The sequence below is a fragment of the Rattus rattus genome, chromosome 1 (assembly GCF_011064425.1).
Source record: "Rattus rattus isolate New Zealand chromosome 1, Rrattus_CSIRO_v1, whole genome shotgun sequence".
NCBI lineage: Eukaryota > Metazoa > Chordata > Mammalia > Rodentia > Muridae > Rattus > Rattus rattus.
Window position 1 is genome coordinate 252,621,041 of NC_046154.1, and position 71,343 is coordinate 252,692,383.

The 71,343-nt window shown below is 49.0% G+C and overlaps 1 protein-coding gene and 1 pseudogene across 2 annotated transcripts; both read right to left on the reverse strand.

The window, feature by feature from the left end:
- Positions 1–19,883: 19,883 nt before the first annotated feature.
- A4galt (alpha 1,4-galactosyltransferase (P blood group)) lies at positions 19,884–43,832 on the reverse strand. 2 transcript variants are annotated; one of them, XM_032918659.1, is made up of 3 exons: positions 43,734–43,832; positions 23,370–23,513; positions 19,884–21,507 (listed from the first exon to the last, which is right to left on the reverse strand). In XM_032918659.1, exon 3 carries the CDS (start codon positions 21,491–21,493, stop codon positions 20,411–20,413), a length of 1,083 nt encoding a protein of 360 aa, XP_032774550.1. In that variant the 5' UTR covers positions 21,494–21,507; positions 23,370–23,513; positions 43,734–43,832; the 3' UTR covers positions 19,884–20,410. The 2 variants fall into 2 exon arrangements, with proteins under 2 accessions (XP_032774550.1, XP_032774540.1); XM_032918649.1 differs by lacking the exons at positions 23,370–23,513; positions 43,734–43,832 and adding an exon at positions 22,944–23,067 and having other exon boundaries at positions 20,075–21,507.
- Positions 43,833–52,351: 8,519 nt separating this feature from the next.
- LOC116890088 lies at positions 52,352–52,660 on the reverse strand (annotated as a pseudogene).
- Between the last annotated feature and the right edge of the window lie 18,683 nt (positions 52,661–71,343).

Here is a 71,343-nt window from a genome sequence, read left to right on the forward strand (position 1 = left end):
TGTGTGTTTGATAGGTATGTGCACCACATGCATGCCTGATGCCCACCAGAGGTTAGAAGAGGGCTCGGATCCCCTCTAATTGGAGTTAAGAATGGTTGTAAGGCGTCATGTGGGTGTTGGGAACCAAACCCAGGTCTTCTGCAAGAGCGGGAAAGTGCTCTTAACCACCAAGCCATTTCTCCAGACTCAAGATTAGAAAAAAATTTTTATAAAAAGTTTAAGGTGATTCTTTATTACATTGGTGAGTTCGAGGCCATAATCTGGAGAGATTCAGCAGTTAAAGAGCACTGCTCTTCCAGAGTTCCTGAAAAACAAACCATCTGAATGGGATCTGATGCCCCTCTTCTGGTGTGTCTGAGGCAGCTTCAGTACTTTTATACATTAAAAAATAAATCTTTAAAAATTAATAACAGGATAGAATAGAATGGGATTGGCCCCCAAATTATTGGGGTTGCTTCTGACTCCCACTGTGTTAGTCGGGGTTTCAATTGCTGCAATGAAATACCATGACCAAAAAGCCAGTTGGGAAGGAAAGGGTTTGGCTTACACTTCCACATTGCTGTTCATTATTGAAGGAACTCACACAGGACAGGATCCTGGTGTCAGGAGCTGATGCAGAGGCCACAGAGGGTGCTGCTTACTGGCTTGCTCCCTATGGCTTGCTAAGCTTGCTTTCTTCTAGAACTCAGGACCATTAGCTCAGGGATAGTCCCACCCACAATGGGCTGGTTCCTACCTCATTGATCACTAATTGAGAAAATGCCTCGCAGCTGGATCTCATGGAGGCATTTCCTCAACTGAGGCTCCTTTCTCTGATGACTCTAGTTTGTGTTCAGTTGACTAAAACCAGACAGTACACCCCACTTTTCCCCACATCCCCAATTGGCTACTCTTTGAAAATGATTTCCCCAGACAGGTTTTTTTTTTTTTTTTTTTTTTTTTTTTTTTTCGGAGCTGCCTGTCCTGCTCTACACTGCTGAGCTAAATCCCCCCCCAACCCTCCTCTTGAAACACATTTAAACAGGTCGTCAGAACTTCCTTGAAGCAATGGTAATTTCCAAAACGAAGAGACCCCAGCAGCCCAGAAGGCTGCTCATGAGAGGAGCTAGATGAACCACCCCAGCATATGCTGAGCTCACACACTGAAAGTCAAGCTGGAGCACTGCAGAAAGCACTGTGGTCTCCCACACTGGGAGCCATGAGGATCCTTTCAAGAGACCTGACCTTTGTGAATCGGCCTGGACAAGAGCCTTGCAGTGCTTGAACAAGGCCTGAATAAGGAGCCTCAGGGAAGGCTAGAGAGATGATGGCTCAGTGGTTAAGAGCACTGACTGTTCATCCAGAGGTTCTGAGTTCAAATCCCAGCAACCACATGGTGGCTCCCAACCATCTATAATGGGATTTGAGATATATATGCTTTTTTTTTTTATTTATATAAGATTTATTTATTTTGTATGTGAGTACACTGTAGCTGTCTTCAGACACGCCAGAAGAGGGCATTGGATTCCATTACAGATGGTTGTGAACCACCATGTGGTTGCTGGGATTTGAACTCAGGACCTCTGGAAGAGCAGTCGGTGCTCTTAACCACTGAGCCATCTCTCCAGCCCTACATATGTATTCTTTAAAAACAAAGGAACTCCAGGCAGTTCATATCTGCCTCAGCTTCCCTCCTGATCATTCTTTTTACCCCCTAGATGCAAAAAGACTGAAAAATTGTTATCATCTTTGTGGGCTTCACTCCTTTTTTTTTTTTTTAATTGAAAAAATGTTTCCAGACAGGTTTTCTCTCTGTAGCCTGTCCTGGAACTCACTCTGTAGACCAGGCTGGCCTAGAACTCAGAGACCCGCCTACTTCTGCCTCCCCAGTGCTAGGATTTCAAAAAGGCATGAGTCACCAACACCCAGCAAACTTTTTAAAAAGGACATTTCTTTATTTCCTTGTGTGTTGGGGAAGAGGGTCTGGGCCTGAGTAAGAAGGACATTGTGTCACAGCTCTGAGGGAAGAGACTTCCCCAGCAGAAATGCCGCCACTCTGAGGGGAAAGGCTTTTCCAACAGAAGTGTGGTCGTTCTGAGGGGGAAAGGTATTCCGGAAGTCCGGAGCCAAGGAATATCATATAGTCACGCCATACAAGAAACCTTACACAGAGATTTATTGGGAAAGACCCGGAGGGTGGCTGCCTCTGCTTAGGTGGGAAGCCTCAAAGAGCTGAGCAAGAGACAGATTTATACAGGGTTTCTTGGAGTAGAGTTTTCCATGGTGGAAATTTCCAGGGTGGAGGATTAGTGGGATTTCAAGAGAAGCCTGAGGATTCATGGGTTTTCCAGCTGAGGAAATGGTAGGTTTGGGTGAGTTTCTTTAACCTCCATATATGCCAAAGGGTGTGGTGGCCTCCGTCTCCTCCGCTTCAGGGTGTCCAGAGGCTACAGCACACCAGGCTGGAAGGATGAAGCAGAGTCTGGAATGAGTGGGGCCTGCAGGATCCCAGTCAGCAGCGGGGAGTGTGCGTGCGTGCGTGCGTGCGTGCGCGTGTGCGTGTGTGTAGGCAGAGGCTTTCTCCTACAATCTTCAATGAAACAGCTCTCTGAGGCAATCTTAGCTTGTGTATAAATTAATGGGTGGGCTTAAACACATACACTTTATTTGGGGTGAACCAAGGAGATATGAACCTGGAGAGTGGGAAGGGCTTCTTCTCAGGGTGAAGTTTCACTAGCTGAGGCTTAAGGTACTGAAGATACCTCATTTACATACAGAGGGATTCCAGGGAGTTGAGCCTGTAATTTCTCCAGGATTACAGTAACATACCCCAGGTAGAGTGTACTCTGGGCTCCCCTGGTCAGGCAGAGAAGAAGCCCGGCTAAGGAAAGGGAGTCCTCCATTTTGTGCTGAGCTCAGGAAAGCTGTCTGCACACTGTAGACAACAGACTTAGTAGTGAGGTGCAGCATCAGGACCACTGGTGCAATGGGTGATCAGATCCAGAAAGGTAGGAGGAGGGGTGTCCGTAGCACAGACATCTCAGATTATTGTCCCCCGCTGTTGTCGAATAGCCTTTTCCTCTGTCTTTCCTCCCATCCTCCTTCCCTTACTACTCCCCTGCCTTCTAGTCCCTTCCTTCCTTTGCTGTATAACTTTGTGTGCCACTGGCTAGGACGCGCTAAAGACACAGCATGGGCTCAGGCATGTTCAGGAGTGGGGCAGCATCTGGTCCTGTAAAACAGAACGGTGCTGAGCGGAGGAGGTGGACTCTACAGACAGGAAGGAGGAGCAAAAGCAGATTGGTATTCTCAAGGCGGTTTTCCTAGTGGAGTTAAAAGAGAGGGATTTCCTGTCAGGCCACCCGCAGCCTCACAGCCCCAAGGAACTGGATCTTCTGATTGGGTGCTAGGAACCTGAACCTTCGCTTGGATTAAGAGATTTGCGCTTTGGTTTGCTTTGTAGCCTCTTGTAGTATTTCAGTCCAAAACAGCACAGACTGGACAATATTACCTCTGAGCACGCCCCAACAGCATCCTTCTTTGTAGGAAATAGTCCCTGGAGTCTTCTAAGGCTGATGGTACCGTAACAAAGGTACCGTTTAGCTTCGGTTCCCAGGTAGGGAGAATTTAGGAGGGCTAATTCGGGCGGGGGAGGAGGGCGTTTACACCCCATGAATAGCGGCAGCAGTAGGGGTCCAGATTGCTGTGTTTCCGGATCATCGGGAACCGAGAATAAGGATCACGGGCCAGAAGTAAAAAGGAATCATAGGGATCATCATCCTGGTGCAATTAAATCCTAGGCGATCTCCGCAGCTCCTTTTCTTCTCAGTTAAGCGCTAGATTCGCAACAGGTGGCGCTGCCTAGCTCATTTTGCTAGAAAGGCCTCTTTTTCTAGTCTTCTCCTGTGTGGCTTCTACTAGCAAGACGTCGCCCAGAGGTCTGAAAGCACTTTCCCAGGGGGTGTAAGTCCATCTAGCGCGGGAGGGTGGGTGGAGGGGGATGATCTTGGCACAAAGCCGGGTCCCTGTCTCTCCGCATGCTCTCCCTGGGTCCTCTGTGGTTTGTGGTGAACCAGGTCTTCAAACACTGCGGCAGCCGGGAGTGGCATTGGCTGGCTCTTGGCGCCCCCTGCCTGCAGCAGCTCCGCTCGCACTCTGATCTCTCACTAGGCCTGGAACACATTCCGGACCCCAGGTTCTCATCTGTCTGCAGTATGGACTAACAGGACCCTACAAGGAATTTGCTGTAAATTGGTCTTAAAACACAAAAGTTGCAGCCGGGTGTGGTGGCCCACGCCTTTAATCTCAACACTCGGGAGGTAGAGACAGATACCTGAGTTAGAGGACAACCAGGGCTACACAGAGAAACCCTGTCTCCTTAGGGAAGGGATCCAGCCCAGTTGCTCTGACCCACTCAGGTAGACCCAAGTCTCTGACGTCCATGCCTACTCTGCTCTTTGAAGCCAATGCATGTTGTAGACATTTGCAGCATGCAAAATGGTGCTGTGTAGTTTCATCTCCCCCCGACACATGAGATCTGGGACCCCTCTTGTCATCCCCACCACTCCACTTTGAGACAGGGTCTCTTGTAGTCTGGCCTGGTCTCCGCTTCAGTATGTATCTGAGAATGGCCTTGAATTTAGGGTTGACCTGCCTTCACTTTCTGCTACGATTACAGGATTACAGGTCTGTGTCACCACGTCCAGTTGAGACCTAGGACAAACTTGGGGTAGTTCCAGGTCAGGATTTTGGGCCCCTGATGCAGCTGAGAACACACAAGTCTTATCATCAGAGAGGGCAGAGTTGAAATCTTTATTGTGATCTCGGTGTGGTGGTGTGCCAAGTAGTTTTAAAGGCTTGAGGCAGGAGAGCTGAGAGTTAGAAACAACCGACCATCCAACCTCCTTGGCTGCGGGACCAGGGCTCCAAGCTTCATCCATCACTTCATTCCGAAAATGGGACCACTTCTGACAACTCAGTGTCGTAGGTACGGGATGCAAACAAAGCCATGCTGGTAAGAAACCGTAAGCGTGTGTGGGGAGAGCTTGAAGCATCCTGGGGGAAGGTCACAGGATGAGGAGAACCCCCCCCAACTTCACAGACACCTGTGGGGTACAGCCCAGGATTATGCGTGTGTGACATCAGAGGACAGCTATGCTGAGTCAGTGCTCTCCTCCCACCTTTATTTGGGTCCTGAAGGTAAAACTCAGGCCATGTGGTGCCATCTCAATGGCCCTCCCTTGAATGTTTTTGACATGCGTTTGACTGAACCCATAAACGAGGAATCTGGTTACAAAAGCCAAGAGTAGGTCCAGGCCTGTGGTCCAGGTCGTAGAATGTTTGCCTAGCATGCATGAAGTTCTGGGTTTGATCCTTACCCTTCCAAAAAACGGGGATAATGGTGCATGCCTGCAATCCTAGCACTCTAGGGAGTGGGGGAGGTAGGGGAATAAGGAATCCACTCATCTTTGGCTGTACAGGAGGCCATCCCGAACTACAAAAACAGAACTATGACAAAGCCAACTATAAAGTGTGCCCAGCTCCCGGGTACCCAGCTCACGGCTCTGCTTAGTTAAGCTTTTCATGCAAACTAGCTCCGTTTGCACATAAAGAACTTGCCAAGGGGCTGGAGAGATGGCTCAGAGGTTAAGAGCACTGACTGCTCTTCCAGAGATCCTGAGTTCAATTCCCAGCACCCACATAGTGGCTCACAACCATCTGTAATGAAATCTGATGTGTCTGAAGATAGCTACAGTGTACTTACATATAATAAATAAATCTTTAAAAAAAAAAAAAAAGAACTTGCCAAAATGGGAGAAAAGCACAAAGAAAGAAGAAACTTGCCAAATGGGCAGGACCATGGCACCACGGGATGAACCACAGCGTCCATCTTTTAATGGAGGAGATGAGCACCTGCCCGTGGGGAAGGGAAGTGGAAGAGGAGGTTCGTGTCGCTGCGATAGAAATCGGCCTCCTTGCTAAACAGAGCAAATAGCGAAACGGGGCAGTTTCTACTTCCAAGCCGGCGTGCACTTGAAACTCTCGCCTGTCTTCATCTCTCAAGTGCTGGGATTTCAGAAGTACACCACCATGCCTGGCTGTACCTCTTTATCCCTGCCCACTTCCCTCCCTGCTGACCTTAAACTTGCAATCCTCCTGCCTCAGCTGGGACTGCAGCCGAGTGGCACCATGCACAGCTCTAACCTCCTAATTTTACCTAAGATCCAAGTGTTTGCGTGATCCCTTGCTTCCTCTCATAGGCAGTCCAAAGCTAGATGGAATTTTTTGTTTGTTTGCTCTGACATTTTTAAAAAAAAAAAAAACAAAACCTTTTTATTGTTTCATTATGAATTTCCCATCGTGCACCCCAGTCACACTCATCTCCTCATCCCTTCATATCGGCCCTCCACTCTTGCAACCTCGACCTCCAAAAACAACAACAACAACAAAAACAAAATAAACACCTCACTGAGGAATCTGTCCCACAGTATATGCAGACAGATTCATTTGCAAATGTTCATTGCAGTGAGCCCTTGGTCTGGTTAGAGGCCTCTGGCTTCCGTTACACTATCTAGACTGGATCTTCACCTGTGTCATGGAGACCCTGCAGCTCTGACTGCAGGACCAGGCCCACCCCCTTCACATGCCCCCGATGTTCACAGTTAGGGTGGGTGTTGGAATAGACAGCTCAGAGCCCTGGCTCTGGGCCTAGTTGGAAACTGAATTGGCTTGTCTCTCAGCTCCCCTCCACCTACACCACCAGGGCAAGTCCTCCCGAAACGCCCCAGCTAGCCCACCTAAAGCCGCAGCCAGCAAGGAGTTGGGCTCTAGACCTCCTGCTTGTACACCCTCAGGGCAGCTCTTCTGAGTCCGGGCCACTAGGGCCAGCTCTCCAGTGCTGCCCAAGCCAGATGTGGACCTGCTCTCCTGAGTGCTGCATTTGGTGAGAGGCGGGGAAGATAGCTGGAACTTTTAATTTGTTGACCAGGCTGGCCTTGAACTCCTAGAGATCTGCCTGCCTCTACCTCCTGAGTGCTGGAATTAAAGGTGTGCCACTGTCACGCCCTGCACAGTCTCAGGGGGCTATAACCCCAGAAGGACATTCTGGCTGTCATGAGACTCAGCTGCCAAAATACAACTGTAGCTGCTTGGTCAGTTCATATCTCACCTCTTGAGATGGTTCACTATCTCATGACTGATGTCACGACTGTTACTTTGGGGCTGGAGAGATGGCTCAGTGATTACCGGCACTGGCTGCTCTTCCAGAGGTCCTGAGTTCAAATCCCAGCAACCACATGGTGCCTCATAACCATCTGTAATGGGATCTGATGTCCTCTTCTGGTGTGTCTGAAGACAATGACAGTGTACTTATATGTAATAAATAAATAAATCTTTAAAAACATGTGATTTTTGAAACTGAGGCTTTCTATTGAAGGCTTAAGTTTGACAATAGATTGTCAGGCTGCACAAACAGGAGGGTCTTAGCTGGTCCTTAGGCCTCCCAGCTCCCCCACTCGTCCATTTCCCTGCTGCCTTTATGTTTTATCAGTGCATTCTGGGAAGTCATCCACACAATGGCCTGCGTTTATTCCCTTCTTTGGAGGTGTGTGTGTGTGTGTGTGTGTGTGTGTGTGTGTGTGTATTCATGTATCTGTATGAATATGTAGAGGCCTGAGGTGAACACTGGGTGTTCTCAATTACCAATCTGTGTTTTAGACAAGGTTGAAGCTGGAGTTCGTGGATTTGGCTAGACTGCCTGGCCAGCAAGTCGCAAGGATCCTCCTGTTTCTGCCTCTTCAGCACTGGGCTGCAGGGACAAGCTGTCATGCCTAACTTCTCGCTAGTGCTAAGAATCCAAACTTGGTTCTTCAGGCTTGCACAGCGCCCACCGAGCCATTGCCACAGCCCCTGGCCTGCAACTGACAGAAAGTTCTTGTGGTAGGCATGGCTGACTTCTCCCTAGTATTTATTTCTCTCTTATAGAACAATAGATGCTTAAATCTATTCCCTTTTTTTAAATTTTTTTTTAAAGATTTACTTATTCATTTATTATATATAAGTACACTATAGCTGTCTTCAGATACACCAGAAGAGGGTATCGGATCTCTTTACAGATGGTTGTGAGCCACCATGTGGTTGCTGGGAATTGAACTCAGGACCTCTGGAAGAGCAGTTGGGTGCTCTTAACCGCTGAGCCATCTCTCCAGCCCTTTTTTAATTTTTAAATAAATTTTCATACCTATTTTTATGTGTTATGAGTGTATTTTTATGTGTTATGAGTCTGCATGTAATGTATGTGCATCAAATGAGTGTCTGGCACCTGTAGAGAAGGCTCCCATGATCCCCTGAAACTAGAGTTACCAATGGCTGTGAGCCACCATGTGGGTCCTGGGAACTGAACCTGAGACTTCTGCAAGAGCAACAAGTGCCTTTAACCACCAAGCCATTCCTACAGCCTTGCACCAGACCCTTAGCTTAGTACTTGCTTTCCTAACCAACAACTATTTTTCCCAGCTTCCCTTACAACTATAGGGGGTGGCGTAGCCTCGTCAATAACAGCAGAAGTGGGGCCAGTCCTGGTGGCAGACTTTTAATCCTAGCACTCTGGTGGCCGAGGCAGGCAGATCTCTATGTGTTTGCAACCAGCGTAGTCCAAGTACTGAGTTCCAGGCTACATAGTGATACCTTGCCTCAAACTAATTCATTCATTCGTTCATTCATTTATTCAGTCATTCACTCAATCAGGGCTGGAGAGATGGCATAGTGGTTAAGAGCACTTGGTGTTTTTCTAGAGGATGGGTTCAGTTCCCAGCACCCACACGGTGGCTCCTAATCACCTGTACCTCAAGATCCAGGAGGTCTGACTCCCTCTCCTGGCATCCATGGGCACCAGGCAAGCACATGGTACACACACACACACACACACACACACACACACACACACACGCAGGGAAGCACTTGTATTTATAAAATAAAATCAAATAAGAAATAAACACAGGGGGCTGGAGAGATGGCTCAGTGGTTAGAGCACTGGCCGCTCTTCCATAGGTCCTGAGTTCAATTCCCAGCAACCACAAAGTGGCTCACAACCATTTGTAATGTGATCCGATGCCTTCTTCTGGCATGCAGATACACTACTCATAGATATAAAAATAAATAAATCTTTGAAAAAAGAAAGAAAGAAACACAGGCGTGACAAGGTAGTAGGGAACTCTAGGCTAGCTCTGCAGGGTGAATGTGGGTGCAATGGCAGGAGCTGGAGCAGCCACTGAGGGCCATGAAACAAAAGGTTGCTGTTCAGAAGCAGAGAGAGATTCTAGAAGCCTGGGATGTTCAGATGATTTGGGGGACATGATTAATTGACCCCCCATTCTCCACTTTCTAGCCTCTTACCTCAGAGGAACCAAGCCTCGGTTGCTGAGGTTATTAATTCTATCTGCCTGTTTCATGCCTGAAACCCTCATGTCTGGAAGGAGTTGTCTAGCTGGGGTTCCAGCAGCTAGCCCAGGATATCTCTGGTCCCTGCCAGTCCTGTGGTTGCAGGAGGGAGCAGGGCTGGGCTGTATGCTCATCCATTGTCTCGCATTTCCTCAGATGAACTGCTTTTCCTGAACCCCAGTCCTGACCTTTCACGATTGATCTGGGAGTTGAACTACATTTAAAACTAAAATGGTGGGGGGAGTCCAAATGGAAAAATTAGCCACTGCTTGGAGACATGGTTTTCTTGCAGTCTCTCTGAGAAGCCAGGGAGTTTACAGCTGTTGTACAATGTCCAAGAGAAAGCTTATAAAATATTATTCCTTTTACCAAAACATTAGTCTTTTTTTTTTTTTTTTTAATTGACTCAGGGTTTTTTCTAAAGCCTGATTTCCCAGCATGCCGAGCCTCTTGTGGTTTCTCTGAAGTCTGGCAGACAGCTGGGGATATCCCCGGGGGATGGGGGCAGAATGGGAAGGCTAAAGGCTTGGGGTGCAGCAGGGCAGAACTGGGGGAGAGGATGAGTGGGGCCCTTAGCACAGCAGAAATGAGGCCAGTGTTGGGCAGTGTTGTGGGTCACAGAGTTTATTGTTGAAAAGTAAAACGCCCTGTTGTTGGTTTCAGGAGCACAGCCTCCCCTGTGGCGCTCTCTGGGATGGGCAGTGCTAAGGCACCCCACCCTTGCCTAGTCAGACTGGGCAACCTTAAGAGAAGCAGAACTCCAGCAAAGGGGCTGGGGAGAGGCTCAGTTGGTAAAGTGCATGGTACACAGCGTGAAGACCTGAGTTGGATACTCAGAACCCCTGGGGGAAAGTGGCTGGGCCACTGTCACCCCTGTGCTGAGGAAATAAACACAGGTGGGTCCCAGGGCTCGCTCACCAGCCTAATTAGTGAGCTCCGGGTTCAGTGAGAGACCCAGCTTATAAAATCAGGTGGGGGCTGGAGAGACAGCTTGTCAGTTAAGATAAGCAATGGACTCCAGTTGAATTTCTGGTACACACATGGAGTCTCGTAACCACCTGCAAATCTAGTCCAGGGACATCTGGCATGTTTTTCCGGCCTCTGAAGGCACTGCACACACGTGACACAGAGACATACATGCTGGCAAAACACCCATACACATAAAATGAAAATAAAGGGGAGAAAAAAAGAGTAACTTAAAACATGCAGTGTCCATCTCTGTCCTCCATATATATGCACCATACACACACACAATCACACACACACACAATCACACACACACACACTCATACACACATATATACTCACACACACACTCACACATATACTCACACACATACTAACACACAACACTCACATACACACTCACACAAATATAAAACAAATACATTCACACACATACACACATGCACACACATATACACACACTTGCACATTCACACATCCTCACACAATACCACACATACTCCCACATACTCACTCATACACAACCACACATAGTCACATACACGCACAGTCTCACACTCAGTCACACATACACAATCTCACACACACACACTCACACACACACACACACACACACACACACTCACACACTCACATTCCATATCCTGAGTTCAGTCTCTGGGACCCACATGGTAGAGAACAGTGGCTCCCTAAAGTCATTCATTCACACCATGGAACACACACAAGCATGCACACATTAAGAGAAATAAATAAATAAATGTCATATAAAATTATTTTAAATAAAAAATAGAAGAACGGCTGTGGCGTACCTAACTATCCTGCTATCAGCCCCGGACAGACAAAGACACCACAGGGGCTGGTTTGGCCCTTTAAGTAGACAGAGTAGTCCAGAGTTTCTTTTGACTGAGAGAGACGTTGAGGGAGTCCTGGAGTGGAGGTCTAGGTTAGGACCCATAATATTGACACCCCACATCTGCAGGTGAACCTCGGGTTCAGCCACTGAGGCCCACAGCCCTCGTGACGTCACTGCACACTGTTCTGTTGCTATTGAACGGGTTTCTGCGTGACCTGGAATTCAGGTGGCCTTGAACTCAGAGATCCACCTGCCTCTGCCTCTCAAGTGCTGGGGTTAAAATATGAACCACGGTGGGGCTAGAGGAATGGGTTAGTGGTTAAAGCTACTAGTTATTCTAGCAGAGGTCCCGGGTGTGGTGACTGACAACTGCCTATAACTTCAGTTCTCCGGGATATGTTTCTTGAGGGCACCAGAAACACATGTGGTACACATACACACACACACACACACACACACAGGCAAAACATCCACACACATAAAATAAATAAACCTAGCTTTAAAAGGGGGGTGGTGGTGGAGAGATGGCTCAGTGATTAAGAGCACTGCCTGCTCTTCCAGAGGTCCTGAGTTCAAATCCCAGCAACCACACGGTGGCTCACAACCATCTGTAATGGGATCTGATGCCCTCTTCTGATGTGTCTGAAGACAGCTATAGTGTACTTATATAAATAAAATAAATACATCTTAAAAAAAAAAAAAGGCATGAGTCACTGGACCAGTGTGGATTAGGTTGGCCTAGAACGTGTTGTATAGCCAAGGATGAGTTCAAACTCCTGATCCTCCTGCCTCTACCTCCTGAGTGCTGGGATCACAGTACTATAGATTTGAATCGCCATGCTCAGTTTGTGCGGTGCTGGGAGCCGAATCCAGGGCTTTGTGCATGCTCCGCAGGTACTCTACCCACTGGCTACAGCCTGTCTTACTTCATTTTTTAAAGACAAGGTCTCATGGTAGAGCTCTGTGTGCGCATTCTCGATGCTTGAATCGTTTGTTGTGCTACATCACTTTACTGAGTATAGCAGAGAATGACCTTGCCCTTCCGACCTTCCTGTCTCCATTCCTCAAATTCTGGGATCCCAGGCATTCACCGACCCAGTGGTATATCTGTAATGGGTTAGATCAGATCAAACCCAGGACTTCATGCAGGTCAGGCAAGCACTACACACTCAACTGCACCTTCAATTTTTAGCTCCCCCTCCCCTTCTTTCGCCCTGAGGTGAAGGGTGATGTGTGGAAGTTATGGCCTGTTCTTCCTCCCATCCACATGCTTCCAGAAATAAGACTCAGACTCAAAATACATTTATAAATACCTTGGCCATACGGGTAAGCTCTTCTCTCACTAGATACGACTCAAGGTATTCCATTCATTTTAACCTACATTCTGTCATGTGACTGGATGCCTGTTCTCAGGTACCATGCATCCATCTCATCGCATCTTCTCAGGCGAATCTCCTGCCTGGCTCTATCCCAGAATCCTCTCTGCTCCCAGATGTCCCACCTCCCATTTCCTGCCTAAGCCACAGGCCAAAAGCTTTTTAATTGACAGGTGATGCATCCATACAGTATACAAAATATTCTCTCAATAGTGATGGAACTTGGGGATGGAACTCTGGGGTCAAGATGATGCCCCCCCCACTCTGTCCCCACCTTTGCTCAGCAACACAACACAGTGTGTGCAAATATGCAGCTGTCACCCAAAACCCAGAGGGAGTTTTCTAAGCTGCAGTAGGTGGTTAGTAGGCTGTTGTGTCTGTGACACCAGCCAGATGTGACACAGGGATGGCACCCTGATGATGAAGCAGAAGTTATGACCAAGTTATGACTGATTCTGGCTTACTGGTAGAGTGGGTTGGCCAAGCCAGTGTAATGTAGCCTGTAGGGTGTAAATGTAACTTTCATTCTCCTGTAGTAATTGTCTCTAAGGTTTACTACCTCAGTCTGCTAACCTAGGCCTACTCCTGGAAGCTCCTCTCCCCTGTACAACCTTATCTGGGCCTAGAATGTTTTCAGCCTCTGAGACTTAGTGCTGAATAAGTTCACTCTTTCTTGTCCTTTCTGAACTCTGGCTGGCAGGTTCAACCCAGCTGTTCTGGCTTAAAACTCCTCTCCATGCTGACTGATTCAGTCTGGCTTCTCTCTCAGCCTCTGACTGAATTGCTTTGCTTGGCCTCACCCTTACCCTGGCAATCCATAACAATCTTCTGGCTCCTTCTCATTCTCTGGCTTGTTCTGTCTTCACCGGTATCTGGTTGTTTTCTCTTCAACCTGTCTCATTAAAACTCTTGATAAGGTTGGGGATTTAGCTCAGTGGTAGAGCACTTGCCTAGCAAGCACAAGGCCCTGGGTTTGGCCCTCAGCTCCGAGAAAAAACAACAACAACAAAAAAAAACCAAAAAACAAAAAAAAAAAAACCAAACAACTCTTGATAAAACTACCTTCCTCTTTTCCACTGCCCCTCTAGTAGCTTCCCTTTCCTGTCTCTTCTTACGAGAGTTGGGCATATCCTATTCTGTCAAATCTTTCTCTGATTCGTCACTTCGTCTGCCACTCAATTAGACATCACTTCAAACATGGCTGTTTCCTTCTACAGGTGGGTACTAAGGGCATGTCTCTATTCCAGCCAGAGGGATTAAAGGTGTATGCTAAGGCTGAACCACATCACAACTAAAAACAGTTTTTTTTTTCCAGAAAATAACAAAATCTCGGGGTTCACCGTGTGACCAATATCCTGCAATGGTAGGGGAGTAGGGAAATTCGAGGGTCTCTGTGACTTTAATGGACAGCTGAGGAAGGAGTCTGGGAGGCAGTTCAGAATTCCACAACTCAGTAGCCAGTGAGCTCGAACTTTAGGGGCAGGCTCTGAGCTGTTTAGTTTAGTCCTATCTAAATACAGCACAATCTGGCGATAGGCTATCCTTGTGATGATTAACTCAAGCCTGCATGTGACACCTTCCGTAAAGATGGGTTCTTCAGATAGACTGAGAAAAACAAGTTAATATGGGAAGGGTCGGGAGGAGGGTCCGGTTCAACTCCAGTTACATGGATTATGGCGTAAAGGTCGCCTGGCTAGAAAGCACATTTGATCCAGACTTCTGGATAGAAAATCAGTTTTGCATTCCCTTCCTTGAAGGAACACTCCTCTGTGCCTGTGAGAGTACAAAGACCTCTGTGTCCCCTACAGGGGACACCCTGTCAGTGCCACAGAAATGCCCTTTCCAGTTCCGGACACCTGGGAAGCTGATGGTATTGCCACAGCCTGAAGCTGGTAGCCTGAAAACCCGGGACACTGGACTGAGTCCTGCTGTTTGCAGTCCCAGTTTGAGCCTGGAGGGATAACGGCCAGGGTGGAAGGATGTGACCCAGCCCTGCCGGAAGAGAGCACCTACCTCACCGTGTTCCTTCTTACTTTGAGCCTCAGGGATAGGATCATCCTTCAGGCACTGAAGTCAGGCCTTTTCCACCAGTTGCTAACTTCCCAGGTGTACCCCAAATAATGTCCTACTGCATTGTTCCCACTTTGTAGCTGCTCTAAACACCGGCCCAAAGGGCTCTGCTTCCTCTCCCGCTGCCCATCTCCAGGTGCAGCAACTGCTTCTCTTCCTTTTCTGATTTTTTTTTTTTTTTTTTGGAGACAGGATCTCATGTAGCCCAGGCTAGCCTCAAACGTGATACATAGCTGAGGCTGGCCATGAACTTGCGATCCCTTCTGCCTCTACCTCAGAAGTGCTGGGCTTACTCAGCATACCTCTGTGCTTTGTGCATTAAATTCTCTGTGAGGAAACAATTGGTAAGATTCCCAATGAGGCTTGCTGCTTGTTTGCTGTGCCTGTAAGAGAGGCCCCAGGCTGGCTAGTCAACTTGAGAAAGAGAAAGATTTGTTTTGGCTCAGAATTGTAGACATTACGGTGCACGGCTAGGTAGGTGGGGCGCTGGATGGCAAAGGGAGAGAGCATGCTGCTTACTTCATCCCAGTGAGCAAAACAGGAAGGGACTGGGTCCCACAATTCCAAAAGGCCAAAGCCCTGAGGTTCCACCATTTCCCAGGACTATACCTTTAGGGGCATTCAACAGCAAACAATAGCAGGAACTCTGTTTTATTCACCTGGGCTACATGAGATCCTGTCTCAAAAAAAAAAAAAAAAATCAGAAAAGGAAGAGAGAAGCAATTGCCGTACCTGGAGATGGGCAGCGGGAGAGGAAGCAGAGCCCTTTGGGCCAGTGTTTAGAGCAGCTACAAAGTGGGAACAATGCGGTAGGACATTATTTGGGGTACACCTGGGAAGTTAGCAGGGCCTCTTCCATTCATTTAGCAAGCAGTCGTTGGGCTTCTCCATGTCAGGGCTCAGGCATGATGATGCCAGGCTCACCAATAGATCAGACTTGAGAGAGGAGGTGTCTGACAGTAGAGGCCGTCAGCATGACAGTCTGATGGTAGAGGCAGCCAACATGAGAGGAAACCAGTCTTAGCTCATTTAGCCTGAGGTTCTAGTTTCCTCCCTTTTCTTCAGTCCCTGGGTAGGATGTGGTCACGTAAAGTTCAGCCAGATGGGATGTGAGTAAATTTGAGTCACGTAACTTGGACACCAATGCGCACCTGTTTAGTCGACTGCAGCGGCCATAGCTGCAAATCACTGGGCTTTTTGGTTACAGCAGCTTTCAGGATGCTGTCCCAATTTGTCATGGATGAATATTAAGTTCTCATCTGCTGCAGTGGCAGCTAGATGGATGCCTCTGGGGTCTCACTTGCTTCTCTTTGGGAGTTGACAGAGCTGGGTGAAGTTTGGTTGTTGAATTAAGGACATCATGGGTGGTTTCTGGTCTCCACTTCAGTGCCACCACCAAATGGCTTCCTCCTGTCCAGGCTTTACTGGAAGTATGTTATGCTGGCTGGTACTGGACAAAACTAACATCATTTTGGAAGAAAAAAAACCACCTCAATTGAGAAAATGCCACCACCAGATTGGGCTGTGAGCCAGCCTGGGTACATTTTCTTAATTAATGATGTTAGAGGGTTCAGCCCATTATGGGTGAGGCCACCCCTGGGCAGGCAGTCACTGATTCCATAAGCAAGCTATGCTAGCCACGAGGGACAAGCCAGTAAGCAATACACTCTCCATGGCCTCTGCGTCAGCTCCTGCCTCCAGCTTCCTGCCTTGTTTGAATTCCTGCCCCGACTTCTCTGGATGACAGACTATAAACTGAAAGATGAAATAAACCCTTTCCTCCCCAAGTTGCTCTTGGTCGTGGTATTTATCACAGAAAGAGACCCTAAGTAGGACACGCTTGCTCCCTCTGCCACCCTGTGCCGGGAGAGATCACATTTGAACCTTTCTCCACGCCAGACCTATAGCTTCACAAAATTCCCAGCATGCCTAGCGCCCAACCGGGCCCAAGCAGAGGTTCGTAAGCCCAGCAAGAACTCAGACTTCCAGGACAGCGCTCATCAGTCCTTGGCCTCTATTCAGGAACCATCCAATTTAATATTTAAACAAGAGGCTTAATGTTGGTATAGCAGCCAGGAGAAGTTAGCCCCCTAGCCCTGAGCTGCTGGGAAAGGCTTTCATGCTGGCCAGCCTGGAATCTTCATTAGGTAATGATACATAACTTGCCTTGGGCCCCTATGGGTTCTGTCTTCCTCAGCCACGGACAAAAACATTTGTAAACAGACCAGCCAGGGAGACACCATCCTTACTACTGAGGATCTGATTTCTTGCCCCCAGGACACGTTCCACCCTGGCAGCCCCTCCCTTTTCCTTTCCCAGAATCCAGCTGAGCAGTGAAATTCTGACTTCTCCAGAGAGAGGCTGCCTGAGGTTGCCAGGATATCTGCCCTCTGGGGGCGTGGGGGTTGTGCCAGGACAGGGGAAAATGCCGGCAGGGTATCTGGAATCAGGCCCGAGCAGAAGGTGGGGTGGGAGGTCCCTGCATGGAGTTGTGTGTGAGGCAGGGTCTGAGGGTCTAGTCTGTGGGTGCGCTGAAGTAATAAGAATTGCCAAGCGCCCAGCCCACACAGCTCTCCAAGCCTGCACCCATCAACCTAACATCACATAGGCTCTAGACTGAACCTCCACTCCCTGGTGTGGAAGATGGGGTGTGATAATAAAGGATTTGGGTGCACACAGTGTGACTCCTTTGATAGTCACACCCATGCTGGGGTCAGCATGACTTAGTTCCTCTTCGTAAAACAGGCAGAGGCCGGAACAGGCCACAGCTCAGAGGCTCGCAAAAGCTTTTAGCTGGACAGTAAGCTAGACTTCCCAGCCCAGGAAGTGCATGAACGAGGCCCGTGATATAGGATATTGGGATCCCCTCACTGGGCCTCAAGGCCTCTCACTTAGGAATGAGTCAGCCCTTAACTCCTGTCATCTAAGCCCTGCCTCCCAACTTCCGGCCTATTCTCCAAGGTATGTATGTATGCTGTTATTTCTGGTGTGCTGTATATCTTGACTGGCAGTCTATGAAGTGGCTGGGTGAGACACAGGCTGTTTGGATGAAAGGTGGAAAAAAGTGAACCTCTCTTGTTTAGTGATAATTCTCAGACCAACATTCAGATCTCTGCTTGAGGAAGGTCGGGGACCAGAGCTGCCTCCTGGATCTGCCCATAGGACCTCAGAGAGCACTCTGCAACTTCTCTATCTACTTACTGTACAGAGGGGTTATGTGGCCAAGTCTCAGATTGATGTACCCAAAGGAGCAAGCAGTAGACCAAGGCCAGCCCTTCTGAGCCCTCGGCCCTACAAGGGATAAGATTTTTTGAGACCCCAGCCTGGAAAGGGCCCTGCGATGCACTCAGCTGAACTGGGATGATCCCTAGGGGTACTGTGTGGCTGGAGGAGGCTCGGTCCCAGGTTTCCTTTTTTTTCTTTTTTTTTTTTTTTAAGATTTATTTTATATATGAGTACACTGCGGCTATCTTCAGACACACCAGAAAAGGTCATCAGATCCCATTACAGATGGTTGCAAGCCACCATGTGATTGCTGGGACTTGAACTCAGGACCTTTGGAAGAGCAGTCGATGTGCTTAACCACTGAGCCATCTCTCCAGCCCCTCTCAGAAGGCTTCCTAAGAGGCAGTCTGCATTGTAAGTTAGCAGCAAGAGGTGGTTGGGAGAAGCATTGTCGGCAACATGGCAGAGGCATGGTGTCAAGACACTGCAAGACGCTGCTATGAGAAAGAGTTTTAAGGGGCCAAGAATATGAGTTTAGTATGAATGGAGTTGGGGGTGGGGTGGGGTGGGGAGGCCTTGAATGGTGTGCCTAAGTGTTTTGTTTTTCAAACAGGGAGCTATGGAAGAGTTTGTGGGGAGAGAGTGATGCATTTCACTTTTTTTTTTAAAAAAAGATTTATTTATTTTATGAGGGCAACAGAGGTTGTGAGCCACCATGTGGTTGCTGGGAATTGGACTCAGGACCTCTGGAAGAGCAGTCAGCGCTCTTAACCACTGAGCCATCTCTCCAGCCCCATTTCACTTTTTCCCCCCTGCTATGTACAGTCACGGAGAGTGTTTGCGTTGTTCAAATAATGCCTATAAGGCCCAAAACAGAAAGAAATGAAAGGTGGATGAAGCTGGCAAAGTGAGACTGAAACAGGAGAACTACTGAAAGTTGCCCACCAGCCAGCTCGGACTGTGGAGATCGGAGTGTACATGTGCGCATGTGCACATGTGAGTTCAGGAGCCACTGGAATCCACACGACATCAGAGTTCTTGGGGCTGGAGTTAAGGTGGTTGTGCGGTGCCACATAGAATGGTTGACCAAACTTGGGCAAGCAATCTTGGGTCCTCCAGGAGAGTAGCGAAGGGGTTCTTAACCACTGAGCCATCTCTCCAGCCCCTACAGTTGAGACCTTTTCGAATGATATTATGATTGACCAGAGAAATAATTGGCTTACAATTCATTGTCATCACCAAAAATCTCATCAGAATACCTTTGGAACCGGGCAACTCCTCTCTTTACTGCCTGAGTGCAGGCAGGACACAGGCTGGAGAGCTGTCCCATGGGGATGCCCAGCCATGCCAGAGAAGAATCAGCTGTGGCTGCTGAGATATTTCTAGTATTGCATAGCCGGACACTTCCAGAAGTTACCAGTATCCTAGCCAGGCTTCCAGGGTGAGGCCAGAGTCACCTTCCAGACTTGGCTGTGGCGAGTCCCTATTCTCACGCCTTGGTGTTCACACTGAGCCCCATTTAGGCTAAAAGAAATCTAGGCTTACTAAGGGTTCCAAGCAGGGTTAGAGAGATGGCTCAGCGGTTAAGAGCACTGACTGCTCTTCCAGAGGTCCTGAGTCCAATTCCCAGCAACCACATGGTGGCTCACAACCATCTGTAATGGGATCTGATGCCTTCTTCTGATGTGCTATTACAGTGTACTTATAAAATAAATAAACCAATTTTTAAAAAAAGATTAAAAAAACCAATAACAAAGGGTTCCAAGTAGGCTAGGACTCCACGTGAGCCTTGAGAAGTGAGGTGGGACCACAGCTGCGGCTGCTCCCATGCCGTGTCAGCCCGCCACCCAGTTCTGAGCGCAGCCTCCCCAAGTGAATTTTGTAACCCCGATGAAATGGCCACCCTCCAGCCTGTTCCCATCTGTAGAAACAGTAAGTCCAGGAAGTCTACGTTCATGAGTGTTCTATGTGACCACGAGTCACTTTTATTACAGCCCCCAGTGTCTACAACAGGAACCTAAAGAATTTCCCCATCCCTGAGCGCTGGAACAGGCTGTGACAAAGCTTCAGTGCAGTGTCCCAGGGGAGGGAAGATGGTTTCCTGAGAGCTCTGCTCCTCCCCTTAGACTCAGGAGTCTGATGGAGCCTGATCCTCTCCCACTAGCATTTCACACAGGTTTTCCAGAGCTCCGCTCCTGGCCCCACCTCTAACCAACTGTCTTCCAGCTACCTTAGAACGCTCTTTGGTGTTCTTGTGATCTAGCCCGTGAAGGTCCCAGATGCTGTGATTCTGGAATCACTGGTCAGCCTAGAACACTGGACAAAGTGTATCCACCAGTCCCCCTCTGGCCTGGAGGGGGAGGTGTGGAAGTGGCACATGTTCCCCGGGCCAGCTCGGTCTCCTCTGGTCAACAGAAGCATCTCAGAGCCCTCTTTTCCTGGCTGCTCATCTTGCCTCTCTGGTAACAATGTTGATATGACATCACTTGTGCCCGGAGGGCCGTCACAAGTACATCGTCATGGCTCTGTGTGTCGTAGGGCAGTAGCGGGCATGTAGCTGAGCCAGCAGAGCCCTGGACGTGGCCTCTAGATGTGTACCCTGACTTTTCTTGTTCCACACATGAACAGCATAGGTGGCATTGAGCAGCTGGGCCAGCTCCTCGGGGCTAACGTCTTCAAAGTATTTCTTCCAGTTCTGCCAGGGGATGGGGTAGAAGGCCTCGGGAGGCAGGGCAGTGACCCCGCGGCAAGCTCGGCTCTCCTTCAGGCTGTGAATGGAACACCACTTCTTGAAGACTCGGGTAAGCAGTTGGGGGCCCTGGTGGCCCCAAATCCAACCATTGTAATGGGCCACAAAGTCACGTATGCACAGTGCCAGGAACTCATGCTTGCGCTCGAAAGCTAGGAAGGCGCCATTGAGGACGTAGCGGGACTGGATGCCCAGCATGTTGGTCAGGTTGCGTAAGTTCTTGAGGACGATGAAGTCTGTGTCCAAGTAGATGCCACCAAACTTCCAGAGGAGTGCAATCCTGGAAGCGTCAGACAGCACCGGCAACAGGTAGGGTTCCCACCTGTGCTGTGCCTCCAAGTACCAGGCTGCCAGTGGCGTGTCCTCAAACAGTTCTTGCAGGTCCAAAGGTCGTATCTGGACATTGGGAAAGCAGCTCAGGAGAGAGATGCCAAGGTTCCGGGGCCACGCGGTAGTGTCCCTAGGCAGCCCTTTCATGAGCACCACCACCTGGGACTCAGGGTGTGCCCTGGCAGCTGATTCCACAGAACACATAAACAGAAAGCTGGGGTTGGTCCTGTCCGAGGTCTCTAGGAAGAAGATGTTGCCTGGGGCAGAGACTGTAGGAAAGGCCAGCTGGGGGCAGGGGAAGTCCACTGGCAGGCTGTACTGCCGTCTTTGGTCCTTGGGTGCACCCATTGTGTGCCAGTAGATCAGGATGGAGACCAAGAAGGTGAACTTGAAGCTGATAATGAAGAGGGTGAAGACCCGCTGTCTGGGCGTGCCCCTGAGCATCCGAGGCAGGCAGTCGGGGGGCTTGGACATGGTCTCCTCCAGATCCAAACGGGAGATGCCCATAAGGATTGACTTGTCTGTAAAACATGACCATCAGCGTTCAGGAAAGTCAGACGCAGGCATCTGTGACCCTCAAGAAACACGTTTCCTGGGGTTGGGGATTTAGCTCAGTGGTAGAGCACTTGCCTACCAAGCGCAAGGCCCTGGGTTCGGTCCTCAGCTCCAAAAAAGAAACACGTTTCCTGCTGACGCCAGGGATAAATAATATTCCAAAACCTAGGGTCTCTGGGACCCAAGAGGCATGATCTGGCAAGTTGGCTGCTCATCTGTGAAAAGGGAGCTGTAGGCGGGGTCTGGGCAAGGCCCTTTTTGCTCTTTGGGTCATAAACCCCTGAATGTCTAGGGACCAGAAGCGATGTGTCTCACAGTGTACAGCCAGAGTCTGGCTCATACAAGGACAGTCAGAAGCAACAACTTTGCCACATAACACCCTCTGCCTGACCAAGTGGGCCTCTTCTGGATACTGGTAGCTTGTCCTTTGACCCCTTTGCTCCATGAACAGGTTTTGGCTTACTCAGAGACAGGCCACTAAATGCCTTGAGCATATTTGGCACGAAGACCTATTACAGATGACCAAGGATGAGTACCTGAGTTCAGATCCAGGGAGCCCATGGGGAAAACAGAAAGAGCAGTGCATGCGCAGAACCCCAGCCCTGGGGGCATAGAGACCGAAGGGTACTCAAGCCATGTGCCCCTCCCCGACAAGGATTTATTACATACTATTTATTTTATGTGCATGGGTGTTTTTTTCCTGTGCGTCTATCTGTGTACCACATGCATGAAGTACTCTTGAAGACCAGAGGAGGGCACTGGATCCCCTGGGACTGGAAACGGGAAGGTGTGAGTGGTGTCATGTGGGTGCTGGAAACCAAACCTTGGGTCTTCTGGAAGAGAGCCAGGACTTGTACCTGCTGGGCCATCTCTCAAGTTATTTCATTTACAGGTGGATGTGAGTCGCCCAACATGGGTCTTAGGGACCAAACTCAGGTCTTCAATAGGATTAACCACACGTGCTGCTTACCACACCAGGTAGACTTTCTAAGTTGGTGAGGAGGGCCTTGCGTTCACTATAGAGACCAGGCTGTTTTTGGACCTGTGATCCTCCTGCCTCAGCCTCCCAAGTGCTGGGACTGCAGCGATGCCCCCCCCATACTCAAATGCTTCATACCTCAGCTCTTTCAATAACTATTGGCCATCTAACCATCGGAGCACTTCACACATACAAACCTGTTAAACCCTGACACGGGCTAATCCTCGCCTCTCCTCACCTCTGACCTAAGGATGAGGAAATGGATAGTCTATACTCCTCATGCTGTCCCCAGGCAGAAAGTGACAGGATGTGCATAGGAGGAGTGGGTGGGGTGGACTTAGCTGGCCCTGGTAGGCCGTAGCTAAGAGCGTGTCTGAGTCACTGGATGAACTCTGCCCTATAGCCAGAACATTAACGCCATACCTGCTGTATGCTCTGGGCTGCAGTCACACCTCCCAGGCCCTTGGCCACTCCAGAGGACAGTTGCATCTGGTTTGTTCTTTGTTTGTTTGTTTGTTTTTGGAGACAGGCTTTCTCTGTGTAGCCCTGGATGTGATGTCCCAGAACTTGCTCTTTAGACCAGAGACTAGGCTGGCCTCAAACTGACAGAGAGATCCACATGCTTCGACCTCCTGAGTGGGGAGATTAAAAGCATACACCACTACCACCCGGCCAATTGTGTTATTTTGACATTGGGAACCAGCAATTTGGAGTGGGAAGAGGTCACAACAGACCCAGCCGGGTAGATGCTACTGGAAGCTGAGAACTGAGTCCCTCCCAGGACACTTGGAATTATCATCCCGTGGAGCCAACCTTGCTGAACTCTGTCCAGGTTAAAGAGCTACTGACCAGCCTGGGCAGTCCATGACAAGGAGGTCGGGGGTCCTAGCAGCCTGCAGGCATCCTGGACATGTGCACTGGGTTAGCAGCTGATCTTCTGTGCGAACAGGAATTTATGGACTGTCCTCTCATGCTCAGGCCTGCCAAGCCCACCTGCAAAAGACGGAAGGCAAAAAAGTCTGAGACAGCTACAGGCTGTCAGCAGCTGTACCCTCCCGTCCAGAAGGACGAGCCCGTCAGCTTCGGCTTTCAGAGCCCATCCGACCCTGTCGCCAAACTGAGCACATTTGCCTATGCTCAGTCCTGTGGGAGCACTGGCTGGAAACAGGAACAATCCAATTGATTAGAACTCCCTGGGTGAAGTGGCACTTGGGCTGGGCACCAGGAAAAGCCAGTCAAATGGAGGAGGCACTGGTCAGTAGGACCGGCTGGAGGGGACTGTGGGAGGCACCAAGGAAGGCAGCTCATATACTTGTACCAGATCAGCTCATACTCAGCAAATGAGTCAAAGGCTGAATCTCAGCCCCGGAGAAGCAGAGGCAGGAGGATCACTATAAGTTCCAGGCCAGCCTGGGCTACATAGTGAGACCTTGTCCCAAAAGCCAAGAACCAGGACAAGATGAAAAAAAAAAACCCAAGAGCTGTGCACAGCGACTGGGGAACATCTGAGTTCACACACAAGTTGATGGGACCAGCTTGGGCAACATAGAGGCTATTTGAAAACAAATTGTAGGTATGGCGTTACATGCCTTTAATCTCAGCGCTCAGGAGGCAGAGGCAGACAGATCTGAGTTTGAGGCCAGCCTGGTCTACAGAGTTGAGATCCAGGACAGTCAGGACTACACAGAGAAACCCTGTCTCAAAACAGACGAACATCAAACTTTGAGGCTGGAGAGCTGGCTCAGTGGACAAGAGAGCCTACTGCTGCATCAGACTGGAGTTCAGACCCCTCAACTATGGGATCACAAATGCCGGTAACTAAACACACGTGTGCACACACAGAGAAATATACATGAATGTAAAGTGAGTCTTAAATGTTTTAATCTAGGGGGCTGGAGAGATGGCTCCATGGTTAGAGCACTGACTGCTCTTACAGAGGTCCTGAGTTCAATTTCCAGCAATCACATGGTGGCTCACGACCATCTGTAATGTGATCTGACGCCCTCTTCTGGTGTGTCTGAAGACAGCCACCAGTGTGCTCATAAATAATAAACAAATCTTTTAAATGTGTTTTAATCTGTCTCTAATCCCAGCACCTAAAAGGCAAGGCGAGTGGATCTGAGTTCAAAGTTAACCTGGTCTCAAACAGAGAAAGTTCCAGGACAGCCAGGGCTACATAGAGAAACTCTGTCTTGAAAATCAAACCAAGCCAAACAATGTTTTCATCACTACAAAGATGAGACAAGAGGATCAAGGCTAGCCTAGGCTATTATAGCAAGTTCAAATGGACTCACACAGAGAGACTCAGGTCCCCTGGCCCTGCATATGCCTTACACCTGTGTCTTTCTTCACACCACTCTCTCCCTGGCTCCTTAGCTAAGCCATCTGCCTTTCCAGTGTCTCAGAACTCAATCCGTTGCCTCAGGACCTGTCAATCTTTCTACTTGGATGGCTCACTCTCCACTCATAACTCACCCTCGAGCCTCTAAGACCTTCCTCTAGAGCTCCCTGCATTCCACTTTTATTTTCCCTAGCATGTATCCCAAAATACTGTGCTTACTGTATAGGTCATTTATTTAGATAGCCCAATATGGTAATTCAGACAAAAATGGCTCCCATAGGCCCATAGGGAGTGGTAATATTAGGAGGTTTGGACTTATTGGAATGTGTCACTTGGGGCATGGGGAGAGGTTTCAGATGCTTAGGCCACACCTAGTCTTTCTCTCCCTGCTTGGGCTGGAAGACGTGGCTCAGTGGTTAAGCCTGCTCAGTGGTTCTTCCAAAGGTGCAGAGTTCAATTCCCAGCGACCACATGGTAGCTCACAACCATCTGATGCCCTCTGGCATGCAGGTGTACGTGCAGTCAGAGTACTAACACATTCAAAGTCGCCATGACCACAATAAAACCCTAACCAACTCTTGTAGAAAAGACTAGTTTCCTAGTCTCCAACTAGGAGACCCTGAAGGTGACCCTGAACTTCTGATCCTCCCTCCTTCTACACCGCTTCACGTGAGCAAGGCAGACACTCTATCAACTCGGCTGCATCACGGCCTTACATTTTTGTTGTTTCTGAGTCAGTAGCTCAGGCTCACCTGCCTCGAACTCACGATCCTGCTCCCAACCTCCCTTCCTGCTGGGATGCGAAGCTCATCGAGGGCAAGCGTATTTGGTGTTTGTATTTGTTTAGCCTCGGGAATCCTGCCCAGCTCCATAGGTGTTGCCAACAAAGGGGCAGGTGGGAGAGTCAGCGAGTGATGAACCAAGGCGTGGGGAAGTCTGGGAGCCAGGAGATCAGTGGCTGAACAGAGGAGCGACAGCTAAATGACCAAGAGCACCAAGGAGTGAGGGAAGATGGTCACTGAGTTGCTTGGGAGCCCAGCCAGAGTCATATGGGTGGCAGAGCTGAGACAGACCCCGGGAAGACCCTAGCTCTGTCCTCCTCCTTTGGGGAGTGAGGCGATTTTGGTCCTAAGCATTTTGACTTGTTTTATTTTTTGAGAAAGACAGGGTTTCTCTGTGTAGCCTTGGCTGTCCTGGAACTCACTCTGTAGACCAGGCTGGCTTCAAACTCAGAGATCTGCCTGCCTCTGTCCCCTGGGTGCTGGGAACCCAGTAGGACTACAGGTAGATGTCTGGACAGCCGTCAGCAGCGTGTGCCCCCTGAGTAGTTGAGACTATGATACATGGTGGAGACCAGGCTTGAGGTAGGCTAAGGTATGCCTGCCCACGACTGGAGGTGCTAGTCTCTGGCTACACCATATTTGGTATCGAATATGGAGCCGAAGATCCAGAAATAGAAGTTAGGTACCCAGCCAAGTTGGCCACAGCTCAATACCCATGTGACTTTAGATTCATAGTCCCACTGGGTGGACCTTGCAGCTCCAGGTCCCAGCCCTTGTCAGAAGAGCCTGGTATGTCCCTGTTAGTCCCCCGCTACCCCTAGGCTTCCTTCCCTAGGGCAGGGAGCTATTCTGAAGTAGTGTGTTAACTGGTTACACTGCCACTCTAATCCCTACCCTTGGCTCCCTGTTATCAGGACCCTCCATGATTCACTGCAGGCAATGAGACTGGGCAGAAATACAGGCTGGCAGAGACAGAGCTTGGCACCAGGTCCAGCACTGTTTTCCAACCCGAGTACAACACTCTTAATGGATGTATCTGTCTCCTTCCCTGGCTGACTGTGAGCCAAGATGGTGTCACGGGGATGGGCAGATGCAGCCCACACTGAACCCCATAGATCCCACCTCTGGGCTGAGTGCCAGCAGAATGAGCCAGCGGAGAGTCAGGAGTTCTGATGGGGGTACAGGTACCGGAAGAGAGACGGTTACTCGGGCGAGGTTCCCCACCCAGGCTTCCTATGTGTGGTTCCCCACCAGTTCCCTCCCCAGGCCTCTGCAGACAGGATTTGCAGCCCCATCCAGGGGTCTTCTCATCAGGCACAAAAAAACACAGCATTCAACAACCAAGCAGGGTCAGATGGGGACACATTTAGGAGAAGCAGGGACACTGAGGAGCTGCGCAGGGGCTGTAAAAAAGTGGGAGTGGCAGGAGGTCCCCGCAAAGCGAGATTGGGGGGGGGGTGGCCCCATCAGTGAGCATGGGCAAGTCCGCTGAGGTTTTCAGGCCACCAGAGAAACTCAGACTTGGATGGGGTGAGTCCTGCTGGCCTATGACATGTGACCCCAGGAGGGGCAAGACAAAGCCCCAGGCTGGGTGGGAGCTCTAAGCCTTACTAGCTTAGAGAACATGACGTGTGTCTGGGACCCTGCCTGAAGGACAGGTCTCCACAGACCACGGTGACAGGTGTGTTTTTGTCAGACGTCTGTGACAGGGAGGGAGGCTGGGAAAGGAGAGCTACTAGGGCAAGTCTCTAAGGTCAGGGATTTCCAAGTTCAGCAGACTGTCTTTGACCAGGACTGGCCCTCCTTTTTAATACCATCCCCTCAGTTCTCAAGAGTGAACGGTCAGAACACAATTCCAACTCTATGGCTTCACTTGTTTCCACTTGCAGTCAAGTCAGGTTCTTTTCCCATTGCCTTCTCCCCTGCTTAGACAAAGACTAAGGTATCCCAGAGTCCCCCAGTCCACTTCAGTACCCCTTCCCAGGAGGGTTGCGTATAGGGCACATGCCACAAGACAAGTCACCTCCCTGAGCCCTGGGTCCCTTACCTGTTCATCAGAGTCTGTCTCATCGGCCCCCAGGCTCCAGGGGGCTGTAAGAGGCCCAGGATAGGGCTTACCCAGGGCAAGGGAAAGAAGGTCCCCATTCCACTTTGCTTCCTGGACTATTAGGGATACTACACGTCTGAAGAAAGGATAGACATCCACACAGGGCCTGGGCTGTGAGCACAGTTCAGTTGGTAGAGTGTTGACATAGCATGCATAAAATCCAAGATTCCATCCATCCCCAGCACCACACAAGACAAGCATGGTGGCATGGTGGCAGTTGGGCAACAGAGGCAAGATGAGATGTTCAAGGTCATCTTTGCTTGCACAGTGACAAAGCTGAGATACAAGACCCTGACTTAAATAAAGCAGTTGTGGGCTAGAGAGATGGCTCAGTGGTTAAGAGCACTGACTGCTCTTCCAGAGGTCCTGAGTTCAATTCCCAGCAACCACATGGTGGCTCACAACCATCTGTAATGGGGATCCAATGCCCTCTTCTGGTGTGTCTGAAGACAATGACAGTGTCATATACATAAATCTTTTTTTAAAAAAAGCAATTATGTCAGGTCCATTGACATTGAAGTCTAGACTCCGCTCAAGCTGGGCTATAGAAGGATTTCTGGCAGTTAGATAAAAGCCAGCATTCTTCAGGGAATCTCTTCACCAAAAGGCATTGTTTCCCTTATGGCTGACAGGAGGGACATGTGGCTCTATGTCATAGTTTGAACAGATTTGGCCCCATAGGCTCATGTGCTTGAATGCTTGACCCAGGGAGTGGCACTATTAGGAGGTGTGGCCTTATTGGAGGAAGTGTGTCACTGTTGGGGCAGGCTTTGAGGTCTCCTACTGCTCAAGTTATGCCCAGTGTGGGTTGTAGTCAAAGAGCAGATCTCTCAGGTCCTTCTCCAGCACATCTGCCTGTGTGGCCCCCGTGCTTCTTGCCAGTGATGATGATGGACTGAACCTCTGAAACTTTTTTTTATGTGCATTGGTGTTTTGCCCACATGCATGTCTGTGTGAGGGTGTCAGATCTCAGAGTTACAGACAGTTGTGAGATGCCATGTGCGGGCTGAGAATTGAATGCGGGTCTTCCAGAAAAGCAGTCAGGGCTCCCTACTACTAAGCCATCTCTCCAACCCAACCTCGGGAAACTCTAAGCCAGCCCCAATTAAATGTCTTCCTTAATAAGAGTTGCCGAGGCCCTGGTGTCTCTTCATAGCCTTGGAAACCCAAATTAAGACAGCTCTGCTTTTTTCTTCTCTCTCTGCTCTGGACTGTTCTCTCTTTTAGCCACAGTAAAAGCCTTCCCCCTAACCGTGGAGGGTCCATTTCAGAGGTCTCACACGAATGCAGCGAGCGGGGAGGAGGAGAAAAGGCTCCGTCCCAAGGGGAATAAAAGGATAGCTTAGTTGTGACTCCTCTCCTATGGACTCAAAGACAAGCACAGAAAATCAACAAGTTATAGCTTTAGAGATCGGAGGGTACAGAGAAAGCCCAAACTCTCACCCACGTGTGAGCATGGTTCAAAGGACCGGCATCCATGGCACTGAACAGGGGAAGGGGACGGATGCACAGGAACCTCAGAGTAAGGATCTCAGAAAACTTCATGATTGTCAGTCCCAAGCTTCACTTGCAGGAGGGAGATGGGAGGAAGCAGGAGGTGAGGCCTAAGTTGACTAGAATGGTGTTCTTAAGGCATTGTCCTGGTAATTAAAGTGGAAGTCTACCAATGACCATCCGATAGTCTTCAGAGGTGGGTGCAAAATGGCAGACTCCCTTACCAGCAGGACTTCGCCTTCTCAGACCTTGTATAGAAAACTTGAAGCCCTGACACACCCCTACCTGCAAGACTGTCACGTAGTGTTGGTTTGATTACAGGTTCAATTCCTTTCTGCCATTAAGAACCCATTCAGCAAGCACCCGGGATCCCTGGGACACCTCCTCATGACAATGAGGCCTCTCAGTGCCTTAGCCGTCAGCCAGTGATCTTTGCCCACCCTGCGTGGTCCTACTGGCGTCCCCAAAACTAGATAAAACCATTGATTGATTCACCCGGAGTAAAGTTGATCTGTCTCCCCAAAGCTGATCCTGGAGATGAGTCTGTTATTTCCTTTGTTTTTCTAAGGGGAAAGTTTCTATTGTAGTTACCGGGGAGAGAGCAGCTGGAGGCACTGGAAGAGCCCGGAGCAAGTGGTAGACTGACTATGGACTTGGCCATGAGGAAAGCAGGAGGTGGGGAAAAGAGATGGGGGGTGGGGGGTGCGCCAAAGAGAGAGCAAGAAAGAGGCGAAAGAGAGCGGAGCAGAGATAGCAGGGTTCTGAGGAGGATAAGTAGCTGGGAGAGGGAAGAGCCCAGGGTCTGGCAAAGGACAGGAGGGGAGGGCAGGGGATAGGGGGAGAAGGCCAGGATGTCTGCAGGAACACACACTTGCGACACTAAGGGAGCCTGGAGGCCAGCATGCCCTCTGGCATGCTAGTAGGCACCACGGGCAGCCATCCGTCCCTTGCACCAGTGATAAGGGGCATGGCTCCTTTTCCTAGAGGGAACTGGCCTCAAGCTCCTGAGGAATGCTGGCTTTTGTTTAACTGTCAGAATTTGGGGGAGCGGAGTTTCCTCTGAACTTGCCAAAGTGGTTGGAGACACTTGACTTCCCAAACCAGGGTAGGTAGCTCCAGAAAGAAACCATCAAACCAGGGCAACCACAAGATGGCTCAGTGGTTAGGAGCACTGGCTGCTCTTCCAGAGGTCCCTGAGTTCAAATCCCAGCAACCACAGGGTGGGTGGCTCACAACCATCTGTGATGAGATCTGATGCCCTCTTCTGGTGTGTCTGAATATATAGTGTGCTTATGTACAATAAATAAATATTTCAAAAAGAAAAAAGAATGGAATGGGGGAGAGAGGTAGAAGAGGTGGTAGTGGCTTTTAAACAGAATAGGAAAATACTACTATTTTGAACATGGGGTTTGAGGGGGGAGGTAAATTAGGGAGTTAAAGTTAAGGGGAAACACCGCTGCTTTGGTAGACATGAGGCACATACATTCTGGTCAGCCCTATTAGCCACATAGTCAACGAGGTTTGACTGGGTCCATCTGCTTCTCTGTGTAGAACTATTTCTTTTTCTTCACTCTCTCTTTTTAACCTCGGGCCCTGGCTAGAACTTAAGTAAGTTCTTTCTGGTACTCTGGGCAGCTGCTAAGATTTACACCTTGTTTCTCCTGGGGTGTCTTTCTTCTAAACTCTAATAAAACTGTCCTCAGACTTTAAAAAAAAAAGTCAGAGAGTGGTCGGGATGGCTCAGGTAAAGGTGCTTATGGTCGGGATGGCTCAGGTAAAGGTGCTTATGCCCAAACCCACCAAACTTGAAAACTCAGGCCCTAAAACCCACACGGTAGAGAGAAAAGTTCCTGAAAATTATCTTCTGACCTCCATAGCATGCCCAACCCCATTAAATAAGTAAATATAAAATAAATTAAGAAGAAAAGAACCATGAAAACGTGGTAACCCAGTTGTCAGGTCCCAATCCCTCAGCTCAGGGTAGATAAAAGCTTACGCTAGTGTTCCCTGGGAACCTATGGAAGGAGCCACTCCTATAGCCTTTCAGGGATGCATACTAGTAGCTCTGGGTAGGTCTCTGCAGAAGTCTGCTAGGGAGAGCTAGTTCTGTGGCCTGGAGGTGGGGTTGGGGTAAGCATTTCAAGCTACCCAAAGCATAAGACTTAGCCTGGTTGGGCAGGTTAATCACGTGACTAAAGGATCACTTCTCTACCCAAGTAGTCCATCCACCCTAAACCTCACTAAAGAGGTGGAGGTATAATTACCCCTTTGTTGAGATAACATACTTCTCCTTCCCAGAATTCCTGGCCCTAAGCATGCACCTCCCCACCCGCCATGAAGCTCTGTTGAGTCCTTTCCCAGTGCAAGTCAGAGCTTAAGTATATTCAGGCACACTGGGCTTCTTAGTCTCTTTCTGAAAGCCTCTCTCCGTGACCTTTTGCCACGTGGCTGCTTGACTGAGCTACACTCCTAACTCAAAGGGAATGACTCCCCCACCCCCCTAAAACTCATCCTCTGTGGCCCTTCAATTCTATTTTTTTTTCTTTTTTTCGGAGCTGGGGACTGAACCCAGGGCCTTGCGCTTGCTAGGCAAGCGCTCTATCACTGAGCTAAATCCCCAACCCCAAGCCCTTCAATTCTATTTTCAAATTCCCAAGACAAGAACCCAAAAGCCTCTGGCTTGGGCCTGATCTAGCAGTCATAAAGTTCCTGGGACCCTATCTCCCCAGAATGAGCCTACGGTTCTCAACGATCCGATCCACCAATATTATCACAAGGCCAGGAAGCTGCGTTTGCCAAAGGCTCCCAGCTTGGGATTATTTTGACTACAATACCAAAGTCTGGCACATCTGCCTCACGTGGCGCTCACCCGTTTGACTCTGGTTGAGGGCAGAAGTCATTCTCTAACCTCTCCCAGAACCAGCTTGGAATAAAATCAGGCAGAACAAAACGCACCCCTAACCCCCATTCTAAGATCAGAAGTGAGCACCTTGTAGGAGCCAGACTGGACACCCCCCAGCAACCAGCAACAGGGGAGAGAGGAGCTTTCCTTCCCTTCCTTCATCATACAGAGTCAGAATTGCAACACCAGCCAGACACATCTTGACAAGGGCTGCCTGACACTCCCTCATTTTCAAACTAAAGCACACGTTGTAGCTCAGGGATGGACTTGGTGGTGTCTGTCACTGGATCCCTTGCTTTGTTCTTTCCCGATGTGGCCATGGTGAGACGTCTCACCTCTGTCATCCTCTGCTGGGATGCGGGAGCCCAGGCTTTCTCCCGAAATACACCAGGGAAAGAGTCACTCTCTGGAGTCAGCCATTTAAAGCAAGTTGACCCCAGAGAGAGGGGGCAGAGGGAGAGGGAGAGGAAGAGAGGGAGAGGAAGAGAGGGAGAGGGGGGAAGAGAGAGAGAGAGAGAGAGAGAGAGAGAGAGAGAGAGAGAGAGAGAGATTGATTGCATGGCCCTCAAAGTTGCTGGGGTTTCCTCACTGCAGGATTCTCTTCTATCTCTCTCTCAGCCTGGCCATAGCAGCAGGTATGTGTTTGGGCTCCACAGGTCCTGAACTGACAGTTGGTGAGCATTCTTTTATCTAGGACACAGGCCTTGCCCTCTGCTTCTCTTGTCAGCTTGGAGGCTCTTCTGAGCAAGTTGGGAGTTCTACACCAGACTGTCTGCCATCTGGCTTTGGGCTCCTTTAAAGCAGATGTGGGCTCTGTTGAAGTATCTTGGCATACGCTTGTGTAACGGAGGAGCTTAAACTCCATAATTTTGTGTCAGCCACACAGAAACCAGAGTGGTGGGACGTGGACATGTCTATCATAACGTATGGAACCATGGGAAATGCTAAGTCTGAGAGATCTTGGTGGCCTGGAGAGAACTCTGGAAAACTAGCCTTTCATAAGCTTATGGTTTATCTAGGGGTGTCCTCTGTTTAAACCACGTGTGGACATGTGCCTATGTCCCATGTATAAGCCAGTGTGTATGGAGGGGAGGGAACAACATGTGGGAATTGGTTTTGTCATTATTTTCAACAGTGTCTCTTTGGTCCTCGAGTTCTATGTATCTGAGGATGACTTTGAACCTGTGATCCTTCTGCACCTCAGACACTGGGATTACAGTCGTGTCCCACACCTGGTTTATTCAGTTCTTCTGATGGAGCCCTGGGCTTGTGACATGTGAGACAAGCAATGAACTGAGCTGCAGTCCCCACTCATGACCGTCACCCTTAGGCAAAGCAAACCAGACACGACCATACACTGTCCACTCTAAGCCACACCTCTCTATAGTCTTAAAAACACGCATTAGTCACTGTATCAGTTATCTTTTAAAAAATAGCTGTCACAGATACTTCAGAAAGAGCAGCCTGTGGGGTTATTTGCTGTACATCATGACAGGGAAGTTGCGTGGGGTTGAGTTCTTGTTGGCACTCAGTGAATCAGGAAGAAGAAGCCAGTGGGCATCTGGCTCTCCTTCCCTTTTTACCTCAGCTGCTCTGAGGTTCTCCCCGTCCCCCAGCCTGGGATAATACAGCCCACTTCAGGCTGAGTCCCTGTTCCTTAGAAACCCCTCAGAGTTTCAGCAATGCCTAATCTATACATTTCTCAACATAGGCAAGTTAAACCAAAATAAAAAATTACATACATTTCTAAAAACAACATTGATGGGAGTTGGAGAGATGAGGCCTCATGGTTAAGAGGGCTGTGGCTCCAGAGGACTCTGCAGTCTGGTTTCAGCACTCATGTAGGGTGAGAACAACCACCAGTCTTACACACACACACACACACACACACACACACACACACACACACACACACACACACACACACACACACACGCACACACGCACGACGCACAACGGGAATAAAACTTTAAATAAAATAATATTAAGGGGTTGGGGATTTAGCTCAGCGGGTAGAGCGCTTGCCTAGCGAGCACAAGTCCCTGGGTTCGGTCCCCAGCTCCGAAAAAAAAAGAAAAAAGAAAAAAAAATAATATTAAGAACATTGGATGGTCCTGACGTAATATTTTCTATCAAAAATATTTCTATCAAAATTATCAAAAAATATTTCTATCAAAAATAGCATCCCCAGATGCTGAGCACAGAAGACCGGACAGTTTGCCTACTGTTACATCTGCAGGCAAACTCACGAAAAAAAAAAAACTTTTAACAAGTACTAGTATCTTTTTAGCGCTCTCTCTCTCTCTCTCTCTCTCTCTCTCTGTTTTATGTTTCCTTTGCAAGTCACAGTGACTGTTGTCTGCTAATATTCCACCCAAGAAAAACGGCTCATACATTAACCCAAGCAGTATTTGGAAGCGATAACACTGCCCACAGGACAGATAGCATTAAACATGAAAATGGACTCTAGGTTCAATCCTAAGAGCTACCCCTTCCAAACCTTTGGCCTCATTAAATTTGGCCAGAAAGGGTTTGCTGGCAGGGGTTCCATCCCCTTTCCCTTATTCCCCACATGGGGGGGATCAGCTCAGGCCAACAGAGGCAGTTCCCACCCTGGTCACCAGGCACGGTTAATACAAAAACAGAGACCCAGTTAATGTCTTCATGGAAAACTGTCCAGAGATGAGGTGGGAAGTTGTTCAGAATTAAAATGAAGTGACACGAGCCGGGTGGCACTCGACTCTAGTCCCAGTACTTTGGAGGCAGAGGTGGGTGAATCCGAGTTCAAGGCCAGCCTGGTCTATAAGAACAGTTCCAGGTCAGCAGCCAGGGCTACACAGAGAAACCTCGTTTCAAAAACAAAGCAAAGGAATGAAGTGTCCAGGGTCATAGGGATACAGAGGATCATGTCTGGGCACATGGGAGGCTGAAGCAGGAAAGATTAAGATCCTGTCAACACACAAATACACACACGCATGCATACACACATGCACACATGTACACACACACCCTCCTAGAGACTAATGCCTAGATGAAGATACTTATCTATGAATAGGAAACTACTATACCCCCACCATACCACGGGACAGAGGTGATCATCGTGGAGGAACCACTGATCTACTCCAGCAATGACGGCTAGGATTTCTGACCACATTGGGTGAATGCCCAGCCAGACCACACCTTGACCAGGCAGGACCGTTTCACCGCCATGCCCCTTTCCCCTCAGTCCCATTTCTTCCACCATTTAAACCTAAAGCATGTCAGTCACCAAGGACGAACTAGGAGTGACTAGACCTCCATTCCCATGTGCTCACATCACTGGCTTTCACCATTCCTCCTCTTGGCTGTGTGCTGGGATAAGTGGCCTTGCTGAATCTGATGGGTTCGCTATGATCACACCCTTGGCTTTTTCCCTAAAAACTGTAGCCACTGGGCCAAGCAGACAGCTCAGCGGATAAAAGCAATTGCTGTGCCCTACGATGACCTGAGTTCGATTCTCAGAACCCGCAGTGGAAGGAGAAAAACTGTCCCGATCTTCACACGTGCTGTGGGCCTCCATGGCACTGAACGATGCCGGAGCTTCTGAAGTCTTGCAGGAGCTGCTCACGATATCAGCTAAAATGGGGCACAGCTACGAGGAAGGGGAGAGAAAAGGCATCTCTCTTTGTTCACAGAAGAGAAACGATGCTACTCAGAGGGCCTAGAGCTTTTATCATTATATCCACATGTGAGCCAGCCAGGATTGGCTGTGGGTACCTGTGATCCTAGGACTTTGGAGATGGACACTGGAGTATCTTGAGTTCAAGGCCAGCCTGGGCTATAGAGCAAAACCCTATACAAAAACCAAACCCAAGAGATGGGCCGGAGAGGTGACTCAATTTGGTTAAGTCCACTTGTTGTTCTTGCAGATGACCCAGGTTCAACTCCCAGCAACAACATGGTGGCTCACAACCATCTGTAAATTCAGTTCCAGGAGATCGGATGCCCTCTTCTAACCTCCTCAGGAACAGGCACGTACATGGCTTGCATGCATACTTCAGGCAAAACACTCAAAAGACAACTTTAATAGGCTGAAGGCCTGAACTCAGTTTTGCTATGATTTTAGTATTATTTTTATTTTATGTGTCTGAGGGGTTTGCCTGCATGTAAGTATGTATACTATGTGCATGCCTTTTGCTTGAAGAGAGATTCAGATCCGCTGGAATTGAGGATATGGATGCTTGAGAGGCATGCTGGTACTATGATCTGAACCCAGGTCTTCTGCAAGGACAGCCAGTGCCTTTCAACACTGAGCCATCACTCCAGCCTCCAGTTTTGTTTTTTTTTTTTCTTTTCTTTTTTCCGAACCCAGGGCCTTGTGCTTGCTAGGCAAGCGCTCTACCACTGAGCTAAATCCCCAGCCCCCAGCCTCCAGTTATTAAGAAGCAAAGTTCTTTTAGGATGGTTAAAGTTTTCCCCACCCCATCACATGGCAGAGAAGACTGGAGACATCTATTTCATGAGTAAACAGGACAAACTCAGCCATGGTGTACTCCTTGGGGGTCACAGGACAATCAGTTCTCTCTGTCCACCACGTGGGTCCTGAGGATTGAACTCAGAACATAAGGCTCAGGGTAAATACCCACTGAGCCATCTGACCAACCCTGTCTTGTAGCCAAGAGATGAGCTGGGCATGGTGGCATATGCCTCTTGACTCCAGCACTAGGGAGGTGGAGGCAGGGGGAAAAATATCAGGAATTCAAGGCCAGGCTGCACAGAGTTCCAGTAGGCTAGAAGAAGGGATGGGATAGGGGGTGGGGTGACGGACAACTTAACACTTCAGAGGAAAGGCCAGCGAGTGGTGGGACATGCCCTTAAATCAGGCACTTGGGAGGCAGAGGCAGGGGGATCTCTGAGTTCCAGGATAGCCTGGTCTACAGAGAATTCCAGGATATCCAGGGCTAAGCAGAGAAACCCTGTCTCAAACAAAACGAAACAAACAAGCAAAAAAAGAACAAGTGCTCTTAACTGTGCCCCCTCTCTCCAGCCCCCTCCCCCAAGTCTTTAGGAAGTTTCGGAGCAGAGATAGAAAAACACGTGTACACATGCTAACTTGAACATAGGATGATCCTCCAAGCCAAAGTGCGGACACCCTGAGAAGTTCTGCTGGGCCTGCCCGCTCCCACCCCCAAAATGGGCAAGGGACAATTTGGACACACACAAAATATGACCCTTTAATAATTATGCAAGATCAAGGGTAATTTTTCCCCCCACCGGAGCTGAGGACGGAACCCAGGGCCTTGCGCTTGCTCAAGCTCTCTATCACTGAGCTAAATTCCCAACCCCAAGGGTAGTTATTTTATTGTTGTTTTTGAAACTGTGTCTCAAGGTGCCCCATTGACCTCAAACTCACTATGTAGCTAAGGAAGACTTTGAACTCCGGATCTTCCGGCCTCTGCCCCCTGAGTGTTAGGGCGAACCACCATACTGGCTTCGCCAAGCCCAGAGCTTTATGAATGTTGCACAGACAATTCACCAACTGAGCCCCATCCTTCGCTCCCAAGGTCACTTTTCAATGGGGGAGAAATGAAAGCAGACACATTCAGAAAACATCTCTCACCTGCTTAGATCGACAAGACCCCAAACACTGGCTTTAGAAAGGCTGGAGGTTAAGAATGCATCTTGTGGGGTTGGGGATTTAGCTCAGTGGTAGAGCGCTTGCCTAGCAAGCGCAAGGCCCTGGGTTCGGTCCCCAGCTCCGAAAAATAGAAAAGAAAAAAAAAAAAAAGAATGCATCTTGTATGGTATCACAGTTAGCATTCCTATTGCTACAATGAAACAATGAAGCACCACGACCACAAAGCAGGTTGGGGAGGAAAGGGTTTATCTGGCTTATACTTCCAAACACTACTGTTCATCAGGGGAAGTCAGGACAGGAACCTAGAGGCAGGAGCTGATGCAGAGGCCATGGAGGGGTGCTGCTTACTGGCTTGCTTCCCCTGGCTTGCTCAGCCTGCTTTCTTATGGAACCGAGGACCACCTGCCCAGGGATGGCCCCGCCCACCATGGCCTCGGCCCTCCCCCATTGATCACTAATTAAGAAAATGCCTTACAGCTGGATCTTAAGAAGGTACTTTCTCAATTGAGTCTCTTTCTTCTCTGATGACTCTAGCTTGTGCCAAGTCATAAAACCAGACTAATAATAATAGGCGTTGGGGCAGGGAGATGGCTCCTGAGATAAAAGTACTTGCTTTTAAAGCCATGAGAGCAATCTGAGCTAAATCCTTGATACCCACAGTGGAAGAATCAACTCTGGCATTGTCCTCTGATCTCCACACACGTGTGTACGTACACACATACACACACACATGCATGTGTACATATACATCATACACATATGCAACAATGATTTTTCAAATATAAGTACACGGAAGGGTATGTTACCTCAATAGCAGAGTATATTTGTGGCATGCATGAAGGCAAACGAGGACATTACAGTGCCTAGGTATGGTTGAGGAGAAGGTTTTTATTGCAGATGTGAGGGAGAATACAGTCAGAAGCATCTGGCAGAGTCCAGACTGAATGGGGATGAGGGAGGAGGAGGGTCAGTCGACTGAATGAGAAGCTGAGGACGGAGAGAAGAGCAGAACCAAGAGAATTCACAGGCTGAATGGCAGGTTTATATAGGAACGAGAAGCAGGCCCCTTGGTTGGAGAGGCTTAAGGTAGACTCATCCTTAGCTACCCCATGAGGGCTGGTCCAGAAGTGCTGAGAGGAGCCATAGGTACTGAGCGAGGCTTGTCCTGGGTTTCTTTGGACCTGACAATGCACAAGGCCTTGGGTTCAAGTCAACATCAAAGAAATTAAACGAAAAACGTGGAAGATGGGCACAGGCTACGAGCAAACACGTGTTATCTTGTAAAAGCTACTTTAGTGTTCTGGGATTCTAGCGCAATGCCTCATGGGTAGCTAAGGATGAATCTGTGAGAAGGGAAGCCCCTATGTTGATGTAGCCAGCCCCCCTATCTCCAGAACATTACTGCTTCCTGTCGGTGATGATTGCTGCCTACCTCACTCCTATTTCCCCGCTTTGATGCCAGAAGTGGTTTCCACCTTCGAGCTTTTGGAAACGCCACAGCAAGCGGGTCCCACTTACATCCTCAAACTTAACATCTTTAGAAAATCTGTAATTGCTCCCATGTGGCTAGCTCCTGGAAAGGAGAGTTCTGGGTCAAAGGCAGGTAAACGGCACTTTACAGACGCAGTGACAGCCTGTCCTCCCACCTGCCTGCCCACACCCTCACAGGGGCCCTCCGGGAGCACCACACTGGGATCAGTTTGCTTCAGCCTGCGAGGCATTTTTCTCGGGCGAGAAGTCTTTTATTTTATCCCCCAGAGGTTAAATACATCAATCTCAGAAGTGGGTAGAGAAGTGGTCACCAGAAGTTGGGGGGGGGTTGGGGGGCCGCTCAGATTGCTCAGACACCAGACTCAGCTAGGATTTTGGTGGCATGTGCACATTAGGTGAAGTTCTGACCACAGCCAGAAACGATACACATTTCAGAATAACTAGGGTCTGGCATAGAGAGGGTGTTTGATGACTTTCAAATGCTAATTGCTCGCCAGCTTGTATTCAGGTGGCAAACTGCCCCCAAAACATATCCTATGGATACTGCCCCTCAATCTAATTTAGTTTTTTTTTGGGGGTGGGGGGGTCCTGTCTGTGTAGCTTTGCGTATTCTAGAATTAGCTTTGTAGACCAGGCTGGCCTCAAACTCAGTGATCCACTTGCCTCTGCCTCACAAGTGCTGGCATCAAAGATGTGAGTTGCCACGCTGGGTTCAATTTGTAACATTTTTATAAGTTTTTTTTAAAGATGTATTTATTATTTATGTGAGTACACTGTCGCTGTCTTCAGACACACCAAAAGAAGGCATTGGATCCCATTACAGATGGTTGTGAGTCACCATGCGGTTGCTGGGAATGGAACTCAGGACCTCTAGGAAGAACAGTCAGTGCTCTTAACTGCCGAGCCATCTCTCCAGATCCTCGGTTTGTAATCTTAAAAAGAGTTGAAACCGAGGCATAGCTGGGAACTGGAAATGCTGGGTGGGGTTCAAACATCATTTACCAGTTGAAAGGGGTCAATCTCCCGGGACTGCCCTGGAGCAGGGGGGTTCAGTGTTACTGTGATGAAAAAGGCTGGATCCTGAGTTTTGTCTCAACAACTGAGAGTAAGGAATCTGGCCCCTGTGGGGCTGCCACCAGGGACCTTCTGGACAGAGCAACGGAACACTAACACCTGGAGACGTGCTTCTGAGCGCCCCCTTCTCTGTCCCGCCCTCTCTCCCTTCGCCGCCTCTCTTCCTCACCCCCTCATGTCCCACCCCCACTAGCTACACTGACTTTAAACTCCTCTTACTACTTCCGCAGAGGTGAGCCACCACACCTGCTTTGGAACAATGTCTTCTGCCCTTTTATCATTTTCCCGTCTCCAGCTTGCTTGGCGCTCTTTGTTCTCCAAGCTTCCCGTTCGCCAGTTTACACAGGGAGGTGTGGCCTCAGAGACGTTGTTGGATGGAGCGAGCTAGTGGGAGAACTGGGGCCCAAGGAAGAGCTACAGGCTCGAGGGTGTACAGACCCCTGCAATGGAAGAAAAGACCCTTCTCCCAGCTCTGAGGATATGGCTCCGACCAGATGGAAATGAAGGTCCCCTGGGAAAGAGAAAGGGGCACCAAGTTGGGCTCCACTTCTTGAGATTTACCAGACAGAAAGCTCAGAAGGGAAACAACCACCTGCGAGTATTTCTCCGTCTCTAGTGTGTCTGTGTCTGTCAGTGTGTGAGGGAGGGAGGAGGGGTGTCTCACGTGGGCGAGGACAGCCAGTCTAATCCTAGCAGAAGGCACTAAAAGATCTTTCATCTGGGTGCAGAAGCCTTGCCCTCCCCTGAGGCGTCCCATCTTCCCCAAAGGTGCTCAAAACCTGTTCAAAGAGTTTTTCTCTAAGCCCCTTTCTCAGTTCCTGCCAGTACCTCCCTCCGAAGTAGGTTCTTTCTTCCCAGTTCCTGGGTTCCCTGCGGCCTCCCTGAGGTCAATAGACCAGCCAGCCCCCTTCCCACACCAGGGCCTCCTGCAGAGTTCTTTTCTAGCTGTTCCCAATCAGTTTCTAAACGCAGCCAAGTCTCCCGGTGCTCACACACACGGAGATAAAGTAAAATTAAAATTAAAAACCTGTTCCTCGGGGTTGGGGGTGGAACCTCGTTTCTAGACTACTACTATGAAGGAAGCCCTGGGTTTGGTCCCCAGCACCCTATAAATCGGTCATGATGGTCTCGGTAGTCCCAGGATTCTGGAGGTGAGAGAACTGGAAATTTAAGGCTAGCCTTAAAGTTATATGGTATGTTAGAAACCATGTAGTTTGTGCTACTTGATACTCTCTCTTAAAACAAACAAACTAATAAAACTCAGCTCCTGGGACTGGCTCCGCAGTTAAGAACACTTCAGCTCTTTCAGAGGATCCAGGTTTGATTCCCAGCAACCACATAGTGACTTCTCGACTCCAGTTCCAGGAGATCAGACACCCTTTTTGATCTCCAAGGACACCATGCACATACCAACTGGCAAAAATGCTCATATATAGTAAAATAAATAAATTAGAAACCAAACCAAACAGCAAAAACAAAACACCCAGGTCCTCAAACATTCATGCAGACTACAGTAAGGAAGACACACTTTGCCAAAGAGCAGCCAAGGGGCAAACCACTGAAGAGCTCGTGCACCTGATAAATACCACACAAACTCTTAGCTGCTCGCTGCTTGACTCACTGGTTTCGATACTGGGGAAAATAGAGACACCTACCACAGTCTGAGGAAGTATGCCCAGGCAAGGGGCTTCAGGAGAGCCAACTGGTGAAACGGTCTCGCACACTGAACAGCTAATTCGTTTTTTGAGGAAAACCTAACCATTCATAAGCTGCCTGCATTTATAGTGATGTAACAGAGTCTAGGTGGGCATGGTAACACAGGTCTTTAATCCCAGCACTCCGGAGGCAGAGGCAGGCAGATCTCTGTTCCTGGTCTATACAGTATCCCAGGGCAGCCAGGGCTACACAGTGAGACCCTGTCTCAAAACAAAGGGTAACAGTATCTAAAAGAACCACATGCATTAACAACAAAAAACCCAGGCAGTTGAGGAGGCTCTGTAAGTAAAGCTGTTACTTGGGGTCATTGAAAGTGGGGACTGGGAAACCCCTCTTCCACTTCCACCCCCCCCAAGACGAGGCTGTTTTGGGGGTGATACGGTAGGTCACAGTTGCCTCTAGAGATTCAACAAACCCTGTCCACATCCTGGGACATTCATCACTCCTCCCACGAGTGAGCAATCTTGCTCTGGGTAATCCTCATCAACCTAGACAGCTGCAAAGCTGTAATTAGTTCAAAGAAATTAAGCAAACTACGATATTTCCAAATAGGTACCTTTCATACTGAGCTCTTCAGGCAGGGACCAGCCCTTGAGGCATTGAAGAAACATTTTTTTTTTTTTTTTTTTTTTTGGTTCTTTTTTTCGGGGCTGGGGACCGAACCCAGGGCCTTCGCTTCCTCGGCAAGCACTCTACCACTGAGCTAAATCCCCAACCCCTGAAGAAACATTCTAAAACAAACAAACAAACAAACCGGCGGGGTTCTCTCTCTGCCTTCCAGTTCCTGTGCGTTTTGGTCTTTGGTTTAAGGACTTTTCTTTATAGGATTTCTGCGGCGGAAGGTCAGAGGCTGGGGGAAGTGCGGGTGCATTGGTGGCGGGCAGCTCTGCAATATTGGAGTCCCCATTCTTTGGGAGGAGAGAGCAGAAAGGTCAGAGCAGGGGGCGGAGGAGAGGTACCCGGAGGGAACCGGTTGGGATTGCAGCAGCTGGATTGCTGTGGATGTGAGAGAGGAGAGATGGAAAAGAGACTTTTGAGAGCGGGCAAGAGGCTCAGTGGAATCTACCAAGGAATGAGAAGAACTTCTAGCTCTAGATGACATACGACGACACTGAGGCAAGGGGGTTTGCCCTAACAGTGAAGAGGGGTGGATAGGATAATTCTCCAGGCGCAGCCTCTTTCAACCCCATCCGACTTCCAATCTCACCTCAAATGGTCTCATCTGAAGGGGAGAAGCGGGAGCGTGATGATCCGGGACCGAGCGCTGGGATCGGCGGCTCCATGCCAGCTTTTCCCAGGCTACCCCCTCCACCTGAAGACCCTTCCCGGTGCGGGTCCAAAGCCAGAGCATCCGGAGAACCCAGCGCCGACTCCCAGCCCAAAGCCCTCCCTGCAGCGCACAGCATTCCATTCCTCTCCCGGACGCGCCCCGCCGCGACCTCCCAGGTCTCCTGCTCGCCCAACGTCGCTGAGCAGCGCTTTGGGGTCCCCAGTTGCCCCCTCCCCCGTGGACCTCGTCCTCCGACAAGCCCCAGACTAGCTCGCGCCGCGCCGCGCTCAACTTCGGGGCGCATCTCGGGTGCGGGCGGTGGCTGAGGGACCACGGCACAGAAGTGATGCCTGCACAATTGTCGTCTGTGGAACAGGTGGCCAGGTGGGGACCCTGGTCCCTGGTGTCTTGCAGCTCACCTCCCTTTCCGGCCTGGAACAGGGTTGCTCCAGATCCCAACGAAATCCCCCTGCCCTCTGCCTTGTCCCTGAGACCCAAGTACCTTTGGCTCCCGAAGCGGCGGGCAGCTACTGCGGCCCTGGAGGGCGGTGGCTTGAGCCCAGAGGACAGGAGCGCCGCCCTTCCAGCCCTGGGCGGGGTCAGCCCCTCCTGCCCCGCGGGTCCCTCTCTGTCTGCAGCTAGTCCTGTCTAGGGGGGCTCGAACTGAGTCAATAGCCAGTAGCCAACAGGTATGAGCAGCCTCCACGTCTTGCGGGTCACCATCCTATTCTAAACCTTCCGGCCCATTCTGTCCCCCAGAACTCCTAGCAATCCTCTTGCCTCAACCTCCCAAGCCACTCCTCCAAGACAGGGATGAATCCCCTTCGCATAGCTCCATTTTCTCCTTTTAACAGATGAAAAACATAAAAAGCCAGGCCCAAAGCGGTTTGGTTAATTACACGAATGTTCTGCGATTGAGAAGGGGCGACATCCGAGTCTTAACTTGAGTCAGCCTGACCCCACTGCCCGGCCCAAGTACTCCTCACTCCCTGCCCTGGCCTGCTGGGACCCAAGGAAGGGCCAGGCCCACCCTACCATGTTCTTTAGTGGCAGTTTCCCCTGGCCAGCTCTCCTCTCAGGCTACAAGCCAATGCACCCTCGCTGCCCGCCCCTCTTCATCTCTCTCACCATACAAACCCGTGTCCAGGATGCTGGGAACATGGAAACACCCTATGCTAGCTCTGAGAACAGCCTGGATAAACAGGCTTTGAATAATCGAATCTGGGAAATTCTCATTCCCTCTACCCCGCTTCTGATCACTACCCAGATCTTGGCTTCACCCTTTCCCACTTTTCAGGAGATCCCCCAGCTTCCAGCTGCCAGCCATTGGCGATCCTGCCCCTCTTGCTTCTTCCCGGGCCATTTCCATCCCTGCTCATCACTCCCAGGTTTGATTTTTGGTTTGACTTTGTCTGATTGCTTTTCTTTTTAGCCCACAGTTTTCTTGTAAATCATAGTGGCCTCAAATTTGGGATTAAAAATGTTGCACCTCTACTGCCCGTTTTTTTCTTTTAAAAATGTATTTTTATTTTATGTGTACCTGAGTGGTTTTTGCCTCTGTTCATGTCTGTGAGCATTCCTAGGTCACACAGAGGCCAGACGAGGGCATGAGATCCCCTGGAACTAGAGTATAGATGGTTGTGAGCCACCACGTGGGTGCTGGAAACTAAATCCAGGTCCTCTGTAAGAACAGCAAGTGACTTAACCACTAGGCCACTAGGCCACCTCTTCAGTTCCCAAGGGGAGTTTCTTGTTGGTATGGGTTGGGTAGGGAGGAAGCCTAACTTAGTCTACACACTGTTATAGGACTTGGGGTTACTACCTGTCCCCCAGAAGCCAAATAAAACAGCCAAATTAGGTCTAGACCAGTGGTTCCCAACCTGTGGGTCAGGACTTCTTTGAGGGTTACAGATCATATATATCTTGCATATCAGATATTTACATTATAATTTATAACAGTAGCACAATTGTGGTTATGAAGTAGCAACAAGATAATTTTGTGGTTGGAGGTCACTACAACATGGGGAACTGCATTAAAGTGTCGCAGAGTTAGGGCGGTTGAGAACCACTAGTGTTGGAGCTTTTTGGGATCCTGCTTGAGGTTTATAATAAAGACACAGAGACGTTCCTGTAGCATAAGGCTGCTGGCCTTTTGCTGGGGCTGACTCTCAGCTACAATCTAACTTAACCCAACTTCCCTGACCCCGTGTCCCTTCCAGTGGCTCCCACTCTCTAACCCCCGCCTCATTCCCCTCCATACTTTTGCCTCACCTGTCCCAGATCAGCCACCAGCTCTTTATTCTCCAAAAACAAAACGAAACAAAGCAACAACAACATCAACAACAAAAAAACAACCCACGTTCCAGTCTGAGCCAATCAGCCAATCGGCAGCTGGACAGTGTGGATCCACTTCTTGGGGCTGCCCTTTGGCTGGGATGAGGGCTACTTGACTTCCTTCAAGGCAGTTTGTTGTTTTGTTTTGTTTTTGTTTGTTGGTTTGAATCTGGTCATCTCAGACACGCATCATCTTGGGTTTCAAGGAACAAGTGTTTACAGCTAGAAAGCTGATAATGGGTCATAGGAACGACAGCACCAAAGATTGTGCCAGCACCTGGCTCTGCTAGCCCAGCAATTAACAGCTGAAAATACAGGGACACACCTACCGCCATTTGATACACTGCGTGTGGGAAGGCCATTGAAACAGTGTAGCAGTTATAACTAAGGAATAACTAAGCAGTTAAGAGTGAGTCCTGCCCAGTCCTGCCCGGCTGGAGATGGTTCAGAGGTTAAGAGCTGTTGTTCTTCCAGAGGTCCTGAGTCCCACAGCCCACAGGGAGGGCAACTCAGAATTGTCTCTAAGTCCAGGATCCAACACCTGCATACAGACATACACGCAGGCAAGGCACCAATGGACATACATTTAAAAAAAAAAAGTTATAAAAAAATGAGAACTGCTCCCGGAGTTTGGTTCTCTGTTCTCAGCACCCACATTAACACTTACGCTCAAAGGGATATTATGCCCTCTACTGGCAAACATGGGCACTTGCACCTATAAGCACAGACACACACACAAAGTGTGTCTGTGTATCTGTGTGAGAGTTTGTGTATGAGAGTGCAGGTGTTTAAGAAGGCCAGGAGTGCCGGGCCCTCTCTAATTGGGTTACAGGCAGTTGCAAGGCACCTGAAGTGTGTGGTAGAGACCGAGTTCAAGTCCTCTGGAAGACCGTTGTGTGCTTTCAACTGTGGAGTCATCGCTCCAGCACCAAGAGAAATCTTAGAAATGGCAGAAAAAGGAGATTTATGCCATGTGGCCACTTTGGGAAGAGGGATGGAGAGATGCGATCCATCTTCAGGGTCCTGACGTGAAGTTGAGCTTTAAGTAAGAGCCAGCCAGAGTTTCGCTTACCTTTGCAGTTGTCAGTCAAGGTGTGGTCCCGCCTACTGCTAACCATCCAGTCTTCTTTGCAAGGTGGGCTAACAAGTGGTTATTTCCTGGGAGAAAAGTTTCCCTCTGGCTAACTTGGCTCAAGACCCCTCACTCAGCACAGGTTTCCTGAGGGGGTGGAATTAGTTTCTTGGAGTTCGTTGCTTCAATAGTCTGACTGCTGAAGTGTCCCTTTAGGAAGGCTTCATCGTTGCCCTGCCCTGTTATAGTCCCGGGAGTGACCAGGCTGGAACGCACTAGCTAAAGTAGTTAAATTCAGGATCCCCTTAGGCCTGGGTTGAGGGTGCGGAAGTAGACTGCAGGGCTTATCAATTTATCAACTTTTTCTGCCACAGGAGAACGGCTGGGGAGCAGGGTAGGGGGTGCACGGGCAGCCACAAGGTCTGTAACCTAACACCCACAGGGTGAATGGTTAAAGTTTACCAGCACTCCTGCAGTGAACAGGCTTTGGGAGCCCTGGGAAGGCCTAGCTGAGATAGCATCATAACAAGCCTGGAAGCATGCGGGGCTGAGGGCAGTGTTGTTTCCACCTGAAATAAACCACCCAGCTACCCAGGTGTTTCCAGGGTAACGGAGAGAACTAGAATCGACCCTTTCTGAGGGTCACCAGGACCAAGGAGACAAAAAGGAGTCTGAAGCGAGGCTGAAACCTCCTTGGTGGTGAAAACCGTCTAGAGTTCCATCTCTATTCACCTGGGGCCTGGGGAAGGTTTCCCAAAGCCCAGAAGGAAGTGATAAGTTTTCAGAGGCTGCAGGGGCTTCCTGGTAGGGCTTGCCTAGCAGTAGCAAAGGTGAGGCCCTGGGGTCCAACCCCAGCGCTGCAAAAAGTAGGAAGTTAGGTAAGACTCCCCAGCCTTGGGGGCCTATAGTCTCAGGATTCTGCTCTTCAAGGGTCAAGAGTTCTCAGCAAGGAGGAAGTCCTGAGTGTGAGGCAGAGGGTGAGAAAAACAAGCCATCCGGAAACGTGGGTCTGGAAACTCGGGTCCAGTCAGAAGAGTCATGAGTCCTAGGTTCGATCCCCAGACCCCTATAAAACCCCGTGTGGTGGCGCCCACCTTTAAACTCAGCGTTTGAGGAATAGAAGCAGGACAATCAGAAGTTAAAGGTCGTCCTAGACTACCTAGTGAATTCCAGGCCAGCCTGGGCTACATAAGACCGTTCATAAAAACAAATCAGAGATCCTGGGGTTGGGGATTTAGCTCAGTGGTTAGAGCGCTTGCCTAGGGAAGCGCAAGGCCCTGGTTGATCCCCAGCTCCAAAAAAAAAAAAAAAAAAAAAAAAAAAAAACAAATCAGAGCTGGAGAGACAGCTCAGGGACTACAAGCACTTGCTATTTTTTGATAGCAAGAAGCTAGATAGATACCTGTAGTCGGTATAGCAAATATTCTATTTAATTATGCTGAGGGTCATCACACGAAGTTCACAACACTCTGAGTTCCTAACGGTGACCCTAAGGCTATCTCCCCGAAGGTGCTCGCTGTGACAAGTGAAGGTCGGGTTCACTCTGATTTGAAGATGAGGATCCTAGGGGAGACTCTCCATCTGCAGATCAAGGTGCTGTCTCCAGATGTGCAGAGCAGAGCATTGCTTTTGGTCCCCACTTACGTACCATCCAGTGGGTGTCGTGGGGTTCAAGGACTGTGTCTGGTTATCTTAAGTGTGTAGTGTCACTGGGTTCTGGTTATCAGGTGCAGCCTTGGGTGTAATGGGGTTCCTAACTAACTAACTAAGGTATTTCTACATGTCTAAAAGGCATTCTTTTTTTTTTTTTTCTATGCTCATTTTGCTTCCTCCCCTGGTCCTTGAGGTATGCACAGCACCAATGAGAACTTAAGGATTAAGTTAAGGATTCACTTAAGGATTCGTTGTGTTATCATTTCACAGTCAATTGCAACAAATTTGGGCCAAAACAGGGAAAGGAGACAGCCTACGGCGAACAACACAAACACTGCTGCACAGATAAACGTAAGGAGAGACAGCGCAGGCGACAAAGCACACAACTGTTGAGGAAATGGTCAGAACAAGGTGAACCCCGTGTCTACCAGCCTGCATCACAGGGCATTTCGGTGATTTCTAAGGCCTAGGCGTATTTCCTGAAATTTGGTTTTCTCTAGGTTTTGGAATGCACCAAGCTGAAAGCAACATTCAGAAATAAAAAGGTTTCAAACTTGGTTTCAAACAGAAATGTCGTAGAGTAATGGAGGGCATAGCAGGGGTTGAAAGCTGTAGGACTTAGAGATGAGCAAACCGGAACTTGATCAGAGCCAAGCGGGAACACGGGGGACATGGCCATGAGCGGGGCATTTCTTCCTTTATTAATGAAAAGAGCACCGGAGAGTCCAGTGAGCTTCCTGATTATCGTCCAGTGTTGCCGTTTAGTTTTGTGGATGCTAATATTATGGAAAGTCAAACGGGGGATATGGGGCATCAGGAAGTCTGGTGAATCTCCAGAGGCAATCATTTCTGGTCCAAGACCACTGTATACACACCATCTCTTCTGGCAAAAATGGAATTTATTTGGTGGGGTAGGACCAAGCATTGGGATACATTGTTTCTAACTTGCGGTATCATTCTGGAAAAAACATCTCTTGAAGTTTCTCCAAGCATGTTTTCTACAGACGACCTAGCTGGTTTGTTCCTTCTGGTGCTATAGTAGTCTCTGGAGCCTCTTGTCATAGTTCTTCCTGAAATGAAGTTTGGTGAACAAGCCCAAAATAATCGTAAGGAGTTTGTATGCCAAGAGAGCCAATATGATATATACAAAAAGCCAAAAATCTCTCCTTTATCCAGTGGAACAACTTCTGTGTGGGCAAGCAAGTGCGATCAAATCTAAACCTTCTACCAATCACATCAAATAAAGGACATTTTTAAGCTTGCTAACTTTATGGATATAGGCAATAATAGTGTCTGCTCCGAGTACAGCGGAGAAGTGTTATATTCTATCTGTCCTTCCAGGGTCTTGCTAGCCCTACTGCTCTCATAATCTGCTGGCTGTAATTGTGGCACGTTAGAGGAGAGAGCAGTAGAAATGCCGTCAGTGGCTTTCCTAACCTTTCCTAACAGGTCATCTTTGTGTTCATTGTTATAGAGGGTACCTGAGTCAAAAACCTGTGTCTCTGTTCAAAGGTTAGGGTAGAGAGGCTGGACATGCTTACCTGTCCTGAGAAATGGGCTCTCACTCCAGCAGCACTCTATATAGTCATACAACCAGGTCCTACAGAATAAAAGGTGGTCTAAGGTGCTCCTGGCAAAACTACAGATGTCACCCATGAGGATGAAGGCCTTCTTGGAAGAAGCCGTGAAGACTCCATTGCCAAGGTCTGTGAGTTGACCCAAAGAGGTCAGTTCTGGTGTTTGGAGCTCACTGGACAGAGGGGACGTGAGATGGATGGTATGTTCCTCTGGCTAGGAGACATTCTCTGTATTAGTACAACTAATGCATAGGAAAGAATCGGTGGGCATAACCAATCCCTCCCCAAGTTTCCCAGGCAACGGCAATGTGATTAGCTGGTATCACATTGTTCATACAGACTAAAAGTACATGGATTTTTAGAGAATCCATGCTCACACCCAGTGGTTTGCCTTGGGTCTAGTAGAGCTTGTTGACTGATCATGTAGAAAAGGATTGGTCTGCCTCTACTCTTAGAAAAGCAAGTCTTCAGTCTTACTTGGCTACATTCTTCCCTTTGTTCCTCTGGATACGTTGTATCAGATAATTTCCAGAGCTCTGGTTTGCCTACAGCTAGCCGCTTCAATTTTTCTGCTGTGTGTTTGTTAGTGTCTGCCAACTAAATTCAAAAAATTTAGTTCTCCTTAATAGATTTAATAAAGGCCTATGGATCAGCTTATGGGTAATAGCCCAGCGTCAGACAAGGCATTAACAGCCAATGGTTGTTGTTCGGTAAGATTTCCGACATCTTCTATGTCTGCATTGATGTCGGACAGAATGGGAAATGCTATGCCAGCTCCAAGTAAGGAGCCAATCAACATAGCTCGAGCCACCATGAACTGTAAACTGGTTTTTTGGCTTTGTTTTGTTGTTTTGTTTTGTTTTGTTTGTTTGTTTTTGGCAACAAACCTATTTCCTGAGGAGTAGAAGACTGGTATTCTCAGAAGCTCAGGTTCAGAGCAGAGCAGAGTTCTGCAGGTGGGAGCCATGATTTGAGGTCCAAGGAGAGTGAGATTGTCTTGATCCTGACGCAAATATTCATCTTGCAGGGAGGCTGAGATCGGGCGTCATCATGGATGCTCTCTGAAGCAGTAGTGAGGAGACAGAGGGGCTGACAAATGCCAGCTTGTAGGGGGCTGTGAAGAATTTGTTCATTTGTTCTTGTCTCCTCCTCCTCTAGCAACGACAGTGTGAAGTTGTCTGCTTTGCTTCCACAGGATTCCTGTGTAATGGGGAAGACATATACCTCATCAGACTGAAGTCCCTTGTGCAGATTTACTGCATGTGATATATCGAGCATGGGTTTACAGGTCACAGAGTCTCCAATCCCTCATTCCCTGAGCTATGGTAGTGGAAGAATCATGTAGAGCCCTTGGTGTGTATGCTTCCAGGATTCTAGTTTGGAAAGTATCCAGACTTGAAGTTTCCCACCAATGTAGGTTTCTGTTGTCTGCCTTTCTCACGTGGTACCTTGGCACGAAGGAGTCATAGGCTCTAGGGCATCCTCTAATTACAAACTGTATTGTGTCCACTCTTGGTTGATGTATTCATGTACCCTTTCATTTGGCATCCTGATAGTTTTACTGTACTGGCAGCCAAACATGGGGTACATCTGCCATACATGTGGGGTGAATAACGATGGAGGGAGTTTGGTATTTGCTGCTCTTTCACAATCAAACATGGAGTCTTCCATGCCTGGCATCTCAAACCTTACTGTCCCCTCATTCTTCACTGTCAGGTAGACAGATGATTTAGGAGATAGTTGTCTCCCGTGACTGTAGACAGCTGCTGCTGCTGTGTTAAATGGTGTTTCATGGGTTTCTTTCCACTTCCTTTTGGTCACTGGAGACTACGGCTCTCAAAGTCTGTGCAAAGTGGGCCTTAGCCTTCCTCCGTGCGTTACTCTAGCTATACCAAACTGTATTCCCAATAGCTGCACGATGACCATCTTCAGCACAGAATGCATTCCTGGTGTACACAAGGGTTAGGGTGAAGGAGTCATGGTCTCAGCATTCTGGTAGGAATACCATCCAAGGTGTCATAGAGTAAGTCACTAATGTCTTTGGTCTGCATAGGAATGTGTTTCTGAATCTTCTTCCTTAGGGCTGTCTTGTTGGTATCTGATCTTATCTTTGGAGTGGTCTTATACCTTTGATTCTCTGAATGTAGGGTTGGTCTGGGCCGTGGTCTCACCCTGCCTTTGCCTTTGAGTGAGTTTGTCCATGGTTCCGGTTGGCTTCGATTCTGTACGTTGGACTGCAGGGATACACTCTTACCCGTTTTGGATTCCCTAGTCCACTTGAAGAAGGCAGTAGCTTCTCTAACACTGTGTCGATTGGCCAGAACTGATGACATCGTTAGCCTCAAATGTAGAGAAGTGATCTTTTATTTCTAAGAACCATCTTTTATTGGGGGAGGGGTCATTAATCCTTCTTGGCCGCCGCCTTCAAAATGGCTGCTAGCACGTTGCTCAGCTCCTCCCACTTTTCTCTTGGCGCCGAAGTGAGTGCCCACTCTCTTTGATAAACTTGAGTGCTCGCTTGTCCTTGGACACTTTGAGCAGCTCCACAGCGCGCCACTCGCAGGGCGCGAAGCCGCACACCTCCTGGATCATGTCCCCCACGAACTTGGTGTGCTTGGTGAGGCGGGGCGATGTCTCTGCTTGCTGATGTTTTTTTCGTCACCTTGTGGCCTTTGTTGAGGCCCAGGGCCATGGGGTAGCGCAGGGCCATGGCTGCTGCTCTCCGATGGCGGCCGGACAGGAAGACTAGAGGAGTGATCTTAATTAGAATTTTCTAATCCAATACAGAGTGGGTTTCCCCTCTGACTATATCAAAAATTTGTTCTAAGTCTTCAAATATATGGGGATTTCCTCGAGTCCCCTTGATCCCTTTCATTTCTTCTGAGATTAATTTTAACATTACTCTATCAGTTCCCTTCCCTATAGAGGACTACATATATGCATCTTCATCTCCTCTTGTACAAAATCTTGTCTTATTGGCTACAGCTCTGTTCTTGTAAACTGTCTAGATTTGACGTTAGTGGTCACATGAGTATTATTGGTTAAATGGCTTTACTGGCAGTTACTAGGAGAGCGATTTTGGTGTTTTTGAAATATCTGACTGAGCCCCCATCAGCTGCCTCCACTACCATTCCAGAGGCCCCAAATCCAGTGCCAAGCATCACCCACTTGTAACTCTAGCTCCAGGCAGACCAATGTCCTCTTTTGGCTTCTGCACATTCATGGCACACGGGCGCACACATAAATAAAAATAAGTCTAGAACGAACAAAGCAAGGGCTGGCCAGAAGGTTTAGTGATAAAAGGGGCTTGCTTCCAGTTCTAACGACCTGAGCTCAATCACACATGGAAGAATCGCAGAACTGAATTCCAAAACATTTGTTCTCACACTGACCTCCTTTAGCACACACGTGTGCACACACATGTAAATAAGAAAAGATAAAGCACAAGGCCCTGGGTTCGGTCCCCAGCTCAAAAAAAAAAAAAAAAAAAAAAAAAAAAAAAAAAGATAACCAGGCCAAGGATGTTGGAACATTAAGTCACAGCATTTAAGAGGTTGAACCAGGACGATTGCTATGACCCTGAGGCCAGCCTGGTCTACATGTGAGTTCTGGGTCAACCAGAGCTACATAATAAGACCCTCTCTTAAAAACGATAAGTAAGTAAAAATTAAGCCGGGGTGGTGGCACATGACTTTAATCCCAGCACTGAGGAGGTAGAGGCAGGTGGATCTCTGTGAGTTCAAGGCCAGCCTGGTCTACAAATTAGGTTCCAGGACAGCCAGGGCTACATAGAGACCTGTCTGCTCCAAAAAACAAACAAACAAACAAACAAACAAACACTGAGTTGATCAAAATTATGTTTTGAAAAGGAAGAAGATTCAGAGTTGGAAGAATTAGGGAAGGAGAAAACCTAGTTTCTCTATGGTGTGGGAAAGAAAGGTGTGTTCTGTTTCCAGAGGCTCGGAGCTCGGGGTCTGTCTGTTGGATTAGGGCTTAGTGGCTGTGTCTTTCCCACTAACATTTCCTCTTTATTTAATGATGTTTCTACTGAACTTCTTGGGGGAGGCCATTAAGTTTTCAAGGCTGACTCTGGGTGTGGTGGCTCATGCATATAATCCCAGCACTGAGGAGTCTGAGACAGGAGGATTGCCTTTAGTTAGAGGCCAATCTGGACTAAAGAGCATAAGACCACCAGCACTGGCTTTGGGATTAGCCCTCCCCTGCTCCAAGCCCCCACCCTCCCCTCCTCCCCTGCCTTCGAGCGCCCCCATCCCCCCCCCCACCCCTGAGGCATCAGCTCTGCAGCAAACAGGTTTTTTGCTGTGAGCCTTATCTCAGGCACCCAGGAAAACTGGATCTGCTTCCTCTTACCTGGTTCCAAAACAGCCTTACTTACTACATCCTCTCTTGCGCCTCTGAAAGCTAGAAAGAAGCTGGCAGAAGTCTCAGGCTTGCTACAGCCCTACCTCTGACCAGAGCCCTCTCCTCTATAAAGTCTGTAAAAGGAAGGAAATTCTTCCAGTCTGTGCTTTGCTCAAGGATCTATATAGTCCAATCCTCCCTGGGGCGGCTGGGGTAACTAAAGCGTATTTCACCAGACATCCAGTCTCAGTGTTTGGTCACTGAACCGGAAATGAATCTTTGTTATCTAAAACAAATGTGACTGTCTCAAAAGAGAAAAGCATAAGGTCCAGGCCTGGCGGGGCCACACAATCCTAATGAGTCCCTTTCCCAAGGAAAAAAAAATTATGAATGAAAAGTTTTCAAACACAGTTCCTGTGCACTTTCCTCCCTGTAAGCAGTTTCCACTTCTATCTGGTTTCTAAGAGAAATGACGCTTATCTAATTCCATCGAGTCTCCGGTTGGAAACGGCTGGTTGAGACTGGTATGGGGACCAATGGGGATTGAAATGATAACCAGGTGAGCCCGGTGTTAATCCCAAAGATGGGAAAAGAAAGACCGCTGACCCAAATCATCACGGTCAAATCAATCAACGCACGCCATTAATTAAAGTAAGCTGCCTCCCTCTACGGTGGGGTTCAAGAGGTCAGCATTGGAGGTGAGGAGGTCAAAGCTTTGGGAGTAGGGGGTTTCCAAATAGGGGATATTCTTACTTTATTTATTTATTTATTTATTTATTTATTTATTTTGGTTCTTTTTTTCGGAGCTGGGGACCGAACCCAGAGCCTTGCGCTTCCTAGGCAAGCGCTCTACCACTGAGCTAAATCCCCAACCCCTTACTTTATTTTTAAAGATTTACTTATTTTAAGGCATGTGAGTGTTCCGTTAGTTTGCACGCCTGCATGTCAGAAGAGGGCATCAGATCCCATCACAGATGGCTGTGAACCACCATGTGGTTGCCGGGATTTGAACTCAGGACCTCTGGAAGAGCAGTCAGTGCTCTTAACCACTGAGCCATCTCTCCAGCCCCCCAAATGGGGGATTTTGTGGGCAAAATAGAAGTGGGCTCTAGAAGACAAACGAGTTCTAAGGATCTCCTGAAACAAAGACATGGTTGTAAGGTGGACAGAACAGGGTAGGCGTAACGACAAGGCAGTCATAGGTCGGATTATAACCTTCTGAAACCAAGGCAGGATTGCAAGATGGTGATAAACAACGTTTTGAAATAAAAACTTGATTGGCATTCCTGGAACAGGCAGGGAAGAGCCATTTGTAGTTAAGGTTACAGGCGGGGCATAGTCCGGGCCTCCGGGCCTTGAGAAACAGATTTAATCACAAATAGGAACAAATTTGTCTTTAGTAGAAGATGGGCTTTCGAGGGCTGGAGAGATGGCTGAGCGGTTGCACAGACGTTCTTCCAGAGGACCCTGGTTCAATTCCCAGCACCCACATGGCAGTGTGCACATGTCTGTAACTCCAGTCCCAGAGCTTCTGACACCCTCACACAGACATACACGCAGGCAAAACACCAATAAACATAAAATAAAAGTAATACTATATATAGTGTATCGATCGATAGATAGATGATAGATAGATAGATGATTGATAGATAGATAGGTAGATAGATAGATAGATAGATAGATAGATAGATAGATAGATAGATAGATATAGATGGTTTTCAAGCCCAAGATGGAGGCAGGCTGGTTCGTCAGCATGAGTATGTGCACACACACACACACACACACACACACACACACACACACACAATTAAAGATAGAATTAAAGGGACGAAGAGATGGCTCAGCAGCTGAGAGGTTAAGAGCACGGCTTGTTTTTTTTAGAGGACCCAGGTTCAATTCCCAGCACCCGTGAAGTTTCTCAGAGGTTTGAGACAAACAGGTGCCAGCCTGCAGCTAGAGGAAAGGAGCCTTGCTGTGGTTAGCCCTGAAGTTATCTGTATTTTGATGCTAATTCCACTGCCCCAAGGACAGCTACCTAGTCACTACTCAGAAGTCAGATGACTTCACCAGAACCACCTCCCCATTGAATTTGTAAAGTACAGGTGAGGGGCAGGTACAGGATAGAAGGAGGCCTGTCATTGGAGGAGAAGGAAGGATGGGCGGGGGAGAAGTTTGAAGGAGGAGGAGACTAGGAGAGAGAGGAAGAGACTGGAGACAGAGAGAGGGGAGAAGCCATTGCAGGTGATGTTAAGATTCTGCTCTGTGTATTTACAGGTTGTTATCAATGTTCCTAAGGGATGGATGGTACCGGGCTTTGTATGTTTAAGTGGGCAATTATATCTTATCAATTGGGTCAACGATTATTGTGTTGTGTGTTCTTTTATGTGAGGGTTTGAGTGTAGGAAAGTGTGAGGCTGGATGTGTGTCCGCCAAGATATCTAGCAGATATCTTGGGCACCGAGGTGCAGACCCAGTGGGGAAATAGACAACTATACCTCCTTATTTTTATATTTTTACAACAACAGAGCCTCATGCCTTTGAGGCACCCAAAGTGCACGGCAAACCGAAAAGGGACCGTAAGAATGTTTTCTTACACCAGAGATGTCTGCCTTCATGTGAGCTATGACACCATGAGGTACCTGCTATAGACATCAGAGGTGACACGGGACTAGAGACTAAGCCAGTGAAAGGGAGGGATCCCTCACCACCTGCCCTACCCGCCCAGGAAGAAGGGCAGGAAGGAAAGGGTTTGAAGGTCCAAGGGAAGGTTCACAAATTGAAATCTGAATCTTTGGGGCCACACCCTGCAGCTGCCCCAACACTGGCTCAACTGAGCCTGGCAGGATACTACATCCATTTTCTCTCTGTAGATACACATATTTGAAAGCTGTGTAGGCAGCGCAGAGAATCAGAATGGCCTGCGAGCAGACAAACAGCAGGAGAACGACCATATTTGAAGAGAAGGCTTCCTCTTGTTCTGAACAAGTCAGATTTTCCTTTGGGTCATTTCTCCCAAGCAATGGTGGTGGTACAAGTCTATAGTCCCAGCACTGGGGAGGCTGAGGCAGGAGGATCGAGAGTTTGAGGCCAGCCCAGACTACTTCTTCTTTTCTTTTTGAGAGAGATGGGATCTTATTGTCATTGGGATTTGGGAAATCGCCACTCAAACCAAACAAACCCTGATGTCAGTTAAGCAAGAATAGCTTCTTCTTTTTTTTTTTTTTTTCTCGGAGCTGGGGACCGAACCCAGGGCCTTGCACTTGCTAGGCAAGTGCTCTACCACTGAGCTAAATCCCCAACTCCCCTTTTTTTTTTTTTTTTTCAAGAATAGCTTCTTGAGCACACATCGTAACACTGGATCCAGGACCGCAGGAAAGACTGCTGGAGCCTAGTTGCGGCACGAGTCTGCTCTCAGAGTAGACTTTTTATAGGAAAAACCAGGCCCACAAGTTTAAAAGGGCAAGGAGCGGGGCAGCTGGCTTTCTAGCAAAGTATTATCAGCTGACCTTTAAGCTGATTGGGCGTAAGGTAAGGAAGGGGTTGGTGGCTGGGTGGTGAACCCGGGAATTTCAGAACATTGAGATAACAGAGCCAGAGTCATTATAGACAGAGTTATTATAGTCATAACTTTTTGGCTTAGTAGCGTTCTTCAGTGTCACCCATAAAAACCACAGTGAGCTTATACTTAGAGGTCCAGGAAGGGCTGCCCGGTGGTCAGCTCTGACTCAAGCCGTTTTAGACATAACAGTTCATGCCGACCTTTCATTTGATGGGTCCTAGGTGGAAGGTCTTAAGATTAGCAAACCTCGCACAGGACATTCAGAAGAACAAAACAGGGCGTGTGGTCAGCATGCCCTTGAGCCAAGTCACCTCTTTGTGCCAGCGACCAGCAGGAGTGTCACAGCAACAATAAGAAAGAGCTGGAACAAGATGGCTGCAGCCCTGCTGGGGCCGGGGGTGGGGGTGGAGTGGAGGAGGGGTGGGAGGGTGGGGCTGGGGGGCATGGGGTGTCAGACCATTACAACCTTAGCCCATGCTGACTATAAACTTCCTGTACAGCCAAGGCTCCTCTGCGTTAACCTCTCAAGTGCTGGGATTATAGAGGTACAAAGCACACTGGCAGGCTTCTTCTGTGGAAGACTTGAGCACCCCTGAGGTTTGGAAACTACAGGGCTCCTGAAACAAATCCCCACAATCCCTATGGATTATGAGATATGAATAATAGTGATGAAATTACTATTATTATTATCATCATCATCATCACCATTATGTATTTTCGAGACAGGGTCTCTTTGTGTAGCCCTGGCAGTCCTGGTACTTGTTCTGTAGGCCAGGCTGGCTCACAGAGATCCACCTGCCTCTGTCCCCTGAGTGCCAGGATTAAAGGTGTGCACCACCACTGCTAGCTCAGGGGCAGAGGGTTAAAAACCACTGCTGGCCCCAAATCAGCACAATAGCCATTTCTGCTGTTACGGCTTTCTGTAGGTCGGCATATTAAAGATATCTTAGATATCTTTGTTTTTCCCAGGGCCAGGATTGAAGGCGTGTGCCGACGTAGAAGATCTTATTTCCACCCTAAGTATCCCCCACACTTGTCATTCCTGATGTCCCATGTGGAGGGGCATCCACATCCACACAATGACAGTCAAACTCCTGTCCTTGCACTTCTCCAGATGCAGCTCAGAGTGTCTCCTGGCTGGATCAGTGGGAGCCCGGTGAGTCTCGTCCGGTGAGTCTCGTCTGGCTGACGCCATAGGAAGGAACCCGAGTCCAGAGAAAACCCACCGGATGTCCAGGTTCTTCAGTGTCCTAACGAGGATTTGGACTGGGGCCACATGGCTGATGACTGAAATGGAACTGGGTTGTTCGTGAAGTACAAGGGATGTCTGAGAAGAGGAGCAGGCTAGAGAGCTGGACCTGAGCCTGCACAAGCCATTTACATAATCACAAGGCATCTGCTTCTCCCTCGTTTCCAGAGCAAGAGTCCATTACCACCACCCCCATCTGTGTTCATCTGCCTGTCTGTCCTGTTCAGTCTTCCTTTATCGCTGGTTTCTTTTCTCTTAAAAACCTTCTGGGGGTTGGGGATTTAGCTCAGTGGTAGAGCGCTTGCCTAGGAAGCGCAAGGCCCTGGGTTCGGTCCCCAGCTCCAAAAGAAAAAAAAACCTTCTGTGTTATTATTGTGGGGCAGGGGCACCTGGGCTACAGGCACACATGTGACGGACATCTTTGTGGTGTCAGTTTTCTCCTTCCAGCTTCCCCTGGGTTCCGGGGTGGGGGTGGGATCGGGAATCCGGGTTGTGAGACCAGGAAGGTAGCCTGGGTGTGTCGTGAAGTGATTCCCGATGTCTCACAGGGTAGGATGGGCCTGGATGCACATCCAGTGAGCCTGTTGGGTCGTGCAGGACTGCAGGGTGAGGATGGGGCTGTGGCGTGAGGTACCAGACGCCAGGGCTCTTGAGAGTATGCTACGAGTCAGGATGCTTCCTAATCTCAAGTTGAAGCAGTTGGACCCAGATAGAGCAGGAACCCGTAAGCGTCAAGGCTCAACAATTGGAAACTTCTAGACAGGCTCTTCCAAGGAGTAGAGCCTCCTCATCCCAAGACCTCAAAACACAGGAGTAAAAACCTGCCCCCGCCATGTCACCCACCCTGGTGGCTCTGTGTCCTGCTGACTGAGCCGAGAGGCTGGCCAGCATGCAGGAAGCCTTGGGCATGGTTGACTGTTCCTGGGGCCATCACCAAGGCTACCTGGTTCTAGTCTCAGCACTAGGAGGCAGAAGCAGGCAGATTTCTATGCGTTTGAGGTCAGCCTGGTCTATAACAGTTCCAGGCCAGCCAGGGCTCCATAGTGAGACTCTGTCTTAAAACACAAAATCAATCAAACAAAAGGGAGAGATTTATCAGGACAACACCAAGTAGGAAGCCTGGCATCAGCATAGAGAGGACTGCTTTGTTTTAGTTTTGGAAATGGTTTCACATAGCCCTGCGTCTTAGTTTGGGTTTCCATTGTGAAGAGACACCATGACCAAGGCAACTCTTATAAGGGACAGCATTTAATTGGTGCGAGCTTAGAGGTGCAGAGATTCAGTCCACTGTCAGGGAGCATGGCAGCTTCCAGGCAGACATGGTGCTGGAGGAGCCAGGAGTTCTGTATCTCAATCCAACTACATCCAGGAGAGACTGTCTCTTCCACACTGGGTGGAACCATAGAAGGAAACTCCAAAGTCCACCCCCACAGTGACAGACCTCCTCCAACAAGGCCACACCCCCTAATATGGCCACTCGCTATGGGCCAAGCACATACAAACCACCATACATGAAATTTCCTCAAACTAACTATTGTCTTTTAAGATTTATTTATTTATTTAGTATATATGAGTACACTGTAGCTGTCTTCAGACACACCAGAAGAGGGCATCAGATCTCATTACAGATGGTTGTGAGCCACCATGTGGTTGCTGGGACTTGAACTCAGGACCTCTGGAAGAGTAGACAGTGCTCTTAACCTCTGAGTTATCTCTCCAGCCCCCTCAAACTTACTATTTAGCCATCACCAAGGCTACCTGATTCACAGGCTCACTGGATGTGCATACAGGCCCATCCTACCCTGCGAGACATCGGGAATCACTTCATGACACACCCAGACTACCTTCCTGGTCTCACAACCCAAAGAAGATCTTGAGTTTTTGTCTTCCCAAGCCCTGGCCTGCACCTGGTCTTTGACAGGACTTTATTTGACACAGCCTCACTATGTAGGCCGGCCTGGAATTGCTCTGTAGACCAGGCTAGCCTCAAACTCAGAGATCCATCTCCCTCTGCCTCCCAAGTCCTGGGAATAAAGGTGTGGCCACCATGCTGGCTTTTGAGAGGACTTGACTCTTGGACATACGCGCTGGGAATCCTCTATAGCTGTTAGGCAGTGCAGATTGCAGCTCCCTCCATATCTGTCCCTTGATCCTCCTGGAGAAGTGGGATGAAGGGGCAGAGGCAATGGCAGACTTGTGTCATCCACCCTGTTGCCTTCATGACTAGATACCACCTTCCAGGTCCACCTTCTACCAGCCAGCGCCCTGGTGACCTCAAGCAAGTCCCCAGAAAGTAACCTGGCCAGGTGTTTTCCAGGAGGTGTTTAATTACTGTAAAGAGATACCATGACCACAGCAATTCATCATGGCTGGAAACACGGCGGCATGCAGGCAGGCCTGGTGCTAGAGAAGGAGGCCAGAGAGCTATATTTTGATCTGCAGGCAGCAGAAAGACATCGTCATGTTAGGCCCAGCTTGAGCATAGGAGACCTCAAACCCTGCTCCACAGTGACACACTTCCTCCAACAAGGCCACACCTCCTACTAGGGCCCCTCCCTTTAGGCACCATTCAAACTCATGAGTCTATGGGGGCCATTCCTATTCAAACCACCACAGGGGCCTGCACAGGAATCAAAGTGTTTCTCTGGACAGGGGGCTGCCAGGTACTGAAAGGGATCCCCGGGAAAGGATTGGTCAGGGGCAGCCAGAATCATTCAGTAGAAGTGCTAGGCAGGGCACGAGGCAGAGAGAAGGTTGGGATACCAACGCAGTGTCTCAGCAGCTCATGCTCTGGGGCTACAGGCCATCCAGACCCTTGGGTGTTTTTAATCTGCTAACTAGGAAGAATGATCTTCTTCTCTTACGTTCAGGGTAGCACGCTGTTAGGAGTCAGCAGTGCACCATCAATCACCAAGGCTGTGGTTCTAGGAGCCTGTGCCCTCCCTAATGGAGGGGTTCAGGCAGTCGATGTCTGCTCAGCCTGAGCCCTAACTGGATTATCTAGGCATCTGGCTCCAGCTCTGGCAGGTTCCCTTGCCCTCCAAATGAGCAAGGCTGGCTGATTGATCCTGATTATGTCCTCGTGACGCATGACTGGGCTTTCCTGGTTTGACATAGAATCTTTCTAAGGGAATCAAGCAGGGAATGAAGCCAGCCCTGCTCTCTCAGTAGGGCCCTGAGAGCTCTGCCACCAACCCCATGCCCAGACCTGTAGTGAAGGAATCTAGTCTGTCTTTCTTTCTTTCTTTCTTTCTTTCTTTCTTTCTTTCTTTCTTTCTTTCTTTCTTTCTTTCTTTCTTTCTCTCTTTCTCTCTCTTTCTTTCTCTCTTTCTCTCTTTTTTTCTTTCTTTCTTTCGTATATATGAGTACACTGTAGCTGTCTTCAGACACACCAGAAGAGGGCATCAGATCTCATTACAGATGGTTGTGAGCCACCATGTGGTTGCTGGGATTTGAACTCAGGACTTTTGGAAGAGCAGTCAGTGCTCTTAACCACCGAGCCATCTCTCCAGTCCCCAGGACCCTAGTTCTTATTGAAGTGTAAGAGCTATTAAGAGACTTGGCCTGGTAGAAAGTAAGTAGGTTATGGGGTTCCTCTGAAGGACCCTAGGGGGCTTTCGCCAGCCTTATACCCACCACCTCAGGTCAAGATTAGGCCAAGTACCAGCTTCCCACTTCTAGTCAAGGCTAGGCCAAGTTCCATTCTCTATCCACAGTTCTCGGGAGGAGCAGGAACATTGTTGAAAAACCAAACCTGACCCTCTGAAAAGTCCCAGGTACAGTTCAAATTTGTGTCATGCTTGCTAGCCAATAGGTTTAAAGGTCAACATGCTTAGCTAGTAAGTTTGAACTGTAACCTTGCTGATGTAACCTGTGCCCCTAAAAAGTATAAAAACTGCTTGTAATAGCCAACCAGGGTCACCTTCTAGTCACTCACCACGAGGGGCTGATTGAGGGTCGATCCCGACATGCCGGAAAAATCAACCTCTTGTGTTTGCATTGAACTCTGTTCTCGTGTCTCATGTGGGGGTCTCTCGGTAGTTAAGACCTGCATCTCCACTGCCATGGAGGACCATGTGGCTTTCCCCTCCTTAAGTAGGTTATGTCTCCCTTTGAGCCTCTGAACTTTTGTCCTCTGCCCCAGAGTAGTGAGAAGCAAAGGAGAGGAGTCTAAGCCTGCTCTCTGAACAGGGTTGCTCTGAGAATTGCAGAATGCACCCAAAATGTGCAGTTACTGCCACCACCACCACTGCCGCCGCCGCCGCCGCCGCCGCCGCCACCACCACCACCACCACCACCACCACCATCATCAACATCATATCCCCTGTTAACACCACCATCACCATCCTTATCACACCTTGCTACTCTCCTTGTCACCATTCCTGTCATCACTGTGGTCCATTCCACAGTGATTTCCAGACAGGGTTTCACTGTGCGGCCCTGACTGTCCTGGAACTTACTCTGTAGACTAGTGTGGTGATCTGAATGTGCTTGGCCCAGGGAGTGGCACTATGAGGAGGGGAGGCTTTGCTGGAGGAAGAGGAGCAGAGGCTGAGAGACCTGTGGGAGATAACGAGGGTATGAGAATGAACCTTCATGAACGATGTCCCCGAGAGCCCCCGACCCTCTCTCTAAGGTTAAAGGGCATAGCAAGAAAAGTAAAGGCAGCAGCTGCTGGCAGACACCCGCTTTTGCAGGGCCCTGACCTTGGACTTCAGTCCTCTCATGCTAGGAGAGGCCAGCAACTGTTTCTTCTCCTCTTCTTCCTTTCTCTCTTTTTCTCCATGTTTCTTTTCTCTCTTTTTAAGACAGGATCTTTAGCCTGGCTGTGGTGGCACACATCTTAGCTCCCAGCACTCTATAGACGGAGGCAGGCAGAATCTCTTGTAAGTTCAAGATCAGTCCCGTCTACAGATCACGATCACGATCACGATCCAGGACAGCCAAGGAAGGCTACACAGAGAAACCCTGTCTTGCAAAAGCAAGAAACAAATGAAAATAAATGTACTCGAAATCGAGGACTCATGAAGGGACTTTCCTGGCAGGTCTCCATTGTCTCCGTAGGAAAGACGGCACACCCAGGAGGAATGGTCCTTTCTCTTTTTGAGAGACCCAGGGTGATAAGACTTAACGCCAGGTGTGTTGCCCTGCGGCTCTTGTATTTGCTTAAGCTAACTGTAAACCTCGCCTCGTGTTTTAATAATAACGAGGTGATAGGACTAGAGGTGTGCACCACCACTGCCCAGCTTCAAGGACACTCGTGTATCAGAGTTTGTGCAAGAGTTTTCTAGTAAGCCATTGTGTAGGAAGAACGGTCTGCAGGCTTCACGTTCACAGTAGCCTCACAGTCCCCATCCCCCACAAGGCTTTCACATACGAGTGTCTTATTTTGAATATAATAATGTAGTGCCATCGGGGCCTAGTGGCAAAGGCATCCAGAAACTTGGGAGCAGAGGCAGGAGGATTAGGTTTCCACAGTGTGAGTTCAAGGCCAACTGAGGTAACTGAGCTGAGTGGGACCAAACATCACAAAGGGGTCTAGGGATGTGGCTCAGTGCTAACGTTCTGCCTAGCACTTGTGAGGCTGCAGGTTCAGTCCCCAGTGCACCACAGTGAAAGCGTTGGGGAGTGGGAACCCCCGCTCCCAGCATCTGGACTAGTCCTTAGGTGGCCATCCCTTGGACTGTGTATTTGCATATAAAATAAGCTCATCTAAATAAACCCTGGCCTGGTTTGAATACTGTTTATCTACTCTAGAATTTCCTGTTTAAAACTAACCACCAACAGCAGATCATGTCCTTCCACTCCCTCACCACCCACCGTGGAGGGGAGGAGTGGGGACCTTCTCTATTTCTTCCAGAACAGGCTGGCCTGGAAGCAGTGGGTTTTTTGTTTGTTTGCTTTGTTTTTTTTTTTAAGATTTATTTATTTCATGAATGTGAGTACACTGTCGCTGTCTTCACACACACCAGAAGAGGGCATCAGATCCCATTACAGATGGTTGTGAGCCACCATGTGGTTGCTGGGATTTGAACTCAGGACCTCTGGAAGAGCAGTGCTCTTAACCTCTGAGCCATCTCTCCAGCCCCAGGAAGTAGTGTTTTGTCAGCTTTCCCAGCAACTCTTTTTATTTTATTTTTTTTGAAAGAGCTCTCCACAGCTCTGGCTGGCCTGGAACTCAGAGTCATCCCCCTGCCTCTGCATTCCAAGTGCTGGGATTAGAGGCGTGCACCACCTCACTGAGCAGGGCAGCCCTTAAGAAAGTGAGCCATGGGGGCTGGGGATTTAGCTCAGTGGTAGAGCGCTTGCCTAGCAAGCGCAAGGCCCTGGGTTCGGTCCCCAGCTCCGGAAAAAAAAGAAAAAAGAAAAACAACAACAACAACAACAAAAAACAAAAAAAAAGAAAGTGAGCCATTGTGGCCAGAGAGTAAGGGCACTTGTGGCTCTTGTGGTGGTCCTCAGATTGGTTCCCAAAGGATGGCCCCCAGCCATCCATAACTCCAGTTCCAAGGAACCCAAAGCCATTCTGACTTCTGTGGGCCTCAGGAACACATATGGTCACATATACACATGTAAGTAAAACACTCAGAAAATAAAGAAATCTAAAACACCTGCAGGCAGTCACGCACACACGCCGCGCATGCGCACACGCCGCGCATGCGCACACACCCCAGAAACTAAGCTTCCAGACAACACGAAAGCTGTTGGCTCTTTAACGTGCTCAAAGGATACATCCTTTACCACCACCTAGTCCAGGCTGCTGGCCTTTCTACTTATTTACTTCTTACTTGTTTTTGCCAAACAGAATCTCTCTGTAGCTTTGGCTGGCCTGGAACTCACTCCGAGATCAACCTGACTCCTCTTGAGTGCTGGGATCAGAGCTGTTTACCACCACTACCTGGCTTGGCCTTTTTATTTTTTAAACCACCCAAATCGAGTGAGGACCATGCTACTACCCAGGGGCTGCTGTGAAGAACAGAAAGAGAACGGAAGCCCTTCATGAGTGGCGTCTTGCTCCATGGACGCTGTGCTGCATATGGTCACTCCTCCCAAGGTAAGGTGGAAAAAAGAGTGCTTTGCAGGGCTGGAGGGATGGCCCAGCAGGTCAGAGCCTTGGCTGTTCTCAGAGACAGTCTGAGTTTGAATCCTGCTTGGATCCCGGCACGCCTGCATCGGGTGTTTCACAATTGACTGTAACTCCCACTCTAGGGAATTCAATACGCTCCTCTAACCTCAGCAAGTACTTGTACACACACGGACACATAAATAAATGAGGTTTTTTTTTCGGTGTTTTTCCTCTCTGCCTCCATAAACACAGCAGGAACAAGTGCACAGGGACTCCGCCCACTCCTGAGTGTGTGCTCTCCAGGATAAACAGATGTCATCCGACGTTAAACCGTTAAACCGCAAGAGTGAGAGGCATTCTTAGGTTCCCTGGGAATGGCAGTTTGGGAGCTGGGTCCAGCCAGCTCTGAGCCAGTGACCAAAGAAGGCAGCAAATGCAGCTGTGCCCACAATAGAAGCCATCCCTTTGGAGCATCTGAGAAAGAACAGGGCCCTGTGACCGGGCCCTCGTGATGGCTGAAAGCATCAGGAAGAGTGAAGCAGGTCAGGAATTTCAGCGCTGGAGAGGTGGAGGCAGCAGGATCCAGCCATGTCCACCTACACCGAGTTTGAGCCATCCTGGGCTACTCGAGGCTCTGGATCAAGAAACAGAGCAATAGCAAAAGAAAGAACAAATGAAAGGGCTGGCACGGCAGGGCCTTCACAAAGAAAGAGCACGTTAAACAAAGAAAGAGCACGTTAAACAAGCATTTACACCTGGTGTAGGCTCAAAGCTGGTGGTGTACACCTTTGATCCGAGCACTTGTGTTGCAGAGGCAGGTGGATCTCTTTTAGTTTGAGGTCAGCGTGGTCTATATAGTGAGTTCCAGGACAGCCAGGGCTACACAGAGAAACCTTGTCTCCAAATCAATCAATCAAACAAACAAAATTTCTAAAAGATCTGAGTTCAGGGGCTGGAGAGATGGCTCAGTGGTTAAGAGCACTGGCTGCTCTTCCAGAGGTCCTGAGTTCAATTCCCTGCAACCACATGGTGGCTCACAACCATCTGTAATGAGATCTGATGCCCTCTTCTGGTGTGTCTGAAGACAGCTACAGTGTACTCATATACATAACATAAATAAATTAAAAAAAATACCCAAGTGGATATTAACCATAAAGTACAGGATAATGTGCCACACTCCACAGACCCAAAGAAGGGCTCAAGGGAGGATTCGTGAATCTCACTCAGAAGGGGATATAAAATAGATATTGAGGTGGATGGGGGGAGGAACTGGGGGAGGGGTTAGGGGACCAGGTGTGGGAAGGGGGACAGGAGAGGGCTGGGAGAGAAAACAGTAATCAGTGGTGGTGGGAGGGGCATCTTTGGAAAGTGACCTGGGATGGGGGAGGGCTCCTGCGAGTCTATGGTGGTGACCCTAGCTGAGGATATGGAGACTGAAGTGGCCACCTCCTGTAGCCAGGTAGGACAGTGGAGGGAGGGGGACACCAATGCACCTACAAAACCTTCGACCCACAATTTGTCCTGCTTACCAGATGTGCAGGGGCAAAGATGGGACAGAGACTGAAAGAACAGCCAACCAATGACTGGCCCAACTTGAGACCCATCCCATGGGTAAGAACCAATCCCTGACACTATTGATGATGCTCTGTAGACAGGAGCCTAGCATAACTGTTCTCTGAGAGACTCCACCTAGCAGTGGATATAGACAGATGAACGAGACCCACATCCAAACATTAGGCTGAGCTCAGGGAGACTTGTGGAAGAGTGGAGTGGGACTGAGGGAGCTGGAGGGGTCAAAGACGGCACAAGAAGGCCTACAGAGTCAACTAACCTGGGCCCACTGGGCTCACAGAGACTAAACCACATGGCCTGGACTTAGGCCTCCTACGCATTGTAGCAAATGTGCAACTTTCTTCATGGGGGTCCCTAACAGTTGGCGTGGGGGTTGTCTCAGACCTGACTTTGGATTCCCTTCCCTTAGCTTTGATGCCTTGCCTGGCTTCGGTGCTGAAGGATGTGCTCAACTCTGCTGAGACTTGATGTGTCAGGGCCAGGGCAGGTTGGTATGCAAGGGGGGCTTCCCTAGCATATGTGGAAAATGGGGGGAGGGACATGTGAGGGTGGAACTGGGAGGAGAGGAGGGAGGGGGGTTTCGATCGGTATGTAAAGTGAATAAATTAAAAATATATATTAATAAACCTTGAAAGAGAAACAACAAACGAAGTGAGAAACTGCTTACTGGGAACACTGAAGCAGTAGATGAGGGGCTCAGGAACACAGCCAGCCTGATCCATGCCATGAGCCACTGTGGAACAGGGTACAGGAGCTGGCATAGTCACAGAACAGTGGACTGTCAGTACACTTACGGCCTCTGTTGGTGGGAGCATCGGGTTGGCTGCCCATAGCCAAGGAAGGTCTCTTCTGTAGATTCAGGACACGGCAGTGGCTATCTTTAGCTTGAGGGCTGGTGGAGGCTGGAGGTCAGCTACACTTAGGGACACACTCTGTGATGTGTATCCACTAAGGCACAGAGTTTAGCTAGATGACGGCACATAACGGGCTCAGCACCACGGAGCAGCCTCCTCCCAAAGCCAGGGCCAGGCAGTCCACAGGGTCTTTAATATGGAAGCTACTTCAACTTTTGGAAGCCTCTGATAGGAGTGCGTCCTCGGGGAGGATGCTTCACAGCCTTTGAACCCACACCTGGAGCGTGGCAGTGTCGGGGACCCCCTCACTGACCCGTCCTCATTCCGCTGAAAGGCTCCCTTTTGTTTTGTTTCAGAGACGAGGTTTTTCTACACAGCCCAGGCTGGCCTCCAACTCACAGAGATCCCTCCACTTCTGTCTTGCCGGTGCTGGTTTTAAAGGTGTAAGCCACCACGGCCCATCCTTTCGAGTTTTGTTTTTTTAAGATTTACTTACTTTATGTAGATGAGTTCTCTGTCTTCATGCACACCAGAAGAGGGCATCAGATCCCATTACAGATGGTTGTGAGCCACTATGTGGTTGCTGGGAATTGAACTCAGGACCTCTGGAAGAGCAGTCAGTGCTCTTAACCGCTGAGCCATCTCTCCAGCCCCCACTTTCGACTTTTTATTGAGACAGTCTACTTCAATTCCCTAGGTTGGCCCTGAACTCACTAGCTGCAAGCCATGAACTTTCAATCCTCCTGCCTCAACTTCCTAAGCAGCCCGAATTTTAGTCTGCAACAGAAGGCCCGGCTTTGATGTTATCGTACCTTTTCATTTTATTGTTATAGGAACAAGGAGTCAACAAACATTTCTGTGTGCTGTGCAGGGGCCAAGAGCAGAGACTTAAATACTTTTTCTTCTTGAGCCAGGTCTCAGGCTGGCCTCAAACTCATGATCGTCTTGTCTAAACTTCCTCAGTGCCTGTTGTAGGTGTATGCCACAACACTTGGCAAACAAAGTCTCTTCAGGGACCTCCACCATTCTGCTCACAGATGAGTGACATTCTGTGATAGCTAATATTGTGTTGTTGTTGTTATAATAATAGTAATAATAATAGTAACTTATTATAATTATCGTCATCATCATCATCACCACCATCATCATCATCATCATCATCATCTCGACAGTGCTGGGATTAAACCCAGAGCATGACCTTCTCATGCCAGGCAAATGCTCTACCACTGAGCTCTATCCTTTACTTTAAAAAATAATTTATTTTTATTTTACGCGCACTGTATGTCTGTGTGAGGGTATCAGGTCCTGGAATTACAGACAGTTGTGACCTGCCCTGTAGGTTATTAGAGTCGAACCTGGGTCTTCCAGAAGAGCGGTCAGTGCACCCAACTGCTGAAACATCTCTCCTGCCTACCCCCCTCCTCTCTCTCTAAACAACAACAAAAACAAGAACAAAAAATAAAGCATAAGACGTTTATATCGACACAGGGTCTTACTAAATTGGGAGCTGGTCCTTAACTCAGTCGCCTGGGAAGGTCTCGGACATTTGGTCCAAGCCTCAGCTTCTCTGCTTGCTGGGAATTCCAAGGCCCAGCTCAATCTTGTCTTCTGATGAAGGTATTTTGCTGACAGCATACTGTATGTTCTCAACATAAAGTCTGACCTTGCGTCTTGGCTGTTTTGTCTGGTCTGTTGTAACATCCCACCCTGAGCTCCCACATACGCTGGGCTGCGTTGGTCTGCTGTGTTGTAACACCCCACTCTGAGCTCCCGTGCCCACAGGGACTTCTCACAGTTGAGGGAGGTCACAAGTCCAAGATGAAAGGATCAGCAGGGTGGTGTCCGGAGTAAGAACTTTGCTTTCCTTAAACACCCAGTTATGTTACGTGAATGTGTTTTTGTTTGAATCCCAGGGGTGGGCTATGGGGCTGCTTCAGATTGTCTCCAGCCGCTACCATTGCCTCACGCTCTAGGAGGGCTGTGATCTACAGCTATCTACGGATCAGTTGGGATTCTGGGGACTCTCGAGAGGGCCTGGGGCGGCGGTTGCTCCCCTTGCTGCTGTGGTTTGTCAACGGTTGTGAGCAGAGAGACAAGAAGAAACTGGATATTTTGACAATGAAGAGTAGACTTGCCCGGAGGAACTTGATATCCCTAATCAGCAGGAAGTCGTCTAATGAGATTGACACCCCTTTCCCCCTCTAACCTTCTTCCTCTCCTACCTAGTGCCGGGGGTTGGAAGGGATTGCCGTGGAATCAGGGTGGAGAAGGGTGGTCGGTAAAAGAACCCAATAAAGTAGCCAAAAACCATGCCTACAGCTCTTCTCTTGGCTGTGGACACTGGCTTCTCCTAGTGCCCTCAGGTGGTCTGTTCCTTGTGCTCCTAGCAATAATCTTCTTCTTGAGACAGTCTCTTGTCACATAGTTCAACATTATACAGCCTGTCTTCTAGCCCAAAGCTTCCTCACATCAGCTGTGCCTGCTTGCCCATGACCATCACAGCTGGGCTTGTGGAGGACTGGCATGCCCTGGCAGAAGGGCTGTGGGAAGGGTCCATGAACCCTCATCTGGGTACCTCCCAACCAGCTGAAAGCGATTCTGCCCTAATCATGTGTGGCCTTGGGGAAGGTCTTGAGGATGTAGGTGGCTGTGTGAGTTACTTTCCTGTTGTTGTGATAAAACACCATGGCCAAGGCATTTTTTAGAAGGAATGGTTCATTTGGGCTCATGG

Excerpts from the sequence above, each read along its gene's own strand:
- A4galt (XM_032918659.1), bottom strand. The coding sequence starts at position 21,493 with ATGGGCATCTCCCGTTTGGATCTGGAGGAGACCATGTCCAAGCCCCCC.